Source organism: Pinus tabuliformis, chromosome Q, assembly GCF_031772625.1.
Source record: "Pinus tabuliformis cultivar Carrire ecotype Pingquan chromosome Q, CPIR1, whole genome shotgun sequence".
Lineage (NCBI taxonomy): Eukaryota > Viridiplantae > Streptophyta > Pinopsida > Pinales > Pinaceae > Pinus > Pinus tabuliformis.
In genome coordinates, this window is record NC_142296.1 from 558,363,281 (window position 1) to 558,435,369 (window position 72,089).

Consider the following 72,089-nt stretch of genomic DNA (forward strand, 5'->3'; position numbering starts at 1 on the left):
AGTCCTGTCCCTGAAAAAGTGGCATAGAATCCAGGGTCGTTGGCTCAGAACTAGTTGAAAATGTCCACAGTCGTTGGCATTCCTTGTCATGGGAGCGACTGGAAGACCTCAGTTGCATGCATGGTTTGTCATGGGGGCAGCTAGGGGTCCATATCAGTGAAATGTCAAGTTGTCTCAGGGGTTGGTCACCTGGAAGGCTCGGTTGGCTCCTGAAGGTTCTATAGCATGTGTGGAAGGTCAGATTGGTTTGGTTTTGTCAGATCCACTTCCTTAACTGTAAATGGGGAGTTGAATCACATCATAGTATCCCCTTGTCACATGTTTACCCCAATGAGCCTGTTAACTTGGGTATATATGGGAGGAGGGTGTTACAGTTTTCACTATCTGCACATCAAATGCATAGAACAAAAATTAGATAGAAATTGGTGAGATTTGAATTGAATTAATCAAAATGCAATTACAATCCTTTGGTTTTGCAAGGTATTTATACATAATTATTCAATCTATTGATTTAGCCATGGAGTCTAAGGACAACCATGAGAATATCAATTTCTCAGGTTGTCCCCCTTTGTTATAATAACATTGCCAAAATATGGAATTTTCAAGCAACTGCTAATTCACTTAGCCACCACGACAGGTAGGAAGTTTGGTCAAAACATTTGCAATCAAGTCCTTCACGTTGGATGGGGCTAACCACCTCTTGTCATTTCCTATGTTGGGTAGAAAATGGTCGATCCTTTCGTTGAGTAATTGATAATGAAAACTACGCATTTGACACTTAACTTGCACTATGGGACTCTTGTTGTTGAAAATAGCAACAAGAAATGATAAAAATAGAATGCAGAAATTCTAGTTTAACTTGTCCTTGAATTAAACTGAGAATTAAAATCGAATTCTATTCTCATAGCAACTTGTAATAGCTAACTAGAGTGAGTTGACTTAATTAACTTAGGAATTTCGAGTTGGAAGTCTTTCTGAAGTCATGTATATGTTCTCCCTATATTATAGGGGTCTAGGATAAGTTAAGTATGAGTTGTAATTAGTTAACTTAGTTTACTGAGTTAAGTCTAGTTAAATTAGTTCCAGTCTGTTTGAGGAATTAATTGTGAGTTAACAGTGAGTTGGTGCATTAATGCATTAACTAATGCTACTCCAGTTAACTAAAGATTCCCTCATCACTCATGCATGTCGATTCTAAGAAACACCTAGTTGAGACTAGAGTGCAGGGAAAATGTACTATTTGTTGTAGATTTTTCTGAGTTGTATAGATGGTGCATGAAACCAAGAACTGAGCATAGAAGGGATTGTGCAGTTTTGGATGTACTGATTTTCCTTTAAGATGGGCTAATCAACCATAGGAATTGCGCAAGGAAATAGGGACTTGGAGAGCAGGAGAATTGGCTAAGTGTTGGCCAAGAGTTTTCTTGTGAGATGGAGATTGATTTTACTGAGTGCTGGGATTGTTCTTGTGAGAACAAGCATTGTAATATCATCTTGATTTTCTGATTAATGCAATACAGATAGTGGGGTTTTGAGCTATGGATTTCCCCGAATATTTATTGTGTTATGTGCCATTGATGTTCTTCCACTTGTCTATTATTTTTTTTCTCGATCTTTATGTGCTTCTACTGTGAAGAGTAGAAGTAGATTCTTGTCTCTTGCTTTAGTACATTGCATGAGCTTGCGAATCTACAAGATAATTGAGAACAATATACTAGAGGAGATTTCTAAGTTTTTGAGTTCAGGGTTACAGGTGAAATTCAAATTTCCATTTCATACTTTAGGATTGACAGATGGCATTCTACGGTTTGCGGCTCGAGTATGCCTTGGATGGAAACTCAAATTATATAGCTTGGATGGACATGATGGAGGCCATGTTGGAGGATAATGTCTTGAAGGAATTCATTGATTAGGACATTCCTAAGCCACCATCATCAGATGCTCAAAATCTCGTCAAATCGAAGAAGTGTGTGGCAAGGCCGAGGCAGATAATCCTTGCGGGAGTTCGAGACCACATTGTCTCGAGTCTCCATGGGAAGGAAAATCCACATGCTATATGGAAATAATTGAAGGATCTTTTCCAAAACAACAATGACCAAAGGAAGTTGGTACTGAAAGATAAACTTAGAAAAATCAAGGTGGAGGTGGGCAACTCAATTCCAAATTACTTGACCAAGTTCACTCAATGTCGTGATGAACTTGTAAGTGTTGGAATCACGGTTGCCAATGATGATGTGGTGAGTCTTTCTCTTCTTGGACTCCCAAAGAGTTGGCATAGTTATCAGGACTCTATCAATGGTTGGGAGAAGCTGCTAGATTGGGACCGATTGTGGTCAGATTTTATGCAGAAGGAGACCAGGAGGAACACCAGAGATGGGAACTCTTCCAAGGAAGTTGAAGAGGATTTTGCCTTAGCGAGTAAGGAAAATAAGGCCAAGGGAAAGAATTCCTATGGCGATGAGGGCGGAAAGAAGATGGACTTGATGAAAGTCAAGTGTTTTCACTATCACGAGCACGGGCACTATGCCAAGAATTTCCCACAAAAGAAAGAAAGCAAGAAGGAGCTGACAATAACGACAACAGGTGAAGCTCTAGCTTCACAATTCGAACTTGATTTCACTCTCATTGCATGCATGGTCGACACTGCCATGGGAGGCGTGTGGTATCTTGACAGTGGTGCCTCATTCCATATGACGGGGAATAGAGATCTCTTTAGTGATTTTGAGGAGAAATACCTCGAGCAAAGAATAGATTTTGGATATGGCGAGAGGTATAGAGTTAACAGGATCAGTACGGTTACCTTTCAGAGGGAGTCTGGCTCCCCTCTCAGGATCACAGATGTGATATATGTTCCAGGACTAAAGAGGAATATTGTTTCAGTCGTAGTATTGGAAGATTGTGGCTATGATGTGGTTTTTAGTAAGGGAAAGGTTTTCCTTAGACATGTAACCACGGGATATGTGAAACAGATCGGTGCATGGGTCAAGAAACTGTATGCTTTTGAGTTTTAAGATGCATGTAAAGCCTTGAGGAGCAAGGCAATGGTTAGAGACTTGGTGTTTGAGAGGGAGAGTAAATTACCTCTCAACATGCAACCCCATAAGAAACCTCTGAAGCAGCTTTAGGAAGTTGTGGAGCAGCCACAACTAGAGAAGCCGAGAGGAGACCGAGTGGAGAGATCCACTCAAACAGAGAAGAAGCAGTCTCAGACAATTGTGGAGCAACCACAATTAGATAAGCTAAGAGGAGACCGAGTGGAGGCATCTAGTCATGCAGAGACCTCCAGTAGGGGAAATTTCGAGCCAGGTGGGCAGAGGGATCACATGCATCGATACCTCTAGGTGTGAGGTGGGGAAATGTGAAGTGATAGTCCCAAGAGGGTTGAAATTGGGCAAGGTCCATTGAGTGGTTTTATCTCATGGATCGTACCTTGCTACGGGAGCCCAAAGTACATAGTAGCGAGAGGAATCAGTGGGATTGATGTAGTTAAAGATCAAAGTGACAGAGGCTAGAGTAGTTAGATGTTGAAGAAGTGTAAAGAATGGTTGACAATAGTCCAGAAAGGCAGAGTCAACATAAGCACAGAGTCTTAGTCAACAGAGGCAATAGAAATCAGAGACTTTGATGATAGAGGCATCATTCTAATTCAAGTTGGATGTTTTTTGTTTCTAGAGTTGCTGGAGAAACAACAATAGAGAGAAGTGTTGCATGTAGAACATTCCAAAGGTTCAGGATCGAGATTGAGTTGAATTACTTTCTTGTTGAGAGGGAGTGTTGAAAATAGAAACAATAAATAATAAAAATAGAATCCAGAAATTCCAGTTTAATTTTTCCTTGAATTGAACTGAGAATTAAAGTCGGATTCTATTCTCATAGCAACTTGTAATCAATAACTAGAGTGAGTTGACTTAGTTAACTTAGGAATTTCATGTTGGAAGTCTTTCTGAAGTCATGTATATGTTCTCCCTATATTATAGGGGTCCAGGATGAGTTAAGTATGAGTTGTGATTAGTTAACTCAATTTACTAAGTGAAGTGTAGTTAAATTAGTTCCAACCTATTTGAGGAACAAATAGTGAGTTAACAGTTAGTTGGTGCACTAATGCATTAACTAGTGCTACTCCAGTTAACTGAAGATTCCCTCATCAGAAACTCATGCATGTCGATTCTAAGAAAGACCTAGTTGAGACTAGAGTGCAGGGACAATGTACTATTTGTTGTAGATTTTTTTGAGCTGGACAGATGGTGCATGCAATCAAGAACTGAGCCTAGAAGGGACTGCACAATTTTGGATGCATTGATTTCCCTTTAATATGGGCTAATCATCCATAGGAATTGCGCAAGGAAATAGGGACTTGGAGAGCAGAAGAATTGGCTAAGTGTTGGCCAAGAGTTTGCTTGTGAGTTGGAGATTGATTTTACTGAGTGCTGGGATTGTTCTTATGAGAACAAGCATTGTAACCTCATCTTGGTTTTCTGATTAATGCAATATAGATAGTGGGGTTTTGAGCTGTGGCTTTCCCTGGATATTTATTGTGTTATGTTCCATTGATGTTCTTCCTCTTGTCTATTATTGTTTTGCTCGAACTTTATGTGTTTCGGTTGTAAAGAGTAGAAGTAGATTCTTGTCTCTTGCTTTAGTACATTGCATGAGCTTGTGAATCTACAAGATAATCTACACTTGTGATGTTATAATAGTCTGTGGAGTTGAAGCATTGTGGATAAAGAGTTGCAACAATTGCCATCAATGGCCAATATACGAAGGGTGTTGTAGCAATAATGCGCTTGAGGTGTTGCAACAACATTAAGTTGTTGTAGCAACATGTATGTGCTATAATAATGATGCGTTGTAGATGTTGCAGTAATGTGAAGGCATTGCATCAACCTGTTGAAACCCCGAAAATCGGGTCGACAACAAGGGGGATACCCGCCCGGTCCGGACCTTGGTTGGCAGCTCCTTATCCGTTTGGTATAGCGGGTCCGACTGGGGATAATGGGACTAGTTTCCCAATCTAAGGGTGTGTGTGTGCAGAATTGGATGTTGCTGATCTAAGGATACTTAAAGCTAATCTAATTCAAACTTTTAAACTAACTTTATGCTATTGTAATCTAATGAAAAACAACACATCTAATCTATGCTAACCCGGGATGTATTTCTTCTATTATGCGATCTAAAGAGATTTCGAATAATAACTGGTAATAAAGATCATTCAGTTATCACAAGAATGGAAATCAATTAAGATGAACCACTTTGCATAAAAAGTTAGGCAAAACAGTTGTGAACAGCATATCGCATAATAAGTTATTCATATATCAGACATAAATAAATGGCTCCACCGTACAAAAGTGCCAAATGGTAACTCACACATTCATGCAATAACATATAAACAACAAAAAACTGTATATCACTTTAAGAATATAAGCAGAAATGGTCAAGAGATAAAAGTACCATTTATGACTGGTTCTACTCATAAGCTTCAAGTAACAATGATTTATCTCTCCTTGCTCTAACATCTACTAAGAGTACAGAAGTGCAACATCAGTAGCAGATATCAAATGCAAACATTAATAAACCTTGATCCATCCATTCATCAAAACCCCCTCCGAGGGTGCAAAAGTGCATGTTCTGAGGACAAGTTTTTTGACAAATTTCTGGACCCTTCTCCAAATGCATGAGAATGGTTTAAATACTGCTAACTAAAATAACTTAATTACATAAATTTCGGATACGGTTTAAATGACCGCCCTTTTTCTTAAGAAAAACTATTTCTAAAAATTGAATCTAATTCCTAACTATTTCTGTATTTGCTCCTCAGTGCTGCGAGCATGCAACATTCGCCTGGGAAGAGTCGACTGGTCGTCTTCTGCTTTTGTTTGAGCTATGAAAATAGAAATGGCAAGCGCTGGCACCACTTTTTAGTAAACTAGAAGATATTTTTGAGAATCTTCCTTTGGCTGGGTGGATTTACTGCGTGTATACTTGGTAATAACCCAAATTTCTCTCAAACTGCTTCTGCTTTTGCTATTTCAGTTTCCGACCTTGCGAATGACTAAGCAAGTTAGGGACTTTGCTTTCTGAACAATTTTCTTAGTGATGCGCGATTAGCACTAGGCGCTAATCGCGCATCGAAAACTGCCTCCGTTCTTTGTTCCGGGCTTTTCTGGTGCATTTTCCGCCTTTAGCACTTTTTCCTTCACCAGGTAGACGTTTCAGGATTTTTCATAAACATGCTGCTTTTGTGAGCTTTCTGACCCTGAATGTTGAATCACCTATTGGCATCAGCATCTGTTGAGTGATACTCTGGAATCTGCGGTTCTGTTGCATGCGGCATCCGTTTATGAAGGCATCTCTTCTCTGTTCTCCGAGCATTGACGCTTTTCCCTTTTCCTTAGATGTTTCCTGCTCATTGCTTCATATTGTTTCCTGTTTTTCATTTATGCAGTTCACACAAAGGAAAAGAGTAATGATAATAAATATTGACACGAAAGCTCTAAGCTCTAGAAATGTATGAAATTATGACACCCATATCGAATTGACTCTTCGAAAAACACAAAACTGTCCTTCTTGAATACTTTGGCGTACATTCATTAATTTCTTTTAAGGCGCGCGCCCAATTTTTGGTTTACGGACAACTTTCCTTGAATACTGCGCTGAGGAAAATTTGCGATGGGTGATTTCTGCGACTCGCATCACAGCATCGTGGATTGCGTTATCAAGATGTGTCATCGCAGAGCTTCATGATCAGCTTAGCGCAGATCGCATTTATCGCAAATTGCAACATCACGGCATCGCAGATCGCAGTATCGCAGATCGCATTTATCGCAAATCGCAGCATCGCGTTTAGTCATTCAATCATTGTGTGCTGCTTATGCGACGTTGCGATATGCGACGTCGCACATCAGCCGTCGGATATTTCTTAAGATTTTCATTTAAGAGTGCTTCATAATGTATGTGATGCGATGAATTTCGCGTCGCTTCTTTGCAGTTTATTATGCTCATAAGGAAATGCTTTATTCTCTTCTCGCGATGCGATATAGTTTTAAGGAGTTAAAAATAAATAAATAAAATAAAAAATTAAAAAAAAAAATTGGATTTTTTATTAAGGGTCCCCATTTGCTTAGTGTTATTGCTAATACTAAACAAAGAGGGGGGTTGTTGATGGCCACAACAATGGCGATTCACCTGGAAGAACCAGTTATCTCTGTTTTTCTATTGAATTTTAACTTCCAAAACAGAAAAATTTTCATAAGTCTAAATTTCGTTATGGACAGATAGAGTACATTATGCCTTATCCTATTAATGATATTTTGTTTCAACCTTTTTCTATTCTAAATGTTTGCTTCCTCAGGCTTTGTCCTTGTATTTACATCAGCCATTACTTGGTATTTTAAAGATAAAATAAAGCCTTCTCTGTTCTCCGGCTTTAAAATATGCTCGTTTGTCGTAGGTAGAGCCTCTGCTGCCAGCAGGCGTCCATAGCCTCGACAGGGTTACCTGTTACCCAACAATGATCCTTTATCCTGCTTAAGGCTATCCACAACCTTCGAAGAAAAATCCACATTGACACTTTTTCCTTTTTTATTTTCAAAGAACAATGTCTTGGTTTGGTAGCCAAATTATGACACAGTCATTCACTTGATTTACACTTTCGCTGAACAAGCTGGCTCGTGATGAGACCCCTTGCCTTTTGATTTCAACGATCTTGAGTCATTGCCCTGTTTTGATGGACAATGTTTGGCAAAGTCAGTGAGCTATAATATCTATGATCATGATAAGCCGGCTCGTGATGAGACCTCTTATTCTTTGAGATATAGTGCTTCTTGGATTGTTCCTCTGAATGCTGCGATTTTCTTTAACAGGGAGGAAATCATTGTTTTCCTTAAGAAAGCTCTGGACGACAATAATAGAGTTTGAAAACAGCAGTTTTACAGAGAATCTTTATATTATTATTGATACCTTTCATTGTGGTGATATAAAACAATTTTTCGCCAAAGGTTGCTTTCATCAAATTTTTGAAGCTGAAACTAGTATCATATCTAGGCCAAAGTTTTTAACTCTATCTGTCTATAATAAAGATCAGATTTATGAAATTTTTTGTTATTTATACAAGCGAAAAGCTCAAAATCTGAAAGAGAATTGGTGTCTTTTCCGTGAATACCTGTAGTAACCATTTACAACTGGTTTTATTATGAAAAAGAAAAGAAAAACCAAAACTATTCTACAAAATAGAAGAATAATCTTCTATGGAAAATATATTTTAAGGATTTGTCCATTAACAGGCAAAGAATCCCTTCTACCTGCTAAATCCTGCAACACAAACGTTGATGGACCTATGACTTCAACAATCTGAAAAGGACCAAGCCACATCTTTTGAAATTTCGTATGTTTTCCCTTTTCTTCATGAGCCTTATCCCATTTCAAAACTAAATCTCCCATCTGAAAAAAAATTCTGGTCATTATGCTTGAATCAAAAGAGGATTTTATCAGCGCTTGGTGATGAGCATGGGTTTTCTTAGCTTGTTCTCGTTGTTCTTCTAATTTAATTATTTCCATTTGTCTTAGTTGTATGGAGGAAGTAGATACTTCATCAATGTATTGTACTTAAGACAAAGAGGGGACGACTAAGTGAGTTGGAAGAACCACTTCTTTCCCATAAACTAAATTAAAGGGAGAAGTGTCGATTGAAGCTTTTTTTGTTATTCTATCTACCCATAGAGCATTTACCAAAGCTTTGTGCCAATTCTTTTGGTTCTGGTCAACTGTTCTCTTAATAATCCTGATTAGGTTTTTATTTCTTGACTCAGCTAGCCCATTACCTTGTGGATAGTAATTGGTCGAATATTTTAGTTTGAATCCTCTTTTAAGTGCAAACTCAGTCATTACATTTCCAGAAAAGTATGATGCATTATCAAACATTAAAGCCGTTGGCAATCCGAACCTAGTGATTATAAATTGATCTATGAATTTAATGATATTTTCAGAATTAGCTGTCTTGAGAGGAACTGCTTCTACCCATTTAGTAAAATAATCTGTTTCCGTGAGAATGTATCTATGTTGCTTAGAAGAGTGAGGAACGATCTCACCTATTATGTCCAAGCCCCACTGACTGAATGGTTGCTCGATGTTTACCGGCTGTAGTGGCAGGGACGGCTTCTTTTGTCTTCCAGCAGTTGTTTGGCAGACTTGACATTTCCTCACGTAGCTATGTGAGTCTTTGAACACCGTAGGCCAGTAATATCCTGCACGTAAAATCTTATGTGCAGTAGCATCTCCGGCATAGTGTCTGCCCGCTGGTCCATCGTGGAGTTCCTGCAAAACTTTTTCAGCTTCAGTTTTCTCAAGACATCTAAGAAGAAAAGAATCATAATTCTTTCTAAAAAGAACATCATTTATGAGCTGATATTGTTTAGCTTTCAATCTCAGAGCTCTTTTCTTAGTGTGATCCAGGTGTGATGGAGCATACCCGTTCTTAAGATAATAAATGATATCAACGTATAATGATTCTGCATCGTTTAGGCTTACCTCATACATTTGTACCTCTTCAGATGGGACTTCAGGAATTTGCGATGCTCCAGCCAACATTTTGCAGAAGCCTTGACCTCTTACAATGTTCGCTGGTTTGATCTCAAGGTCGTATTCCTGTAAAGCAGTGATCCAATTTGCTCTTTTCTCACCCACATCCTTCTGTACTAGAAGATTTCTTACCGCTGGAAACGGTACTATGATCTTAGTATGGGTTTTAAGTAAGAAAGGTCTGAAATATTTGACCGCTTTGAAAACAGCATAGGCCTGTTTCTCCACGTCTGAATAATTGAGTTCAGCACCTTGTAAATTTGAGCTAAAAAACGCAATTGGAGCTTCCGCTTTTTCTTGATTTGCTTGAGTTAGAATCGCAGCATAAGATTTCTCTGAGGCAAATGTGTATAAGATAAAAGATTCTGAAAAATTCGGGGTTGCTAAAGATGGAGCATTAATAATAGCTTGTTTGATCAGGTTGAATGCTTCATATTCATCTTGACCCCATTTAAAATTTGAATTCTTTTTAATCATGGTTTGCAAAGGAGACATTCTTTACAAAATTGATTTGACCAAGGAAAGATTGCATGGCTTTTTTATTATGAGGTAGGGATATTTCAGAAATTTCTTTGATTCTGTTAGGCTCAATGTGAATACCATATTTTGACACTATGAATCCTAGAAGTTTTCCTTCACTTAATGCGAAAAAATATTTCTTTGGGTTAAGTGAAATCCCATACCTTAAACATCGTTGAAAGATCTGTTTTAAGTCTCTGAGATGGTCGCTTCGCTTCTTGGAATACACTGTTATATCATCCAAATAAATTACTACGGATTTATTGACTAAACCCTTGAATGCGATGTCCATGGCTCTCTGAAATGTAGCGTCGGCATTGATCAAACCAAATGGCATCTTCCGATATGCGTATGTGCCCCATTTAGTTCTGAATGTGGTTTTCAACTGATCATCGGGATGTACCAGCACTTGATTATATCCTGAAAATCCATCTAAGAAAGACATCAGTTCTGAGCCTGCTACTGCCTGTAATATCTGCTCCATAGGTGGGAGAGGAAAATTGTCTTTTTGACAGGCTTTGTTGAGATTCCGAAAATCGATGCAGATTCTAATATCTCCGTTTTTATTTCTAACGGGTACCATATTGGAAACCCATTTGGAATGTTTGATGGGGAAAATTATTCTGGCTTTTAATAACTTGTTTAGCTCAGTTTTTATCTGATTTTCTAAATTGGGGTGGATCTTTCTCAGTTTCTGTTGGACAGGTTTTTCGTTGTCAATCATAGGAATAGTGTGCTGAATGATAGAAGTGTCGTACGTCTTCAGCTCATCGTAATTCCAGGCAAAGACATTTTTATATTGTCTCAAAAGACGAATATACGCTAGTTTTTCTTCCGGGGCCAGGCCTATGCCTAGAGTAACGTTTTGTGGTTTATCATCGGTCCCTAGGTTTACTAATTCGTAGTTCAGAGTCGAAATGTAGAGCTTTGAATTGGCAGACATTTTAAACCGATTTTTCAAATCGTATAAGTCTTCTAACTTAACCACCGATTTAGGTATAGCATTATCAGTGCCATTTTGTTGTATTTGTCGATCGTGATGGTCTTCGTCAATTATCTGATTGGAGTAGGATCCTTCAGAAGTGAGAAAATTTACAATATCAGGATCGTCATTGAATACTCTCCAATTTGTAATGTTGTCAGGGATGGATGGTCTAAAGATTAATTCTATTGAGAATCTATCTGGACTAAACTCCTCGGAGGGAATAAGCCTAGAGGCTACGTTAGCCAAAAGGTCTGCGCTTGCGTTTTGGAGCCTTGGGATTGAAGAAATATTGAATGCTATGAAATGCTCAGTCAGATCTTGTACTAAAGAATGATAGTGTTTTAAATGACTTGATAGGCAATGAATAGTGTTACGTACCTGTTTGACGACAATCTCAGAGTCTCCGAAGACTTGAAGATACTTGACATTCAACCTGATTGCTTTGTATAGGCCTTGCACCAAGGCCTCATATTCTGTTGTATTGTTTGTGCAATCGAATTCGAGTCTGCACGTAAGCATGGTCTTATTTCCTTCTGGACTAATCAGAACGCATCCTGCTCTTGCTCCTTCGTTAGATTTAGAGCCATCAAAATATAATTTCCAAAACAAAGATGTATTTACAGGTTTATCTACAAAAATAACACACTTTGAATTATAAGGTTGGGAAAAATTTTCGACTTGGGATAAAACTGAATTTTCTAAGTAAGGTGATGTATGAGCATTGAAATTGCCGAGAAAAGAATCTACCGAGTAATTTCCTATGATACTGCTGTTATACGCTATTGCTTCATTTTCTCCCTCCAATTCCGTTACTATGTACTTCTGGTGTAACTCTCGTTCAAACTTTATTTGATTCGGTTTACCATTGTAGGGTAACCACATGTGTGACCAGTCGGTTGAAAAGTATCCATGGAGTTTCTCGGACCAATCCCTGCTAAGAATCAAGCCATAGAATTCTGGGATATCAGCCACTAGAATGTCAATAACCTGACATACCTTCGGGTTGGATGACAATCTTATGGTTACCTGATTAAGTTCACCTATCACTTCGACTTGAGATCGATCAAGCTGAACTATGCGCATTGCGGATTTTTGTGGCTGAAAATTTAACTTGGCACATATTGATCTGGGTAAAATATTCGTTGAAGCACCAGAATCTACCAAACAATTGTGCACATTTTTATTGAAAATTTCGTAAGTGAGAAGAAAAGGGGGAGTGTGAGACCTTGATCTTCCTCCAATCAAGGCGATGTCATTTGGATCAATCTTATTGATCGTGTTGGTTGGAGGTCTTCCCATGTTGTGGGAAGCTACAGCTATAGGCAAAGATGTAATAGGCACGACATGTAATTCTTTCATCATTATCTTCTGTTGATGTTTCAATTTGCTCAATTCGTAAAGGGTAATATTAGCCCTAGTCTTTTTCATGTCGTCAATAATATTGTATTTCATTTCATCCGACACTATCAATGTTCTTGATAGAGTTGTTTGATCTGATTGGACCGGGCTAGGTTGAGTCACTTTAGTGGTCGTTTTTTTTGTTGCGACTTTATCTTTTATTGCAGAGCTTGTGCTCTTCTGCTTAGGGGTAGTTTGGGGAGGATCAAGTTGATTTTTGCTTCGTGTGCTAACCGGAAATGCTTCTTGATCTTCTTCTTGTGGGAGGATGAAATCCCACATTCCTTGTAATTCCACAACTTCTTCGTCATCAGTTTGCCCTCCAGTGGTACTTTCTTCTTCTTCCTCTTCTTCGGATTCGACATTTGAAATAGCGTTGGGTGGTTTCACATCCATTGAAGGACCTCTTTTAAAAGCTCTGTAGGAATTTTTTGAAGAAGTTTCTGCTACTTGTTTTTTTATGTCAATCATCTCATTGGACATGGTCTTCAATACTTTCTGCAATCCTTCCAAATCGAAAGGGTCTTTCGTTTGTTTCTTCTTGGAGTCTTCCTTGAAGGTGACTTTTTTAGACTTGCGTTCCTCTATCGCAGATCTCTTTTCCAGGGCTATTACGCATTTCTCTAATGCTATCGCCTCTGTCAAGTTTTCAACTAAGGTTGTTTTATTTGCCCTATCCACGAAGATTGCTAAGTTTGATGGTAAGGCCGTAATATACCATTCACATCGTACTTCTTCGCTGGGTTGGGAAGCAGTGGGAATTTTGTTGAGGATCTTATTGAACCGTAAATTGAAATCTTTGATGGGTTCTCTAGCCTCGGCTTTAAGATTGGATAGGTCATTGATTAACGTTGCCGTTGATCTGTCATCACCAAACTTGGTAAGGAATTGACTTTGGAAAATGTCCCAACTTGTAATAGACCCGGAGGGTAATGAAAAGTACCACGACCCGGCTGTTCCTTGCATTGTATAGGGAAAAAGCCGAATAACAACATCTTCGTTAGTAACTCCGTTGAGATTGACAGAAAGCATGAAATTGTTTATGTGTTCTTCTGCTAGCATGCCTGCTTCTGGATTGAATTTGGGTAGCCATTTCTCAGGATGGCCCGGTATTTGACTCAAGGGTGGAGGCATTAAAACTGCCCCAGGATTGTTCCATGGAGACTGGGCCATCGTTGAGTTGCTAGTGAATGAAAGTGCAGAAGATGATCCCTGTGGTTGGGTAGATGAGGATACTATGATCTTAGATGATTGAAGAAGAGGGGTTGTGGAAGATGGATGGATGATGGTTTGGAATGAAGGTGTGGGTGGCTGACTTCGCGGTGAGGGAGTTGAAATGGACGATGTAGATGAAAGAGTCTCACTGTCAGACTCTTGTGGTGTTTTCCTTGCTCTTTTCCTAGTGGGGAGAGGGAATTTAGTTGGCTGGATGCCAAATTTTTCACTCTTTAATCTGGTCAGGGGATGAGCAGGATTGTACTGCGAAGTCATGCTGCTTTGAGATTTATCAGAATTTTGAGTAGAAATGGAAAATCTCTGAAGTTTGTGAATCAGAGTTTGAACTTCAGGAGGCTCAATGATCGATCGGTCTGAAATATTAGGGTAGGTAGCAGCGGTTAATACTCGAGCGACTTTTGACTCTAGATTTAAGTGTAGTGGGGAAGTCGGGGGAGTTGGTGAGGGCGATTTACTCTCAGAATGGTATTTAGATTTTGATTTAGGTGCCATTCATAGTTCAGGCCCTCCTTCTAGCGCCAAATATGTTGAAGCCCCGAAAATCGGGTCGACAACAAGGGGGATACCCGCCCGGTCCGGACCTTGGTTGGCAGCTCCTTATCCGTTTGGTATAGCGGGTCCGACTGGGGATAATGGGACCAGTTTCCCAATCTAAGGGTGTGTGTGTGCAGAATTGGATGTTGCTGATCTAAGGATAGTTAAAGCTAATCTAATTCAAACTTTTAAACTAACTTTATGCTATTGTAATCTAATGAAAAACAACACATCTAATCTATGCTAACCCGGGATGTATTTCTTCTATTATGTAATCTAAAGAGATTTCGAATAATAACTGGTAAGAAAGATCATTCAGTTATCACAAGAATGGAAATCAATTAAGATGAACCACTTTGCATAAAAAGTTAGGCAAAATAGTTGTGAACAACATATCGCATAATAAGTTATTCATATATCAGACATAAATAAATGGCTCCACCGTACAAAAGTGCCAAATGGTAACTCACACATTCATGCAACAACATATAAACAACAAAAAATTGTATATCATTTTAAGAATATAAGCATAAATGGTCAAGAGATAAAGTACCATTTATGACTGGTTCTACTCATAAGCTTCAAGCAACAATGATTTATCTCTCCTTGCTCTAACATCTACTAAGAGTACAGAAGTGCAACATCAATAGCAGATATCAAATGCAAACATTAATAAACCTTGATCCATCCATTCATCAAAACCCCCTCCGAGGGTGCAAAAGTGCATGTTCTGAGGACAAGTTTTTTGACAAATTTATGGACCCTTCTCCAAATGCATGAGAAGGGTTTAAATACTGCTAACTAAAATAACTTAATTACATAAATTTCGGATACGGTTTAAATGACCGCCCTTTTTCTTAAGCAAAACCATTTCTAAAAACTAAATCTAATTCCTAACTATTTTTGTATTTGCTCCTCAGTGCTGCGAGCATGCAACATTCGCCTGGGAAGAGTCGGCTGGTCGTCTTCTGCTTTTGTTTGAGCTATGAAAATAGAAATGGTAAGCGCTGGCACCACTTTTTAGTAAACTAGAAGATATTTTTGAGAATCTTCCTTTGGCTGGGTGGATTTACTGCGTGTATACTTGGTAATAACCCAAATTTCTCTCAAACTGCTTCTGCTTTTGCTATTTCGGTTTCCGGCCTTGCGAATGACTAAGCAAGTTAGGGACTTTGCTTTCTGAACAATTTTCTTAGTGATGCGCGATTAGCACTAGGTGCTAATCACGCATCGAAAACTGCCTCCGTTCTTTGTTCTGGGCTTTTCTGGTGCATTTTCCGCCTTTAGCGCTTTTTCCTTCACCGGGTAGAAGTTTCAGGATTTTTCATAAACATGCTGCTTTTGTGAGCTTTCTGACCCTGAATGTTGAATCACCTATTGACATCAGCATCTGTTGAGTGATACTCTAGAATCTGCGGTTCTGTTGCATGCGGCATCCGTTTATGAAGGCATCTCTTCTCTATTCTCTGAGCATTGACGCTTTCCCCTTTTCCTTAGATGTTTCCTGCTCATTGCTTCATATTGTTTCCTGTTTTTCATTTCTGCAGTTCACACAAAGGAAAAGAGTAATGATAATAAATATTGACACGAAAGCTCTAAGCTCTAGAAATGTATGAAATTATGACACCCATAGCGAACTGACTCTTCGAAAAACACAAAATTGTCCTTCTTGAATACTTTGGCGTACATTCATTAATTTCTTTTAAGGCACGCGCCCAATTTTTGGTTTACGGACAACTTTCCTTGAATACTGCGCCGAGGAAAATTTGCGATGGGTGATTTCTGCGACTCGCATCGCAGCATCGCGGATCGCGTTATCAAGATGTGTCATCGCAGAGCTTCATGATCAGCTTAGCGCAGATCGCATTTATCGCAAATCGCAGCATCGCGGCATCGCAGATCGCAGTATCGCATATCGCATTTATCGCAAATCGCAGCATCGCGTTTAGTCATTCAATCATTGTGTGCTGCTTATGCGACGTTGCGATATGCGACATCGCACATCGGCCGTCAGAGATTTCTTAAGATTTTCATTTAAGAGCGCTTCATAATGTATGCGATGCGATGAATTTCGCGTCGCTTCTTTGCAGTTTATTATGCTCATAAGGAAATACTTTATTCTCTTCTCGCGATGCGATATAGTTTTAAGGAGTTAAATACAAAAAAATAAATAAATATATAAAAATAAAAAATTATAAAAAAAAATTTTGGATTTTTTATTAAGGGTCCCCATTTGCTTAGTGTTATTGCTAATACTAAACAAAGAGGGGGGTTGTTGATGGCCACAACACAACCAAACCCCTCCAAGTAATCCATTGTCGATGCCTCCAAAGATTCCTATATGAGCCTCCTGTCTAGAGCATTTCTCATTAGTTAGCATAAAAAGGTGGATTTCTTCCTTAATACAAAAGTATGAATGCTAAAAATGACATAATCATAGAAATTATTGTATCCTGGCAAAAATGCATTATTGTGGGAAAATGAGTTGTAGGATAGTATAAAGATGGGAAAAATGGTATTCAAAAGGTGGTGAATGGGTGCATAAAAGATGCCAATTTGGATGCCTGCCAGCCACTATGCCTTTTTAAGTTTAACCCAAGTTGCTTGGAGGTAGAGGATTTTGTGGAGCTTGTCATGATAGAGTGGAAAGGTTGCGATGTATCACTGTGGGCTTCAACTAGCTTCTAATTTGTAGATAGCCATAGTAAACTAAAATTTGTAGTAACAACTAAGGCTTATAACAAATTCAAAAATCAAGAGCACAAGTTTAAGGGGTACAGTGCCAAATAGTAGATGCATATAAACATGACATTGAAAGTTTGTTCTCGGAAGAGTCAAAGGATATACTAAAAGAACTAGAACAAACAAAAAATAACTTATTGGCAAATAAGGCTTAATAGGGCATGAAGAAGGACACTAGCCTAGCTCAAGGAGATTAACACATTGATTTCTTCCCAAAAAATGCAAATAATAGGAAATTTGTAAACATTATGTGGAAAACCTTGAATGTAAGCAAAATAAAGAAGTTTAAAGAGATAACTAACTTGAGGGTTGATCATGTCCAAAAACTACTTAAATATCTTGAGAGGGAAGAGGTTTCAATGGAGTAGTTAAAAGTGGATGGAAGAGGTTTGGAGGGGGTAGTTAAAAGGGGTGTTTGCATAATTTCAGAAGGACAAAATTTTAGGGTTAGATTGCTAGACAATTGAGTTCTTATAGGGTTTAATGATCCTTTAGAGGAGGATTTGCTAAGGGTGGTGGAAGAATCAAGGGTCTCTCATAAATTTTGGGAGCCTTTAACTCTATGTTTATAGCTCTTATCCTTAAAAGGGATAAGCCCACATCCTTTAATGAATTCAAGCCAATTTCATTGTGCAAAGTTGAGTGAATATATATATATATAGATATATATATATATATATATATATATGAGGAGTAAATTGGGTGTCTGAATGGTAGATAAATACAAGAATCAATTGGGACCACATAGGAGGGTTTATATACTATCAAGGTGAAGAAATTGCTAGTTATGATTTTCTAGTTGGATATATATATATATATATATATATACATACATATACTAGAGGAGTAAATTGGGTGTCTGAATGGTAGATAAATACAAGAAGCAATTAGGGCTACATAGGACGGTTTACATACTGTCAAGGTGAAGAAAATGCTAGTTATTTTTATCTAGTTGGACATATCTAAGTTGTATGACAAAGCTAGCTAGTTCTACCTTGCATTAATGTTGGTTCACATGGGTTTTGGGGTACCAACAATTAATTGGATAGTGGGGTGTTTGACCCCAACCTCTTTTGCAATGTTAATTAATGGCTCTACTTTGAAGTTCTTTATTCCTTCTAGAGGATTGATGCAAGAGTGTCCTCAATCCCTTTTCTCTTTTCATTGCTAGCTGAAGGTCGTAGTAGGGTGATTTTGGGAGAGAAAAGAGCCAACAAACTTAAGGGAATAAGAATAAGCATGGAGTTTAGAGTGACTCATCTCTTGTTGGTTGATGCTGTTCTCTTGTTTTGTTATGGTTCATTTAGGGATGCATCAAATATGAAAGAAATTCTAGATATATATATATATAGGAGACAATTTGGCATGGAGATTAATGTGCAAAAGTATTTGATATCCTACAATGGGACTAAGGAAGAACAAGATATAATTTTCCTTCAACTATTTCCTTTTCAAAGTTTTAGATATCCAAGTAGGAATAAAGTATATTAGTTTCTTTTGAGGCCAACTAGACATGCCATTAAAATTGGGATTGGTTAGTGAAAAACATGAAGAGCATAATAACCCATTCGTGTAGTAGGTGGCTTTACACTAGGGGGAGGATTACTCTTGTTACATGTGTTAGAAGTAATCCCATTTTTTTGCATCCATTAGCCTTATTTCCCCATGAAGGGTTTAGAGAAAATTAGGAGGAAATGTTTTAGCTTCCTTTGGATAAGAAAAAATGGGAGATGGATTACCTTAAGTTAATTGGAAAGCCATTGTAAAACTAAATGATGTTGGTGGATGGGATTTAAAAACCGTATATTTTTTGGTATGACATTGGTACCAAAAGATTATGGAGATTCACTAGACATTAAGGTATGTGGGAAATTGCTCTCTCTCTCTCTCTCCTGAGGAATGGATACGGAATAGATAGAAGCCTTACACCATTGCTTTAATTTTATAGAAAGAGTCGGTGCTCTCTTTTCTCTTAGTAACTAACTAATTAGTGTGGAATTTGGGAATGGTCAAAATGTTAGAGTGGGACTAAAATCCTTGGTTATGTGGAGCTTTTATACTTTTATAACATATGATTATATCTTTGCAAAATAGGGAGATATTTTTGATGGCTCAAGTAGAAGCCCACAAATTATTAACATATGACAAAAACGTTTGAAAAGTGCAATAATGTTGAAATTAGAAAGGAACAAGGTTGGGGGATGGACTGGGATTGCCACTAGTTTCAAACAAGGTCACATCATATTGAGGGATGAGGAGGACCAACTTCTCTATTAAAAAAAAACATATGTTGGGTGATTACACAACTAATTTTTGATACAAATCTACACTTTTAGATGAAAAGGGGGAATATAGATGGTAGTGGAAACCTATCTAGAAAGGTTAAAGCACTAATGAAGATGAGGATTTTTATGTGTTTGGAAATAAATAATAAGTTGCACACTCGAGAATTCATCCAAAAGAGGAGTCAACAAGGGCTAGGGAGATATGCTTTGCGTAAACATAGTATAAAATCGATTAGCACCACCTCTTAATTCATTGTTCTTTTACCAAACTTGTTTAGTTTGATTTGAAGGCTTTAATAGGGATACAAATTGTTGAAGTGGTGAATTAGTGGAGGTTTCAAGATATGGTTGGAGAAAGGGAGATGACACAATTTAGGACTTTTCCATTATTGTTATGTGGGGTATTTGGCTAACTTACAATGTTGAAATTGTCTAAGATGTGAGAATCCCTTCCTTTTAGGTATCTTGTTAGATACATTCTATTTTTGAGGAGATAAAATGCCCTTCTATGATTAAACCTACAAGGCATGTACTAGAAGATCCAATTGAGAAGACAAGGGAAGGGAATCCAACCAAGTGTGGGGTAGGGGGATTATATATTTTTCTGTTGATCTGTAAATTGCCATGGGTGACATTCCACTAGACAGTTCGCCACAATAAATTTGATAAAATTATACCTAAAAATTTTAAATATATATTATGTAGATTTTTTCCTTAGAAATCTGGATGTATTAAGCACAGAGACTTCACTCAATGAACCTTTGACCTATCATGTGCATTCATGGCATATCAAACAATACACCTAATTTGACTACATATTGGAAAATACCCCAAAAAATCACATTATTTAACCCCCTACCAATACAAACCCAATACACATTCCCAGTTAAAAAAACCTTTATTTCCACTAGATATTGTAGGTATCCATTTTTTCATTAACATTTTTTATACCCCTTTATATTTTTTCTTTAACTTTGAGCTCCATTTTCTATACTTGCCAATATAAAACCCTTTACCCCCTATATATCCCCCAATATATTATGCAATTTTTTCCTCAATATATATCCCCCATTATGAACCCATGTGGTATGGTATTGCTCCGCCAGTGAAACCCTTGTGGTATTAAGTTACAATTTCATGCATGTAATATTTAAATGTGGAAAATAGAGAAAAAACAAAATAAAACCATTCACCACCATAAGAACACAAGATATACCCTAGGAAATCCTTTTGGGAGAAAACCTAGCTAGAAGGTGAGGCTACTCTACTTTCTTTTTTTGAATGGAAAATGGATGCAAGTACAAAGAAGTGAGCCCTGTGGCCCGTGGGTTTCTATAGTGCACACATCCTCTCTGATTTCTCTCTCCCTTTCCACTCATGGCTACACTACTCACATATGATGTAACCCCTTTTCCTCTTAGTGGTTCATTATAACACAACCCGATAGCCTACTGGTGGTTAGGTTTGACTATTTCTACTCTTAATTAGAGTTATATGGGCTCTTCTAGAGCCTTCTTCATCATGACCATGTCACTAGCCTCTTTTCCATGAAGAATGGGGCTTGACATGGCATCCTCTTGACTCATAGTCATCAAAATAGGAAGGTCAACTTCCGAGTGGCATACCTTTTGCATAATGACACTGATTGAGGTGATTTTGACACCATTGGAAATGTTTCTGCATGTATAATAATGGAAAAAGGTTCAACACTTAAGTGGAAAAATTTTACCCCTCAAAAACACCATTTAATGCCTCAAACTTCTCCCAGAAGGTTTCATACCTCAATTTGCCAAACTAAGACTTGTCGGTAAAAATGGTCCTGTGAGTTGATTCCCCTCGACACTTTTTCCACTCTAAAAGCAATGAGACAGATGAAAAACAATATAATTATCCAATCTGGATAATCTAGAGACTCATTATATGAGGTATAAAATAGGGCTTGGGGTTGGTACAAACACCTTCTTTGAATTGATAACACTCAACATTCTCTTAAAATGTGCATTTGATAAAGGCCTTATTACTCACTAGGTTGTAAGAGACTTTGATCTAGTTATTAATTGGATTAATGAAAGATATAAGATGGAGAATTTGGGCCTGACTATTTTACTTGATCAATTAAAGAAGATGAAATCCATTTTCAATGATATTTCTTTTGCTCATATTTACAGAGAGCATAATACATTGATGAATATCTTGTCCTAGGAAGGATTGTAGGATAAGGAAGGGAAATTTATGCTACGAGAGAACAAGGACAAAGTCTTCATGTTAGAGACTATTTTTTCTTTATTCGATGCTTCAACTATATTCCAGATTTGAGTTGTTGGTGGTTACAATTTTACTTTCCCCACTTTTTGTATAATTTCGTATTTTACCAGTAGAGCAATGTGTTGCACTATTATTAATGATTGATATAGCTGGTGGATGAAAAAGGAGTCTTATAGAATTGAGATTTCAAAGGTTTTTTTTGTTCAATAAATGTGATATTAAGGAATATATTTTTAGGGGGCATATATAGAGGCCCTAAAATGTTGGATTTATAAGAATGCTATAACAAAGTGAAGGGGTAGTTATTACATAGACAAATAAAGGGGCAACTATTACAAGGAAAAATAAAACTATTGAGGGGAGAATCTCTATGTTATGAAATCAACTCAAGAAAAGATAGAAAAGATAGATCAACGCCTTAGAATTCAGCCTCTTCGAGGGGGAAACCTCCTTTACATTACATAAATGAACAATTCTTGGATGATTCAAATGACAAAACCTCCTTTCTATATATAGGAGTCTAAGGAGTCACAATATAACCCGACTGACCTAACAATAATAATATAAAGCCACAAAAATAACAATAGAGGGATTCTATGGGGCACAGTAATAACAATATGGGGATAATAGGGGCACAACAATATTAATAAGGGATGCAACTACAATATTAATGGGGTAATCACTAGTATTATAGGGACCCAACACTCTACAAGGAGAAATAATAGGTTGGTTGCTATAAATCTTCCATGTATGTGACAATTTTCTCTTCTAAACCACGTGTAAGAAACATTCAAAATATTCAAGTTGAACATAAGATTTCAATACTATCAAATACAAGAGAAGTGATGTGTACTCTACCAAATAGGTTAGAAGAGAAGTATAATATATGTCAATAACATTAATAGACTAAAATGAAGAAAATAATTTCCAATATCTCATATCATTTTTTTAATTACTTCAACATGAAAAAAAATAACATAAATCCATTCTCATATAATTTTTTTTAATGAATTTAATAATAAAATAAATCTATAATAACACACATACATGAGAATGATAAACATAATTTGATTTAGCTTAATGGTTAATAATATCTATTTCTTTTTAAACCACAAGCTTTTGTGTGATTTTGTCATCTTGTCATCTTCCCCAAGTCTCATAAATATTTTAAAACTTTGATTTCTGGCATAAAAGACTCCTCTCCTTCTTGCCACCTTTTTATTCATTTTAATCTATATATATATATATATATATATAATTAATGGGAAATTCTATCATAACTCAGTTGTCAAACTAACTATGGGGATAACCATCACTAGGTTGACTCATCACTAATATTCAAGGAAAACCACACAACCTGTAACTAGTACAACCACATTAAAAATATTAATGTGGTTGAAATAGCCTAAGACTTTATAAATATAACAAAAAAACTAATGCAACACGAAGAATGCCTTACCAATGTACACATTTACCTGATTAACCATGTGTAAAAAAGTTATGGGTCAACTTTAACGTGAGAAAAAAGATGTGTAATTACACATCTTATTGTAGAATGAAGCATTTTGCTAAATACAATTTTCTTATATATTAATTTCCCCACTTAATTAGAATATGGACTTATTAGAATTTTTTAAATTTATTAAAAGCTTTGCAACCTAACAAACTCTGTAACACATTATAGTCGTTGATAAACATTAAGACTAAACATATGATGAGCATATTCCCTTGAGAATCTAGGCGGTCAATTAGAAAAAATAAAAAATCACATATTCTCATCCACCTTAAATTGAAATAAAGACCTTAAGTAATTACCATTGGGCCTTAGGGTATTATATTGAAAAACAATGTCCAAAAAAAATTCCTGACCAAAATTTATGATATATATATTAATTATTTTACAAAAATCAATTTTAGACCATACATGTATAATTTTTACATAAAATATATATAAAAGGGTTAGTGTAAAAACTACTATATGTGGATAATTAAATTCATAGTTCAAGATTTGAACAATCACCCCCTCTATAAAAGCAAAGAAAACATTTTTAGACCTAAGGGAATCCATCGCCAAACAAAATTTCATGAACGAAATCCAATTGACTACCACTGTAAAAGCCAAAGATCACCATAGCAAAATAAGTTAAATCATATGGTATTATCTTACCTCATGAAAAGGCAAAATAAGTTAAATTATATGGTATTATCTTACCTCATGAAAAGGAGTTGGTGGGATTTGGATCCTAGATTTTCCATTCCTTAATATTTTAAACCTTTTATTCCAATGGACCTAATCATTACCACTAAACTTTCCCTCGAATCTTCATCGAATGAAGATTTCCTTCAAATGTTGCTGAGTGTTTTCATGCCATTCTCTAGGATTCTGTCAAATTGTAAATGACATTGTTTCCTTAGTTGCTTGAAGCCAGTCAGAGACTTCAATAACCAATCCATTCTTGTTTATTCTGGTTGAGCTGGTTAATTTTTGTTCTCTGTTTATGTCATGGACATCTGATTAACACAAGGAAATCCAATCTGAGGGGCATTTGGGTTTGACGAAACCCGTCTCAATATGAGGCTTGGAGTCAGCCCACGCTTCTTTTATAGAGGATTCAGACTTGGCTTTGGAGGAATCAGTCCGTGGGGTTCCCAGAATGCTGGTAAGTCTTCTACCTCATAATAAGTTCATTTCTTTCATTAATTTCCCTTCCATGTGATTTTATTTGTTGGGCATTTGCATAAGATAGAAACCACTTCCAACTTTCATCAATGACCGGGCAGTAATATCAAGATAAGTTTCAGTAAATTAGAATATAAGTAATAGAGCCTCTTCTACAGGCAGACTTAACTACTTATAATAATTATTTTACGAAAATCAATTTTAGGCCATACATGTATAATTTTTACATAAAATATATATAAAAGGGTTAGTGTAAAAACTACTATATGTGGATAATTAAATTCATAGTTCAAGATTTGAACAATCACCCCCTCTATAAAAGCAAAGAAAACATTTTTAGACCTAAGGGAATCCATCGCCAAACAAAATTTCATGAACGAAATCCAAATTTGAAAGCAAATTGACTACCACTGTAAAAGCCAAAGATCACCATAGCAAAATAAGTTAAATCATATGGTATTATCCTACCTCATGAAAAGGCAAAATAAGTTAAATTATATGGTATTATCTTACCTCATGAAAAGGAGTTGGTGGGATTTGGATCCCAGATTTTCCATTCCTTAATATTTTAAACCTTTTATTCCAATGGACCTAATCATTACCACTAAACAAGATTGGATTGGTTATTGAAGTCTCTGACTGGCTTCAAGCAACTAAGGAAACAATGTCATTTACAATTTGACAGAATCCTAGAGAATGGCATGAAAACACTCAGCAACATTTGAAGGAAATCTTCATTCGATGAAGATTCGAGGGAAAGTTTAGTGGTAATGATTAGGTCCATTGGAATAAAAGGTTTAAAATATTAAGGAATGGAAAATTTGGCCTAAAATTGATTTTTGTAAAATAATTATTATAAGTAGTTAAGTGTGCCTGTAGAAGAGGCTCTATTACTTATATATATTGATATATATATATTTCATGGTTGGTTCTTGCGTAACAACCAAAATTTTATGAGTATTAATTCTTGTGTAACAATGTTTTTGTTATTTGTGTTGCATCAAAATAATTGATAATATTGAGAATTCATTTGTAAGTCCCAATATATATATATCAATATTGATGTATATATATATATATATATATATATATATATCAATATATATAAGTAATAGAGCCTCTTCTACAGGCACACTTAACTACTTATAATAATTATTTTACAAAAATCAATTTTAGGCCAGATTTTCCATTCCTTAATATTTTAAACCTTTTATTCCAATGGACCTAATCATTACCACTAAACTTTCCCTCGAATCTTCATCGAATGAAGATTTCCTTCAAATGTTGCTGAGTGTTTTCATGCCATTCTCTAGGATTCTGTCAAATTGTAAATGACATTGTTTCCTTAGTTGCTTGAAGCCAGTCAGAGACTTCAATAACCAATCCAATTAACCAGCTCAACCAGAATAAACAAGAATGGATTGGTTATTGAAGTCTCTGACTGGCTTCAAGCAACTAAGGAAACAATGTCATTTACAATTTGACAGAATCCTAGAGAATGGCATGAAAACACTCAGCAACATTTGAAGGAAATCTTCATTCGATGAAGATTCGAGGGAAAGTTTAGTGGTAATGATTAGGTCCATTGGAATAAAAGGTTTAAAATATTAAGGAATGGAAAATCTGGCCTAAAATTGATTTTTGTAAAATAATTATTATAAGTAGTTAAGTGTGCCTGTAGAAGAGGCTCTATTACTTATATATATATATATATATATATATATATATATATATATATATATATACATCAATATTGATATATATATATTGAGACTTAAAAATGAATTCTCAATGTTATCAATTATTTTGATGCAACACAAATAACAAAAACATTGTTACACAAGAATTAATACTCATAAAATTTTGGTTGTTACTCAAGAACCAACCATGAAATATATATATATATATATATATATATTTCATGGTTGGTTCTTTATATATATTAATATATATATATATATCAATATATATATATATATATATATATATATTCATTTTTATATATATATATATATTTCATGGTTGGTTCTTTTTATATATATATATATTTTGATATATATATATATATATATATTGAGACGGGTTTCGTCAAACCCAAATGCCCCTCAGAATGGATTTCCCTGTGTTAATCAGATGTCCATGACATAAACAGAGAACAAAAATTAACCAGATCAACCAGAATAAACAAGAATGGATTGGTTATTGAAGTCTCTGACTGGCTTCAAGCAACTAAGGAAACAATGTCATTTACAATTTGACAGAATCCTAGAGAATGGCATGAAAACACTCAGCAACATTTGAAGGAAATCTTCATTCGATGAAGATTCGAGGGAAAGTTTAGTGGTAATGATTAGGTCCATTGGAATAAAAGGTTTTAAATATTAAGGAATGGAAAATCTGGCCTAAAATTGATTTTTGTAAAATAATTATTATAAGTAGTTAAGTGTGCCTGTAGAAGAGGCTCTATTACTTATATATATTGATATATATATATTGGGACTTAAAAATGAATTCTCAATGTTATCAATTATTTTGATGCAACACAAATAACAAAAACATTGTTACACAAGAATTAATACTCATAAAATTTTGGTTGTTACGCAAAAATTTTATGAGTATTAATTCTTGTGTAACAATGTTTTTGTTATTTGTGTTGCATCAAAATAATTGATAACATTGAGAATTCATTTTTAAGTCCCTATATATATATATATCAATATATATATATATATATATATATATATATATATATATATATATAAGTAATAGAGCCTCTTCTACAGGCACACTTAACTACTTATAATAATTATTTTACAAAAATCAATTTTAGGCCAGATTTTCCATTCCTTAATATTTTAAACCTTTTATTCCAATGGACCTAATCATTACCACTAAACTTTCCCTCGAATCTTCATCGAATGAAGATTTCCTTCAAATGTTGCTGAGTGTTTTCATGCCATTCTCTAGGATTCTGTCAAATTGTAAATGACATTGTTTCCTTAGTTGCTTGACGCCAGTCAGAGACTTCAATAACCAATCCATTCTTGTTTATTCTGGTTGAGCTGGTTAATTTTTGTTCTCTGTTTATGTCATGGACATCTGATTAACACAGGGAAATCCAATCTGAGGGGCATTTGGGTTTGACGAAACCCGTCTCAATATGAGGCTTGGAGTCAGCCCACGCTTCTTTTATAGAGGATTCAGACTTGGCTTTGGAGGAATCAGTCCGTGGGGTTCCCAGAATGCTGGTAAGTCTTCTACCTCATAATAAATTCATTTCTTTCATTAATTTCCCTTCCATGTGATTTTATTTGTTGGGCATTTGCATAAGATAGAAACCACTTCCAAGTTTCATCAATGACCGGGCAGTAATATCAAGATAAGTTTCAGTAAATTAGAATATAAGTAATAGAGCCTCTTCTACAGGCAGACTTAACGTGAGAAAAAAGATGTGTAATTACACATCTTATTGTAGAATGAAGCATTTTGCTAAATACAATTTTCTTATATATTAATTTCCCCACTTAATTAGAATATGGACTTATTAGAATTTTTTAAATTTATTAAAAGCTTTGCAACCTAACAAACTCTGTAACACATTATAGTCGTTGATAAACATTAAGACTAAACATATGATGAGCATATTCCCTTGAGAATCTAGGCGGTCAATTAGAAAAAATAAAAAATCACATATTCTCATCCACCTTAAATTGAAATAAAGACCTTAAGTAATTACCATTGGACCTTAGAGTATTATATTGAAAAACAATGTCAAAAAAAATTCCTGACCAAAATTTATGATATATATATATTAATTATTTTACAAAATTCAATTTTAGAATCTGTTCCTCCCTCCTTTTCGCTTTGATCCATCTCCAATCCATCTCCAACTGGTGAGCGCTTTGATCCATCTCCAATCCATCTCCAACTGGTGAGGGTGATACCAATGTTCCAGTGGTCGAGTGCCTTGTAAAGCTGTCTTTTGGTTAGGCAAAGTGAAAGTAATCTCGTTGACCTCGCTAGCTCCAAGGCCGCCATCTATTAGATTTGGAATACCAACAACGAGTGATGCAGGAGCGAGAGCTGAGAGCTTGCGATGAGAAGGGTCGAAAGCTCGTCTAAGCGGGGGTCTACCAAAGCACCCTATTTATGCCTGCCCTAACTCTCTATCCTTCCTGCCTCTGTGCTCTCACTGCCCTGCCTCACTCTCTAAGCACCCTGCCCTGCCTCCGTAAACCCTACCTGCACCCTTCTTCCTTCTCTCACTTACGATGGATGCTTTGACACTCTAGTTCTGGTATAGCCTAGCTCTGCATAGCTCTGGAGTAGGGTAGGCTCCCCCGAGATTCAAATTTCAGCAACCGAGAATTAAATTTGAATGGATATGCCCACCGCCCCTCCATCCCTTTCCACCTCAGCGCTATCGGAGTATGGTACGATATATCCATTGGGATGATATAAGACTCGACTTCCACCATGTTATTAAACAGGGTCTGACTTACTAGAAAATGATCAATCCGCTTGGAGATGCCCTCCCCTCCAATTCTCCCGTTCTTCCAAGTTGGAGCCATTGTATCTGGGATTGCATCAATCAAAGCATTGGCGTCCATCATTCCTTTAAAGAAAGCAGAAAGTGGATCTTCCGTGGCCTTCGTACCCCAGATTTCTGATGGGTCCAATGTGAAATTTAAATCCCCCGCCAGTATCCAATCTGAGGGGCATTTGGGTTTGACGAAACCCGTCTCAATATGAGGCTTGGAGTCAGCCCACGCTTCTTTTATAGAGGATTCAGACTTGGCTTTGGAGGAATCAGTCCGTGGGGTTCCCAGAATGCTGGTAAGTCTTCTATCTCATAATAAATTCATTTCTTTCATTAATTTCCCTTCCATGTGATTTTATTTGTTGGGCATTTGCATAAGATAAAAACCACTTCCAAGTTTCATCAATGACCGGGCAGTAATATCAAGATAAGTTTCAGTAAATTAGAATATAAGTAATAGAGCCTCTTCTACAGGCAGACTTATATCAAATTCATTCTCTATGCTAGAGCCTCTTGCGGTAGGGGCACACACACTCTTTCTGTATGTATGTATGCGCTAGACATTAGCACTGAATTTCTTCCGCGCGTTAGGCAGTTGGTCTAATCTAATGCAAATGGGCAAATAAACCATTCACGAATCCTTCATTGAAACAGTTGTCTCTGGATCTATCTTTTGCAGCTTTGGGGCGGGTTTATTCTTCTTGGGATTCCTTTGCATACTCATCAGCCTCTGAATCTTGCATTGAAGTTCACTCCCCGGAGGAGGAAGTGGTCATTGCTTTGGGCAGCAATGTTGGCAATAGAGTTGAAAATTTCAATAGAGCTTTGAGCATGATGGGGAAAGCTGGTGTCTGTATTACAAAGCACGCAAACTTATACGAGACCGCACCTGCATATGTAACTGATCAACCTTGCTTCCTTAACTCTGCAATAAGGGCAATCACAAAACTTGGTCCGCATGCCTTGTTGACAGTTCTGAAAGAAATTGAAAAGGGATTAGGCCGGACTGAGGGCATAAGGTATGGTCCTCGGCCTATTGATTTGGACATTTTATTCTATGGCAAGCTCAAGGTTTCATCGGATACGCTCAAAATTCCCCATCAGAATTTGTGGGAGAGGCCCTTTGTTCTTGGTCCGGTTGTAGACCTTCTTGGATTGGGAGCTGACAACGACACTGTTGCCTGTTGGCACGCCTTGTCGGGAAGAAATGGCGGCATATTTGAGGCATGGGAGAAACTTGGAGGGGAAGACCTTATGGGACGAGAGGGAATGAAGAGAGTTTTGCCCATTGGAAATGAGTTATTGGATTGGTCGAGAAAAACTCATGTCATGGGTGTTTTAAATTTAACACCAGATAGTTTTAGTGATGGAGGACGGTACACGTCTGTAGAGAATGCAGTTGATCAGGTTAGACTGATAATATCTGAAGGAGCGGATATGATTGACATTGGAGCACAGTCAACCAGGCCAACAGCATCAAGCATTTCAACAGAGGAGGAATTGTCTTGGCTTTTGCCAGTTTTAGAAGCAGTGGTGCAGATTCCTGAAGCTGAAGGTAAAATCCTATCAGTAGATACTTTCGATGCTAAAGTTGCATCTGAGGCAGTAAGAAATGGAGCTCATGTTGTGAACGATATATCTGGAGGTCGTTTGGATCCCAACATGTTTCCTACTGTTGCAGATCTCGGTGTCCCTTATATCTTAATGCATATGAGGGGGAACCGTCAACAATGCAGAATGATGAAAATACAACCTATGGGGATGTATGTAAAGAAGTTGCTAATGAGTTATGGTTACAGATAAAGAATGCAGAATCGTTTGGTATACCTGCATGGAGAATTATAACAGACCCTGGTATTGGTTTCTCTAAGACGCTTGAGCAGAACTTGGAACTTCTTAGGGGTCTATCAGCTGTTCGACAAGGACTTGCAGCCAACAGTGTGGCTGCTTCTCATGGGCCTATTTTAATTGGACCCTCCCGAAAAAGTTTTTTGGGAAAAATTTGTGGTCGCCCAAAAGCTGATGAACGGGATCCTGCTACAATTGCTGCCGTGACAGCTGGGGTTTTGGGTGGGGCTGACATTGTAAGGGTACATAATGTTAAGGATAACTTGGATGCTGTGAAAGTTTGTGATGCCTTATGCAGGCGAACACTCTACAGGTCAAACTAACTTGTAAGAATGTTCGATCTGTCTTTGTTGTTCTTCAATTACCAGTTCTATTCAGGTACATTGGCAAGAAAAGTCATCTCTCCTCCATTTCATTCTATAGGCATCCATTGATACAAAGAACTACATAAAATGGTTTGATTTGCACAACTTCGGACATGGATTAATTGCAATGATGCTTGAGGTCCAAAAATGCTTGTCAGGACTTTGTTTTTGCACCAAGGATAAGGATAAGACAGGCAGCGTTGTTCTTAATCCATTCTAGTCTGTTTGTCATTTCAGCTATATAATCCTTTTCCTTATCTTTTACAAAGACCAAATAGGGCCTTTATGGACGTAATTTTAGTTTTTTTGTTTTGAAAAAAGCGTCTCACAATTTATTACTGAGCACTAAAGAATATATCAGAAAATATTCATCATTGAGCCAAAATTTTGATATACAATTTACTACTCCCTACATTGGCAAGGAGAGCCAGCGTATCTGTCTTCACTCTAGTTTCAAGAGGCTCCACATCTTTTTTGAAAATGCCAACCTTGCTTGAACTCTAAACTGCCAGTCCTGATCCGAAACCTGTGAATTTACCCAATTGCTTAGACGTTGCACGACATTTTCATTCCATGAAAGGAGATGCCCGTCAATCTTATGGCATCCCAAATGCTTCTACCAGCCTGTTTGACCATCCAGCCAAGCTGTCTCCAAAGATAAACCCTTTCCAAAGATAAAAGCATTCAAGTCTCTGTTGGTTATAGTCTTGAAATTGTCATAGTTCTGATTTAATTTTAAACATCTTTTGAGTTTGAAATTGATGCCGTTGTGTCTCATATCACCATCTGTTGCACATGATTAATGTTTAATCTGTTCTGAAGAGGCATTTGCAATATTGAGTTGTTTTGTCATTTCAGGATTGATGAAGGCCTTAAAATGTTTATTGAAATTGTCATGTCCTATCCTTTCCTTAAAGAACATCTTTGGAACTCGTCAATACTGCGTGTCCAGAAGTGCCGAATGAGGAAAGAATTTGGCAGAGTTCCAGTGCCTTTGCACAGCATTATCTTTTAATTTGACATACCTGAAGTCTAATTGATAGAATCTGGGGCACGTTTCTAGATATGTTCCAAACTAGATTTTCTTTGGTGGTGTGCATGTATGATCGAGAAACAGGGTCTTAATATCAGGATTAGGTCGGGGATTTTTGCAAAGCTGGTGCTGCCAATTGAGGCTGGATACAAAAAGGCCAATGGCACACTTTGTTATGTTAGTACTTTTATCGAATCCCCTGTTCCCAAAAATAAACAGTAGGCATAACAAAAACAGAGAATTCTCATTGTCTGATTAGTAATTCATTATTTGAATTTTCTGAAGTATGTAGTTAATGAGTGCTAAAAACATTCATCTTGACCAGTTCAAAACCAAAAGGAACAGAGATCAGCCAGAGGCCTCCATGAACTGCTGAACATAAAAAAGCACCCTACCTTTGATTTATCAGTGTTCGGAGCCTTGAGGCTTTGAAGGTCGGGAATGTGAGTTTGTCACGGAACAGAGGATTAGCTTCTAACAATTTCTTTAGCTCTATAAGCATAATGGTCCTGGCCGACTTTGCATCCCCATACTTAGACAGCTGCTCATTTTCCCTACAAAATACCAAATCGAAGTCACTCCAACTGTACCCAATCCAACTCACTACAACTATACAGGACTTCCGAAAGCCGATGCATGATTTCAAGGCTTCTTTCCCACTCGAACAGCCAAAACCGCCAAAATATAAATAAGAGAACGTACCTGAAGTTGTCCAGGGTAAGAAGCTGCGTGATTTCTTTGAACAGCTCTTCGTTGAATGAAGAAAAGACTTTGAGATCCTTCACCAATATCTCTACAGCTCTAGCCCGATCTTGCCTGTGAATACCCAAATGATAATTTTTTATTTTCAACATACCAATACTTCAATCTCACTCATCTCTGCATTCTGGCGAGAAAGCACCTTAAGAAAGAAGGAAATGGCTACTTGTCTAAAGCTTCCAAATATTTTTGTTTTCTGATCTCGAAGAATACTTTCATGGAATAACGGTTGTCGTCCACCTTTGTGAAACCGGACAGGTATCTCTCCACCTCTTCCCATTCTCCCGCCTGTACTTGATCTTCAAAATATTTCATGTTGAAGAAAAACCCCGATTCCTGCTCCAACCTGTTATTATTATACCATGCCATGCACAACAATATCATTAGCTTCTCATTTGCAGAATACCCACTCAACAAAAAACAAAACACCAAAAGAGGATTTGAGAAATGTATGTTAAAAAAACCAACTTACTTGTGCACCGTCTCTTTGAACTTTTCCTCATCAAGAAACTGTAAGATGAGAAAAACGAGCTCTTTGCTTAAGGATGTCATGGCGCCCCCCTCCCTCCTCCGCGCACTCTCTCTGCCCTTGCTGCTCGTTCCAGGCGAAGATGAGATATGTATATCCAAAAGGTACAAAGAGAGGCCGATAGGATTATTAATTTGGAATTGTAAAATTTAGTAGCAAATATTGCAGAGGGAAATCTCATGATATTACAGAATGAAATCCCATCCTATTACAAGTAAAACTGAGAAATTTCATATACCACAATACAAGTAAAACTGAAACCAATCTTGTAGAGTGAAATCCCATCATATTACAAAATGAAATCTCATTATATAGGATTTATTAGGGTGATTACAGAGAAAATTAACATAAGTGGAGAGCTGATTCAGAAGGTATGACATGGACTCTGTAGAGTGAATCCCCTAATCTTGTAGAGTGAATCTCATCATACTACAGAATGAAATAGAAGTCTAAAGGATTTATCAGAGACATTACAAAGAACGCTATCACAGTGGAGAGCTGCTTCACAAGGCAGGACATGGATTCTGCTTATTCACCACAGAAACTCTTGTTGTTGAAGATGAGAAGCAGCACAAAAGTAAGTCATTCCACAACTACTACAAACTTACAACAATATTAACATCCTGCAAATATTCTCATCTATGAGGAGCTTTGGGGGCCTATAGATTACAAGAGAATAGCAGAAATTCTTCACTAAACATGTTAGTAGCGTACTGATCATCTTGGCGGTTGGAGACAGAACTGGCGTTGAAGCTCTCTTTCCTCACAAACCCAGCAGGGGCTTTCTTGTCATGATTCTGAGTACAAAATTTGACTGTCATTTTCTGCATCTTTCTATTTATATACATTGTTTGAACTCCTGTACAAAATTTCCCACAGAATAGAAACAAAAGATATTACAAGTGACTTAAGCTATTTGGCTAGCCAGAAAGGAAAAGAATTCAAAACAAAGATGTTATTACTAATCAAGTTTGACACCAGAATAGATATGCATATTAAGGGACACAGCCACCTTTAAAGGAAAAGAAACAAATAATACTAAGATCCCCAGATATATATATAACAATAGTGTGGAGTTATTTCAACGAGGCTTGTCAAGGTAATCCCAGCTATTGTGGATCATGAGTCATTACTTTAAGAGACAATTACGAGATCAGTTTCAAAGCAGAGCTGTAGGAGATGGATCAAACAACAGAGCAGAACTTTATGCTTTTTGGTAGATTCTGAAAATAGCAATAGAGAAAGGTTTAAATTGTCTACAGGTGATAAGAGATTCCAAACACATTGCAGAGAGGTCGATTCCAAACACATTGCAGAGAGGTCGATTCCAAACACATTGCAGAGAGGTCAAATGGAAATTTCAATCAGGAAAATTTGCAGCTGGCCCATCATTGGACGGAATCAGAGAAGCAAGGAAAAATTCCATGTCATTATCTTTTCAGCATGTCTGCAAGGGATAAATATGAAGGCTGATATATTGTTCAAGTAAGCACTGAGGATGCAGAACAGATGGATGGAGATGATTGAATACCCCATCTGGACCTTCTCATTCAATCTATTTCTAATCAAGCTATTATAGTAATGACCTTTTGGATCGCTGTTTTGGAAGCAGTGTCAAAACTTAAACATCATACTTACCCTAAAATTATTATAACTGTTTACACGCTTTCCAGGACTTTAATTGCATACCATAGTTACACATAAAAGCCACGACATTAATCACATAACAGTTTGAAATAGTTCAGCATGCCTTCATAACATTGGAGATATTCCAACTGTGTTCATATTTTTCACTAATCTTGGATGACTTTAATTACAGTTCTCAGACCCTCTCCTTTAAGCATGTGATCAAATGCCTTGTTGATGTCAGCAAAAGAAACCTTGTCTGTAACAAATTTATCCAGTTGAAGCTCCTGCAAATTTAACAATCAAGGAAGGAAAGATTAAAACCATAATTATAACTCTAATTAGATATGATAAGCATAGATTGCTCCCGTCATGGTACGGACAAAAAAAAACAACTGGGAAATATGACCACACAGTATTATCTACAATTATGGTTTAAATAAGCTGTTACAACTATGTTATGAAGTCTTACCCCATCAAATACATCTCTACAAGGCCTGGCAAATCAGTACGAGGCTTATAATTTCCAAAGAAGGTTCCTTTCAACGTTTTCTCGCTCAGAAAGTTTACAGGATTCGTTTTAAAGACTGCGTCTGAACGAGGGACCCCTGTTAAAGCGGCTACACCCCAACCCTGCAAAAACAGAACTCTGATATCAAACATATGCATTGCCTGCATTTTCTTAATTAAATCGAAGCAATCAGTTTAAACTTTAAAGCTACAGCTTAGAATTGAAATGATTGATGTATCTTAAACCAAAGGAAACCAAGAGCTAGTACATCATGGCAGCATTCCAAAGCTTGAACCATGGCCTCAATACTCCCTGTGCATTCGACGCTGCAGTCCACCCCTCCATCAGTTTTTTTCCGCAATTACCTGTAAACATTTTTTATAAGTGTTTGGAAATTAAGAGTCTACACTGCTTTGAATGGATGGTGAATGAGTGCACTCCATGCGAAAACTTAAAATCTCCCCCACCTAAGTACTAAAGTACCACACTAGTCAAAAGCAACCAATACTCTGATCTGGGAGAGAGTTTGATGATCATTTTGGGCAGCTCAACGTACCTGCTGAATAGGTTTTTCTTACTCTTTAGGGTTTATAAATTCCGTTACTCCAAATTGTTTTGCTGAGAAAGGAAAGATTACAAGAAAGGGTTAAAAAGGCAATTCTACAAGTCAACATATCAACATATGTACACAGATTTTCCACATAATTCACTGGATAGCACTTGAATGGAAAGATTCAGTTAATTAGTCATAGTTGCATGTTTTGAGGCAAATTCAAAGGATATTTGGGGTTTCTAATTCATCTGAAATTGTGCATTGCTAAATATAATAATATTTGGAATTATTGTTGGTACTTGGCATTCTTAGTTTTTGAACTTGTCATATCCCAAAAATTTAAGGGCGACTGGGTACCGCTCATAGTTTTAAAAACTGGAATCGGGTTTTGAAACGGTCACCTATCTAACCAGGATTTGAACTGGAACCTGATCAAACCAGATTCAATGAACCCAATATGAAAAAATACATAAAATAATAATTTTTTAATGAAAAATAATATTTTTAAGTTTTCAAACCATGATTCTAAACCATTAGAGACAAAATTTGCAAAGTTTGCTCGTGTATATACCATGTAAGGGTGAATATAACAAAATGGCATAGAGTGCAATACATATCAACAACAAAATATATAATCAACGAGGCTCTAAGTAGCCTCTAGAGTCCAAAAAGAATGTTACAAGTTATTAGGCCACTGCCCTACTACAAATCACTGATCAACATGATCACTCATCAAGCTTGTCACTGGTTCACCACTACTAGAAATGGAATTATTAACAAGAGCTACATAAACATCATCTAGCTCAAAGTCTTCAGACTCATATTGCTCAACCTTATAATATTGTAGAAATTGAAAAAGTTTAACATACTTAACCAATGATTTTGGTTTGAGTAAAAGGTTCATCTCCTCAACCTTATAATATGGTACAAAAAGCTTAGCATGCCTAATCAATTCTTTTGCTTTGAGTGAAGCTTATATTTTTGTTAAGACCATGGTAGAGGAGTTCAACAATCAATACCACCGTCAGCAGATTTCAACAATTAATACCACCAACATCAAGGTACATAAAGGGCTTCATGCTCTTGATCAAATGCCAATCCCATACCCTCACACATCACACATGACACAATCAAATGGAAACATTGCAATCCCCCAAGTCGTGAAATCTTGTAAAACTATTAAGTCTGCTGAATTTTGAATGAGATCTAAAATTCTAGTTTCTCCACATGAAATCCAATGAGGTCGGAACCACTCTTGAAGACTCTGAGTCAATTAATAATGGCAATGTTAAAAATTTAAGTAAAATGATGATTTCATTTTCATCCTTTTACTTCAAGAAATCGACAGTATCATTGATTGCCAACATTGCTAGGGTTGAGTTTTAGATTTAGGGTTTAGGAGGGGGAGGGTTGGTTTACCATTTTATGGCCAAGGGAGGCTGTTTTGGAAGGAAAACAACCCTGGGTTTCCTCCAAAACGACCTGAAAAACTGCCATCAGTGGTCCCTGACTCCCCCACGCATGTCAGATCTAATTGGGCCAGTTAGGGTTGGAACTGGGCAGTTGGTTCCAAACTGGCCGGTTTGGTACCTAACTGTGACAAACCAGCCCTTTAATTGGGTTTTTCTACTGGTTTGTTATTGGGACCTATCTATCAGTTTAGACAGGACGGTTTTTAAAACTATGATACTGCTTGAATAGGAAAGTAGTGATCGCTTGGAGGCATATTGTGAGGGAATTTTTGGGTTTTCAACATGTCTGAAACTGTGGATGATCCGGATTTAAGCAGGAACGCAATAGATTACAGAGATAACCATAAATATAGAGATGTGATAACCATAAAAATAGAGATGCAGCGGAAATAATACTTCATTTCATTAATGGAGAATATTGAAATATGCTTACAAATAGAAATAAACCAGCTAGGGCGATGGTAGCTTATCTTTGAGAAGAGATGTGTCGGCTACATGCCTCTAAACTGTTTCGAACTGTGTTACAATGAGGCTCGAGGGCCTATTTATTGTTGAGAAACAATGGAAAACCCTTCACATTCCAAAACCTAACCCTAGAAGATGAAACGCTAGATTGTGGGCCCCGTTTTTGGGTAAGTTGGTACATCAACTTCACGGGGTCGCGAATTGGTCGTACTATCTCCGTTTGACGCGCATGATAGCCCGTTGGAAAGATCTCTCCGAGGACTACGACGGAAAAGACGATTTTTTTTTCAGAAAAATCGCTGGCGGTGGATTTCCCAAAAAACGTCGTTTAGGGCCTCAAAACGGCTCCGGAAGTTTAGGACCCAAAAAACTGCTAAAAATAGTAAACTATGCTATAATTAAGGAGACTGAAAAACTGAAAGAGACAGTTGTGGGAGTCCAAATGGGATAGGTGGGTGGCCACCAACATCCACCTGGATCAGTGGATTTCTAAACATAATTTAATTTATTTCAAAACTCAACACATGTTAAACTCTAAAAGGTTAATATGATGAACTGTGGAAATCTGCATTCTCAAATATTTGAAATTGTTGCTCATAAGCAGATAAACATTTTGCTTGCAAAGCACTAAGCATTACTTTTAAACTATAGATATACTGTGGGGCAATGCATTGCTATTATCATCATCTACTGTTCATAAGTAATCAGAGGGATATACACGCCAAATGCATGCAGTTTGCTCCACTTTGAATCTTATATCTATATCATCATCTACTGTTCATAACTAATCAGAGGGATATACATGCCATGTGTATGCAGTTTGCTCCACTTTGAATCTTACATCTATATATAAGATTCAAAGTGGAGCAAACTGCATACACATGGCGTGTATATCCTTCTGATTAGTTATGAATTGTAGATGATGATAATAGCAATGCATTGCCTCACAACATATCTATAGTTTATGGAAGGATATTACCTAGGAGATGCTCCTAGATAATGCATTCTTTTGTTCACGAGTCATTGTTAAATATTTTCTCCAATTCTGGGATTGGTTTTGTAGGTTCTTAAATTTTCTGATAATGGTAGGTGGTGAAACATTCGATCCATCATTTTTTGGGTATGCATATGGAGTTGTAGGAGTTGTAGAGGAGCACATTGTTGATGATGATGCATTCTGATCAAAGGAGGTAAGCGTTCAAGAGTGGTTGGTAAAACTGGTTATGCTGTCTCCTAGGTATTGCATTCTCTTACCCTTCAGTGAGTATCTCTCCAATTTCTGGATTGATTTTGTAGGTTCTTACACTTGCTAATATGGAATGGGGTGAAACATTTGATCCATCATTCCTTGGATATGCAGGTGAGGTTGAAGAGGAGCGCATTGTTGATTGATGTCATTTTGATCAATAGAGCACACAGTTCCAGAGCAGTAAAACTGGTTAATGTTGTAATTTTGTTATGGAAAGAACAGTTATCTTCTTGGGTTGTGCATCATTACTGGTGTTGTGCTAAAAAGAGATTTTAAAAATAGTGATGACTATATTCAATCAGGTAGTTTGGAATTGCCTAAGATCACTGGTCACATGTGTGATAAATTAAGTTTCCATAATATTATGAGGTGTGCTAATGATTACATACTGGATGAGATGGAATGCTCTATGAACGGCGCCTTTAACCACTGTGATAAGGACAACGGAATCTAACTTAGGAATCTGAGCTTTTATAGAGTTTTTCTTTATTGGCTTGATTAAATTATTATCTTCTTAAATATTGATTTCTTCCTTTATCTACAATTCCATTATTTAGCCGATATGCTTGCTTTCTTGATAGATAATTGCTGGTGGTGGTGTTGTTGAAGCAACTTATCAGTGCATAGAGAACTTGGTAACCATATAGGTTCTAGGGGAATCTCTTTTGATCACACCAAGTTGAGTGTGTAGTCCTTGACTCTGAATGGTACTTCTGCAATTTTTTAGTTTTTTGATTCACAATCTCAATTTTGTTCAATATCTGTCTGCCTCTATTTTGTTTGTGGAATACAGATTTTTGTTGGGAATGATGTTTTCTTGACAGGTTGCTGGTGGTGGTTCTGTTAAAGTAACTTTATCGCTATACTTGGGGAACTTGGCAACCACTTTAGATTCTAGGGAATCACTTGCTATTATAGAGTTTGAAGAATCTTTTTTGATCATTTCAAAGGTGTGTGCATAACTACTTATTCTGCAGAGTATTGGAATGTAGGTTCTTGCTGTGAATGCTGCAAAAGATGCTAGAGAGCTTTGTGCTTTAACATCATACTGCTCAGAGAAAGGCTGACAAAATGCATCTCCCAAAGTACGAAGAATGACAAAATTTGTTTGCTTGTGTCCAAGATGACAATGCAAAACTTATTGACAAGGAGAGCCATAACCTCAAAGTGTAAAAAACCAAAATCCCTAATTCTAATTACTCTTAAAACCCAGAAAATAATGTTTAGTTTTAGAAGAAAGAAAGACAAATGAAACCTTTTGAGACCTATGATGGAAAAATCCAAAGGATGCTTGTTAGTTGCTCCATATTTTGAAATTTGGCAATTTTTATTAGCCTATTCCATGAATGATAGCATATTGCTTTTTTGATTTCTTCTAAAATATCGTTGCTAATTTTTTTAGCGATGGACTTTATCTTTTAAAAGAAAATGCGAGGAACAATGAGTAAAGTTAAAGTTATACAGGTGTGTGACTCTTACATAGTTTGCAAAATCTCTCTTGATCATATCAAAGGTGAGTGCACAACTCCTTTCTGCAGGGTATTTTTGTAATTTGGCAACATTTTGATTCAGAATCTCAATTCTGGTTCAAGTTGTTTGTCTTTAATTTGTTCTTGCTGTGCATGCTGCAAAAGATGCTACAGAACTTTGTGCTTACCATCATAGTGCTCAGACAAAGGCTGTTAAAATGCATCTCTCTTAAGTATGAAGAATGGCAAAATTTGTTTGCCTGAGCTATTTTTTTTTCCAAGATGACAATTCCAAGTTTATTGACAATTAGAGCCAGAACCTCGAATTGTTAAAAACCCAAACCATTGATGTGTAGTTTTAGAAGTGCGGATGCTGTTATGTTGTCCAATATTTTGAAATTTGGCAAATTTTTTTTTTTTCTAACTTTTTCATAAACGATTGCATATTTGCTTTTTTGGTTTCTTCTCAAAACATCTTTCGTATTTTGTTTGTAGCAGTGTGAGTGAACTGATATAGCGAAAGCAGGTGTGAGGGACAATGTTGAAGGAGGTGTCCTTGAGCTGGTTATGAGTAAAGTTAAAACTATACGGGTGTGTACTTTCTTACAAACGGATACGCAACGTTTCAGGGTCTGTTAATGGTGTCTTTATTTGTTAAAATTTATCACTTAGATTTTGACTAACTTGTCTTTTCAATTTCAGATTACAAGAGGCAGTTATAATATTTATAACAAAGAGGACAATCAAAATGCAGATGGGTACAAATATGAGGAGTCAAAATCCGTATATCTTGGTTAAGAAATTTTTTTAGTAAACTGAGGCTAGATTTCGTGACATACCAAAGCTGGAGTTTACTTCATGAACTGCCCCCTCAATCCTTAGTGTTTCAGTCATATGTAACTTTTTACGAGGAAAACCTTTTCAGGAAATTTAAGGATGCTTCTCCATATTCGTGGATGGTGTCCGTAGTAAATTTGATGGCGTAGACTAGTGCACTTATTCCAGGGATAATTTGAACCAGGAACTTACTGGTGGGGAATTAGTCAAATACCCAACAACATTGGCGATAATTGATTGAGCTAACCCCTTTGGCTATTTCAGGCCTACTTAATACTTCCAGGTTTGTTTAAATTTTTTTTTGCCAGCCAATACCTTATAGAGATTTTGTAAGTTCTGCTAAAGAATATTTCTTATTTGGTGCAACAGTGGATGCATTGTTACTTTGATTTCTGTTTTGAGATTAGTCTGGTCAAAAGGTCCTTATTAAAGGTATTTGAAATTGGTAGTGGAAATTATTTGGCATGTCCTCAAATATTCAACACGTGTTGTCTGTATTTTTCCTTTTCAAACATCCCAGTTGCAAACTTGACAATGGTATAATGATATCTTTTGTTACCACCAACAATGTATAGTGGTATTGAGAGATCACTTATTGCTGTATTCTGGCTTGCATAGATAATCTTGGTTTCTTCAACCAACTAGTTTCCTATGGCTTTTATTTAAGTGCCTTTCGAATTTGCATGTGAAATATTTTTTGAGTTCACTGCACTAGGAAAGATTTATTGGTATTCGTGTGTTTTTATGCGAATTGCTTTCTCTTGTTCAAATAAGAACTGACTATATCTATATTGACATAATTTGGATTTGTTGGTTTATTTATTTTGCAAGTGTAATTGTGCATTGTGCTTTTCACATTTAAGATTAGCTCTTTATTTATATAAGAGGACGCATTAAAACCTGTAGCATTGTTGGTTGTGTTTCGCTGATATTAACGTATCTAGGTGATCAATTCTGTGGTTGTTTCCGGTATTGATTTCAAGAGTAGCCCGAAGGTTACACTTTGCACAGAAGGCATTTAGGAATTATCATCCAATATTACTTAAGAATACTTGTTTTGGAGTTTGGAGTATTGGATTCTTGTTATGAAAATACAAAGATTTAAAAAGATATGCAACCAAATTTTGTTATGCCATTTGCTCTGTGAAGAAAATGTTTTGACTTTCAATTTTTTTGATATAAGTTCATATAAACTTTGTGGAATGTTGTTTTGGGTTTATGAAAGAGTACCATTATCTATTTTTGACTATCTCAGGAGGATGTTGTACGTATTTATCTTGAAGGGGCTGTGATATTTAACGGGCTGTGATATTTAACTAAAATTGCATTCATGGTATTTTTTCTAAATTAAAATACATATTCTTGCATTTAGGAGAGGACTTAACTTGTCTTTCTAGTAAATCCTAATTCTTAATCTATTTAAAGTCCAAATTGCTTTATTTAATTTCTTTACCACTTATGTTAACATCTGTTCGTGAAGAGAGCACTCATGTTTAACCTGTTTTATCTATATTTAACTTCATTTAGCCCCTACAAATCATGATGTATTAACAAGGTCACTTATCAACACAAATTAAACAATAAAAAGGTGAAATACTCTTATAGACTTTAGGGGTAGGTCCTAATTTGGGGATTTGAGGTCCAAAAACTTTTAGAGCCATTTTGAGGCATGAAATGACACTCTTTGGGGTCAAAACTTTGTTAGCATAGTTCCCAACCCTCAATGTTGTTCTACACATCAAAATCTTTTCAACAATGTGGAAGTTACCTCAATAGGATTTTGGAGGGTCTAAAACCTTAATACTAATTAAGGGTTAAAACATGCAAAAACCTTAACCCTAATTATAGATGGCTATTATGTTATATTAAATATTGGGTCACGTGGAAAAGAAATCATTCTATTTTTTAGTATTGTTATTGTTTCTATTACTGCAAAATATAGTAGGCATAGTGCAAAGCCTCACTAGGCAATCTAGGCCTTACGACAACAAAGAGATCAACCACTACTATCACCTTATTGGTCCCTCTCCTGTTGTTCATATGGTTGGATGTTATCCCCACAAGGGAGGCTTCCCTAACAAGATTTAGAGATTAGATGACTAGGATTTCGAGCCAAATGGTTTCCTAAGGAGCTTCTAGATAATTTACCTAGAAATATTTTCAATAAAAGAGGGTTGACAGGTAATAAGAGTCTAATGGTTATGGGAGAAAGTATCAACAAAGCCTTGAAGGCCAAGATAAGAGTTACAAAGATTCAAATACACTTTCTATGAAACCCAATAAACTATAGGAAAGTTATTGTGAGCTAGGGTTTTTATGATATGCAAATTTACAACAAGTGAAAGCATATAACAACGGAGAAATATCCTTTTAATGAAAATATCAACAAAGGATCAAATACCATCAAGGAGGTAAGCAAGAGATTGGTCAAATTTAGTTTTTTATGGTTTTAAATGCATAAAGCAACATTAAATATCTAGACATTAACCTTCTTTTTTAGGGTCAAGAATGCAATTAATGTTGGATTTTGCTTTTATAGATATATTAAATGTAACTTCTACAAATAGGATAATAATATATAGATGCAAAATTACCATAAAATGCAAATTTAGACCAAACCCTAATCCTAGCTACCAAGGAATAAGGAAAAGAGAGAGTAAAGAGGTGATCCGACAACTAGACTAGTTCCTTTACTCATTTGGGAAATGGAGTCAAAGATGGTGAGGTCAATGGTAGGATGACTTGAATGAAGAGGTAGAAGATTAAATAGCTCATGTTAGAGACTTTAGTGATTTCTTTTAGTAGGAGATTTAATATCAAAGGATACACAAGAAGTTCATTTGATGGATTATTGAACGACACATTTTGCATAACATGTAGAAAGAAGGTTTCATGAAAGATTTTGCACTTTTTAATGACATAAGAGGAATCTTAATTTCAGAAAATAATAAGCAAAATTGAAGAAAAATGACAGTGAACTTACACTATTTAGTCAAGAATCACTTCATCAATTCAAAGATAGTCTCTCCATGCAAAAATATCCCTCCCAAGTCAATTCGCTCCATCATTCATCCATAACGACTAACAAAAAAATATGAGAATGCTAGTGCACACACTTAAGAGAGAAGTGGTGAGTGGGTGTGATGATGAATAAGTGAAAATGACTTCCCTCTATTTATATGAGGGCAACCAAGTTATTTTTCACTAATTTACAGAAAAAGGTCCTAAAAGTTTGCTTGAAGCATTCAATTAGGCTTAAAGGTCAAGAGCTCACCCTAAGATAGTTTTCCAAAATGATAAAACATAAGAAATATGTCATAGATCCTCCACACGTGAGTATCTCTCCAATTTCTGGATTGATTTTGTAGGTTCTTACACTTGCTAATATCGAATGGGGTGAAACATTTGATCCATCATTTCTTGGATATGCAGGTGAGGTTGAAGAGGAACGCATTGTTGATTGATGTCATTTTGATCAATAGAGCACACAGTTCCAGAGCAGTAAAACTGGTTATGCTCCTAACCATTAATGTTGTAATTTTGTTATGGAAAGAACAGTTATCTTCTTGGCTTGTGCATCATTACTGGTGTTGTGCTAAAAAGAGATTTTAAAAATAGTGATGACTATATTCAATCAGGTAGTTTGTAATTGCCTAAGATCACTGGTCACATGTGTGATAAATTAAGTTTCCATAATATTATGAGGTGTGCTAATGATTACATACTGGATGAGATGGAATGCTCTATGAACGGCGCCTTTAACCACTGTGATAAGGACAACGGAATCTAACTTAGGAATCTGAGCTTTTATAGAGTTTTTCTTTATTGGCTTGATTAAATTATTATCTTCTTAAATATTGATTTCTTCCTTTATCTACAATTCCATTATTTAGCCGATATGCTTGCTTTCTTGATAGATAATTGCTGGTGGTGGTGTTGTTGAAGCAACTTATCAGTGCATAGAGAACTTGGTAACCATATAGGTTCTAGGGGAATCTCTTTTGATCACACCAAGTTGAGTGTGTAGTCCTTGACTCTGAATGGTACTTCTGCAATTTTTTAGTTTTTTGATTCACAATCTCAATTTTGTTCAATATCTGTCTGCCTCTATTTTGTTTGTGGAATACAGATTTTTGTTGGGAATGATGTTTTCTTGACAGGTTGCTGGTGGTGGTTCTGTTAAAGTAACTTTATCGCTATACTTGGGGAACTTGGCAACCACTTTAGATTCTAGGGAATCACTTGCTATTATAGAGTTTGAAGAATCTTTTTTGATCATTTCAAAGGTGTGTGCATAACTACTTATTCTGCAGAGTATTGGAATGTAGGTTCTTGCTGTGAATGCTGCAAAAGATGCTAGAGAGCTTTGTGCTTTAACATCATACTGCTCAGAGAAAGGCTGACAAAATGCATCTCCCAAAGTACGAAGAATGACAAAATTTGTTTGCTTGTGTCCAAGATGACAATGCAAAACTTATTGACAAGGAGAGCCATAACCTCAAAGTGTAAAAAACCAAAATCCCTAATTCTAATTACTCTTAAAACCCAGAAAATAATGTTTAGTTTTAGAAGAAAGAAAGACAAATGAAACCTTTTGAGACCTATGATGGAAAAATCCAAAGGATGCTTGTTAGTTGCTCCATATTTTGAAATTTGGCAATTTTTATTAGCCTATTCCATGAATGATAGCATATTGCTTTTTTGATTTCTTCTAAAATATCGTTGCTAATTTTTTTAGCGATGGACTTTATCTTTTAAAAGAAAATGCGAGGAACAATGAGTAAAGTTAAAGTTATACAGGTGTGTGACTCTTACATAGTTTGCAAAATCTCTCTTGATCATATCAAAGGTGAGTGCACAACTCCTTTCTGCAGGGTATTTTTGTAATTTGGCAACATTTTGATTCAGAATCTCAATTCTGGTTCAAGTTGTTTGTCTTTAATTTGTTCTTGCTGTGCATGCTGCAAAAGATGCTACAGAACTTTGTGCTTACCATCATAGTGCTCAGACAAAGGCTGTTAAAATGCATCTCTCTTAAGTATGAAGAATGGCAAAATTTGTTTGCCTGAGCTATTTTTTTTTCCAAGATGACAATTCCAAGTTTATTGACAATTAGAGCCAGAACCTCGAATTGTTAAAAACCCAAACCATTGATGTGTAGTTTTAGAAGTGCGGATGCTGTTATGTTGTCCAATATTTTGAAATTTGGCAATTTTTTTTTTTTTTCCAACTTTTTCATAAACGATTGCATATTTGCTTTTTTGGTTTTTGTAGCAGTGTGAGTGAACTGATATAGCGAAAGCAGGTGTGAGGGACAATGTTGAAGGAGGTGTCCTTGAGCTGGTTATGAGTAAAGTTAAAACTATACGGGTGTGTACTTTCTTACAAACGGATACGCAACGTTTCAGGGTCTGTTAATGGTGTCTTTATTTGTTAAAATTTATCACTTAGATTTTGACTAACTTGTCTTTTCAATTTCAGATTACAAGAGGCAGTTATAATATTTATAACAAAGAGGACAATCAAAATGCAGATGGGTACAAATATGAGGAGTCAAAATCCGTATATCTTGGTTAAGAAAATTTTTTAGTAAACTGAGGCTAGATTTCGTGACATACCAAAGCTGGAGTTTACTTCATGAACTGCCCCCTCAATCCTTAGTGTTTCAGTCATATGTAACTTTTTACGAGGAAAACCTTTTCAGGAAATTTAAGGATGCTTCTCCATATTCGTGGATGGTGTCCGTAGTAAATTTGATGGCGTAGACTAGTGCACTTATTCCAGGGATAATTTGAACCAGGAACTTACTGGTGGGGAATTAGTCAAATACCCAACAACATTGGCGATAATTGATTGAGCTAACCCCTTTGGCTATTTCAGGCCTACTTAATACTTCCAGGTTTGTTTAAATTTTTTTTTGCCAGCCAATACCTTATAGAGATTTTGTAAGTTCTGCTAAAGAATATTTCTTATTTGGTGCAACAGTGGATGCATTGTTACTTTGATTTCTGTTTTGAGATTAGTCTGGTCAAAAGGTCCTTTTTAAAGGTATTTGAAATTGGTAGTGGAAATTATTTGGCATGTCCTCAAATATTCAACACGTGTTGTCTGTATTTTTCCTTTTCAAACATCCCAGTTGCAAACTTGACAATGGTATAATGATATCTTTTGTTACCACCAACAATGTATAGTGGTATTGAGAGATCACTTATTGCTGTATTCTGGCTTGCATAGATAATCTTGGTTTCTTCAACCAACTAGTTTCCTATGGCTTTTATTTAAGTGCCTTTCGAATTTGCATGTGAAATATTTTTTGAGTTCACTGCACTAGGAAAGATTTATTGGTATTCGTGTGTTTTTATGCGAATTGCTTTCTCTTGTTCAAATAAGAACTGACTATATCTATATTGACATAATTTGGATTTGTTGGTTTATTTATTTTGCAAGTGTAATTGTGCATTGTGCTTTTCACATTTAAGATTAGCTCTTTATTTATATAAGAGGACGCATTAAAACCTGTAGCATTGTTGGTTGTGTTTCGCTGATATTAACGTATCTAGGTGATCAATTCTGTGGTTGTTTCCGGTATTGATTTCAAGAGTAGCCCGAAGGTTACACTTTGCACAGAAGGCATTTAGGAATTATCATCCAATATTACTTAAGAATACTTGTTTTGGAGTTTGGAGTATTGGATTCTTGTTATGAAAATACAAAGATTTAAAAAGATATGCAACCAAATTTTGTTATGCCATTTGCTCTGTGAAGAAAATGTTTTGACTTTCAATTTTTTTGATATAAGTTCATATAAACTTTGTGGAATGTTGTTTTGGGTTTATGAAAGAGTACCATTATCTATTTTTGACTATCTCAGGAGGATGTTGTACGTATTTATCTTGAAGGGGCTGTGATATTTAACGGGCTGTGATATTTAACTAAAATTGCATTCATGGTATTTTTTCTAAATTAAAATACATATTCTTGCATTTAGGAGAGGACTTAACTTGTCTTTCTAGTAAATCCTAATTCTTAATCTATTTAAAGTCCAAATTGCTTTATTTAATTTCTTTACCACTTATGTTAACATCTGTTCGTGAAGAGAGCACTCATGTTTAACCTGTTTTATCTATATTTAACTTCATTTAGCCCCTACAAATCATGATGTATTAACAAGGTCACTTATCAACACAAATTAAACAATAAAAAGGTGAAATACTCTTATAGACTTTAGGGGTAGGTCCTAATTTGGGGATTTGAGGTCCAAAAACTTTTAGAGCCATTTTGAGGCATGAAATGACACTCTTTGGGGTCAAAACTTTGTTAGCATAGTTCCCAACCCTCAATGTTGTTCTACACATCAAAATCTTTTCAACAATGTGGAAGTTACCTCAATAGGATTTTGGAGGGTCTAAAACCTTAATACTAATTAAGGGTTAAAACATGCAAAAACCTTAACCCTAATTATAGATGGCTATTATGTTATATTAAATATTGGGTCACGTGGAAAAGAAATCATTCTATTTTTTAGTATTGTTATTGTTTCTATTACTGCAAAATATAGTAGGCATAGTGCAAAGCCTCACTAGGCAATCTAGGCCTTACGACAACAAAGAGATCAACCACTACTATCACCTTATTGGTCCCTCTCCTGTTGTTCATATGGTTGGATGTTATCCCCACAAGGGAGGCTTCCCTAACAAGATTTAGAGATTAGATGACTAGGATTTCGAGCCAAATGGTTTCCTAAGGAGCTTCTAGATAATTTACCTAGAAATATTTTCAATAAAAGAGGGTTGACAGGTAATAAGAGTCTAATGGTTATGGGAGAAAGTATCAACAAAGCCTTGAAGGCCAAGATAAGAGTTACAAAGATTCAAATACACTTTCTATGAAACCCAATAAACTATAGGAAAGTTATTGTGAGCTAGGGTTTTTATGATATGCAAATTTACAACAAGTGAAAGCATATAACAACGGAGAAATATCCTTTTAATGAAAATATCAACAAAGGATCAAATACCATCAAGGAGGTAAGCAAGAGATTGGTCAAATTTAGTTTTTTATGGTTTTAAATGCATAAAGCAACATTAAATATCTAGACATTAACCTTCTTTTTTAGGGTCAAGAATGCAATTAATGTTGGATTTTGCTTTTATAGATATATTAAATGTAACTTCTACAAATAGGATAATAATATATAGATGCAAAATTACCATAAAATGCAAATTTAGACCAAACCCTAATCCTAGCTACCAAGGAATAAGGAAAAGAGAGAGTAAAGAGGTGATCCGACAACTAGACTAGTTCCTTTACTCATTTGGGAAATGGAGTCAAAGATGGTGAGGTCAATGGTAGGATGACTTGAATGAAGAGGTAGAAGATTAAATAGCTCATGTTAGAGACTTTAGTGATTTCTTTTAGTAGGAGATTTAATATCAAAGGATACACAAGAAGTTCATTTGATGGATTATTGAACGACACATTTTGCATAACATGTAGAAAGAAGGTTTCATGAAAGATTTTGCACTTTTTAATGACATAAGAGGAATCTTAATTTCAGAAAATAATAAGCAAAATTGAAGAAAAATGACAGTGAACTTACACTATTTAGTCAAGAATCACTTCATCAATTCAAAGATAGTCTCTCCATGCAAAAATATCCCTCCCAAGTCAATTCGCTCCATCATTCATCCATAACGACTAACAAAAAAATATGAGAATGCTAGTGCACACACTTAAGAGAGAAGTGGTGAGTGGGTGTGATGATGAATAAGTGAAAATGACTTCCCTCTATTTATATGAGGGCAACCAAGTTATTTTTCACTAATTTACAGAAAAAGGTCCTAAAAGTTTGCTTGAAGCATTCAATTAGGCTTAAAGGTCAAGAGCTCACCCTAAGATAGTTTTCCAAAATGATAAAACATAAGAAATATGTCATAGATCCTCCACACGTGAGTATCTCTCCAATTTCTGGATTGATTTTGTAGGTTCTTACACTTGCTAATATCGAATGGGGTGAAACATTTGATCCATCATTTCTTGGATATGCAGGTGAGGTTGAAGAGGAACGCATTGTTGATTGATGTCATTTTGATCAATAGAGCACACAGTTCCAGAGCAGTAAAACTGGTTATGCTCCTAACCATTAATGTTGTAATTTTGTTATGGAAAGAACAGTTATCTTCTTGGGTTGTGCATCATTACTGGTGTTGTGCTAAAAAGAGATTTTAAAAATAGTGATGACTATATTCAATCAGGTAGTTTGGAATTGCCTAAGATCACTGGTCACATGTGTGATAAATTAGGTTTCCATAATATTATGAGGTGTGCTAATGATTACATGCTGGATGAGATGGAATGCTCTATGCACGACGCCTTTATCCACTGTGATAAGGACAATGGAATCTAACGTAGGAATCTGAGCTTTTATAGAGTTTTTCTTTATTGGCTTGATTAAATTATTATCTTCTTAAATATTGATTTCTTCCTTTATCTACAATTCCATTATTTAGCCGATATGCTTGCTTTCTTGATAGATAATTGCTGGTGGTGGTGTTGTTGAAGCAACTTATCAGTGCATAGAGAACTTGGTAACCATATAGGTTCTAGGGGAATCTCTTTTGATCACACCAAGTTGAGTGTGTAGTCCTTGACTCTGAATGGTACTTTTGCAATTTTTTAGTTTTTTGATTCACAATCTCAATTTTGTTCAATATCTGTCTGCCTCTATTTTGTTTGTGGAATACAGATTTTTGTTGGGAATGATGTTTTCTTGACAGGTTGCTGGTGGTGGTTCTGTTAAAGTAACTTTATCGCTATACTTGGGGAACTTGGCAACCACTTTAGATTCTAGGGAATCACTTGCTATTATAGAGTTTGAAGAATCTTTTTTGATCATTTCAAAGGTGTGTGCATAACTACTTATTCTGCAGAGTATTGGAATGTAGGTTCTTGCTGTGAATGCTGCAAAAGATGCTAGAGAGCTTTGTGCTTTAACATCATACTGCTCAGAGAAAGGCTGACAAAATGCATCTCCCAAAGTACGAAGAATGACAAAATTTGTTTGCTTGTGTCCAAGATGACAATGCAAAACTTATTGACAAGGAGAGCCATAACCTCAAAGTGTAAAAAACCAAAATCCCTAATTCTAATTACTCTTAAAACCCAGAAAATAATGTTTAGTTTTAGAAGAAAGAAAGACAAATGAAACCTTTTGAGACCTATGATGGAAAAATCCAAAGGATGCTTGTTAGTTGCTCCATATTTTGAAATTTGGCAATTTTTATTAGCCTATTCCATGAATGATAGCATATTGCTTTTTTGATTTCTTCTAAAATATCGTTGCTAATTTTTTTAGCGATGGACTTTATCTTTTAAAAGAAAATGCGAGGAACAATGAGTAAAGTTAAAGTTATACAGGTGTGTGACTCTTACATAGTTTGCAAAATCTCTCTTGATCATATCAAAGGTGAGTGCACAACTCCTTTCTGCAGGGTATTTTTGTAATTTGGCAACATTTTGATTCAGAATCTCAATTCTGGTTCAAGTTGTTTGTCTTTAATTTGTTCTTGCTGTGCATGCTGCAAAAGATGCTACAGAACTTTGTGCTTACCATCATAGTGCTCAGACAAAGGCTGTTAAAATGCATCTCTCTTAAGTATGAAGAATGGCAAAATTTGTTTGCCTGAGCTATTTTTTTTTCCAAGATGACAATTCCAAGTTTATTGACAATTAGAGCCAGAACCTCGAATTGTTAAAAACCCAAACCATTGATGTGTAGTTTTAGAAGTGCGGATGCTGTTATGTTGTCCAATATTTTGAAATTTGGCAATTTTTTTTTTTTTCCAACTTTTTCATAAACGATTGCATATTTGCTTTTTTGGTTTTTGTAGCAGTGTGAGTGAACTGATATAGCGAAAGCAGGTGTGAGGGACAATGTTGAAGGAGGTGTCCTTGAGCTGGTTATGAGTAAAGTTAAAACTATACGGGTGTGTACTTTCTTACAAACGGATACGCAACGTTTCAGGGTCTGTTAATGGTGTCTTTATTTGTTAAAATTTATCACTTAGATTTTGACTAACTTGTCTTTTCAATTTCAGATTACAAGAGGCAGTTATAATATTTATAACAAAGAGGACAATCAAAATGCAGATGGGTACAAATATGAGGAGTCAAAATCCGTATATCTTGGTTAAGAAAATTTTTTAGTAAACTGAGGCTAGATTTCGTGACATACCAAAGCTGGAGTTTACTTCATGAACTGCCCCCTCAATCCTTAGTGTTTCAGTCATATGTAACTTTTTACGAGGAAAACCTTTTCAGGAAATTTAAGGATGCTTCTCCATATTCGTGGATGGTGTCCGTAGTAAATTTGATGGCGTAGACTAGTGCACTTATTCCAGGGATAATTTGAACCAGGAACTTACTGGTGGGGAATTAGTCAAATACCCAACAACATTGGCGATAATTGATTGAGCTAACCCCTTTGGCTATTTCAGGCCTACTTAATACTTCCAGGTTTGTTTAAATTTTTTTTTGCCAGCCAATACCTTATAGAGATTTTGTAAGTTCTGCTAAAGAATATTTCTTATTTGGTGCAACAGTGGATGCATTGTTACTTTGATTTCTGTTTTGAGATTAGTCTGGTCAAAAGGTCCTTTTTAAAGGTATTTGAAATTGGTAGTGGAAATTATTTGGCATGTCCTCAAATATTCAACACGTGTTGTCTGTATTTTTCCTTTTCAAACATCCCAGTTGCAAACTTGACAATGGTATAATGATATCTTTTGTTACCACCAACAATGTATAGTGGTATTGAGAGATCACTTATTGCTGTATTCTGGCTTGCATAGATAATCTTGGTTTCTTCAACCAACTAGTTTCCTATGGCTTTTATTTAAGTGCCTTTCGAATTTGCATGTGAAATATTTTTTGAGTTCACTGCACTAGGAAAGATTTATTGGTATTCGTGTGTTTTTATGCGAATTGCTTTCTCTTGTTCAAATAAGAACTGACTATATCTATATTGACATAATTTGGATTTGTTGGTTTATTTATTTTGCAAGTGTAATTGTGCATTGTGCTTTTCACATTTAAGATTAGCTCTTTATTTATATAAGAGGACGCATTAAAACCTGTAGCATTGTTGGTTGTGTTTCGCTGATATTAACGTATCTAGGTGATCAATTCTGTGGTTGTTTCCGGTATTGATTTCAAGAGTAGCCCGAAGGTTACACTTTGCACAGAAGGCATTTAGGAATTATCATCCAATATTACTTAAGAATACTTGTTTTGGAGTTTGGAGTATTGGATTCTTGTTATGAAAATACAAAGATTTAAAAAGATATGCAACCAAATTTTGTTATGCCATTTGCTCTGTGAAGAAAATGTTTTGACTTTCAATTTTTTTGATATAAGTTCATATAAACTTTGTGGAATGTTGTTTTGGGTTTATGAAAGAGTACCATTATCTATTTTTGACTATCTCAGGAGGATGTTGTACGTATTTATCTTGAAGGGGCTGTGATATTTAACGGGCTGTGATATTTAACTAAAATTGCATTCATGGTATTTTTTCTAAATTAAAATACATATTCTTGCATTTAGGAGAGGACTTAACTTGTCTTTCTAGTAAATCCTAATTCTTAATCTATTTAAAGTCCAAATTGCTTTATTTAATTTCTTTACCACTTATGTTAACATCTGTTCGTGAAGAGAGCACTCATGTTTAACCTGTTTTATCTATATTTAACTTCATTTAGCCCCTACAAATCATGATGTATTAACAAGGTCACTTATCAACACAAATTAAACAATAAAAAGGTGAAATACTCTTATAGACTTTAGGGGTAGGTCCTAATTTGGGGATTTGAGGTCCAAAAACTTTTAGAGCCATTTTGAGGCATGAAATGACACTCTTTGGGGTCAAAACTTTGTTAGCATAGTTCCCAACCCTCAATGTTGTTCTACACATCAAAATCTTTTCAACAATGTGGAAGTTACCTCAATAGGATTTTGGAGGGTCTAAAACCTTAATACTAATTAAGGGTTAAAACATGCAAAAACCTTAACCCTAATTATAGATGGCTATTATGTTATATTAAATATTGGGTCACGTGGAAAAGAAATCATTCTATTTTTTAGTATTGTTATTGTTTCTATTACTGCAAAATATAGTAGGCATAGTGCAAAGCCTCACTAGGCAATCTAGGCCTTACGACAACAAAGAGATCAACCACTACTATCACCTTATTGGTCCCTCTCCTGTTGTTCATATGGTTGGATGTTATCCCCACAAGGGAGGCTTCCCTAACAAGATTTAGAGATTAGATGACTAGGATTTCGAGCCAAATGGTTTCCTAAGGAGCTTCTAGATAATTTACCTAGAAATATTTTCAATAAAAGAGGGTTGACAGGTAATAAGAGTCTAATGGTTATGGGAGAAAGTATCAACAAAGCCTTGAAGGCCAAGATAAGAGTTACAAAGATTCAAATACACTTTCTATGAAACCCAATAAACTATAGGAAAGTTATTGTGAGCTAGGGTTTTTATGATATGCAAATTTACAACAAGTGAAAGCATATAACAACGGAGAAATATCCTTTTAATGAAAATATCAACAAAGGATCAAATACCATCAAGGAGGTAAGCAAGAGATTGGTCAAATTTAGTTTTTTATGGTTTTAAATGCATAAAGCAACATTAAATATCTAGACATTAACCTTCTTTTTTAGGGTCAAGAATGCAATTAATGTTGGATTTTGCTTTTATAGATATATTAAATGTAACTTCTACAAATAGGATAATAATATATAGATGCAAAATTACCATAAAATGCAAATTTAGACCAAACCCTAATCCTAGCTACCAAGGAATAAGGAAAAGAGAGAGTAAAGAGGTGATCCGACAACTAGACTAGTTCCTTTACTCATTTGGGAAATGGAGTCAAAGATGGTGAGGTCAATGGTAGGATGACTTGAATGAAGAGGTAGAAGATTAAATAGCTCATGTTAGAGACTTTAGTGATTTCTTTTAGTAGGAGATTTAATATCAAAGGATACACAAGAAGTTCATTTGATGGATTATTGAACGACACATTTTGCATAACATGTAGAAAGAAGGTTTCATGAAAGATTTTGCACTTTTTAATGACATAAGAGGAATCTTAATTTCAGAAAATAATAAGCAAAATTGAAGAAAAATGACAGTGAACTTACACTATTTAGTCAAGAATCACTTCATCAATTCAAAGATAGTCTCTCCATGCAAAAATATCCCTCCCAAGTCAATTCGCTCCATCATTCATCCATAACGACTAACAAAAAAATATGAGAATGCTAGTGCACACACTTAAGAGAGAAGTGGTGAGTGGGTGTGATGATGAATAAGTGAAAATGACTTCCCTCTATTTATATGAGGGCAACCAAGTTATTTTTCACTAATTTACAAAAAAAGGTCCTAAAAGTTTGCTTGAAGCATTCAATTAGGCTTAAAGGTCAAGAGCTCACCCTAAGATAGTTTTCCAAAATGATAAAACATAAGAAATATGTCATAGATCCTCCACACGTGGGGGGGGGGGTTTGAATCTTTCCAACATGATGTTATCCTCCAAAAATGGGCATCTCAATCAAGCAAGTCACAAAGTGGGTCCAAGTTTGCTCCTCACTCTAAGGGACATGGGTACATCTCCAAGTAAAATTTCCTCCCTCATGATGTCATCATCAAGTAGGCTCACATTACCTTCGTGGGGCATGCATGGATGATGTGGCAGCCCTAGGACCAAGCGTTGACATCAAAACATGGTGTGAAAACCCTTCCAGACCATCTCAAGTGGTTGCCATCTTCATTTGGGCTCTGGAACAGGGCAATGCCCATCAAACAGGTTCAAGGCCAACCTAAGGGCATCCTGGGTCCATTTGGGCACATCATCAATTAGGGCAATGCTTTGGCTTTTTAGCTCAACCTTTCAACATTTGGAGGTGTAGCATGGCACATATAACCATGTAAAGGCTCCTCAAATCCCAACGATCATCTCAAGGGGGCAACATCAGTGTCATATGTGCTCTCAACGCTAGGTTAGATGTCCTCTTCATTTTGTTGAAAAATGAGTCAAATCATCTCTTAAGGGATCTCTATTGCTTTCATGATGAACCATTTGAAACATACTCTCAAGATCAAGTGAGATCAAAACTATCATTAGGGACAAAAACCATTAAAGTATCATAATGGACCATATTCAATGTTAGGGGCACAAAAATACTTTACACAAACCTTGCTTTCAAATGTATTTCTAGCTCATGATTTATAAGCAAGTTGTCACACTTGTGTTAGGGATGATTGTGCAATCAACCCTATTATGTGCTTCCATCCTTAAGGGGAAGGACATTTCACAGGTAGGCTCATCAATCTATAAATGCATACGATAAATGTGGTTATGGAATGGGAAAGACTTAAGGGAAGATGGCTATAGCAATGGCACCAGTTAAAGGAGGCCCAACATCTCGAGTATAATGATGAGATGAGGGAGAAATCATGGAGGCATAAGTTACCCCTTTCCTTGTCCTACTTTTCAACTCCTTTGGTGTGCCTTTTACTTTAATGATTTGTCTTTCTTTGTTGCATAGCTTACGTGACTTAACTTGCTTTATAATTTTCAATTTCCCTTAAAGATGTAGCAATTTATCACTCTTTAGGGTTGGGACATTCATAAGTTCCTTTATTTAGGAATTAGGTGATGGTTAATGAGGTGGGTAGAGCTCATGCTAGAATTTTTCCCACTTGCTTATGTATGTCCCAACCATTGTTTGCACATTTCAATTTTTATTTTTATTATTTTAAATTTGTGGCTTCATATGATTTTATCTTTCTTTCAATCACATCAACCTCTTAGGGAAAATTTTTGGGGCCCAACTCAGAGATGTAGATATAGGGTGCAAGTCTTAATGACTAATGACAATCAACCCAATGAATGTAAATGGATATAAGGGAAACCTAGAAAGTGAGAAGTATGGATTTCCAGGGGCACATTATATCAATTAGTGCCTCCTACTAGTGCCCCTCTTAATAATGAAAGAAAAAGGCTTTAGAGGAGGTCACACTACACTAGGGGCAAAGGATAATCTCTCAAGTGAAGCATGGGAAGACCGATGCAATCAAGAGTATTCAATCATCCATCTTGGCCTATAATCCATATTTGTATGCCTCAAAGATAAAATAAAAACATATGATTAGAAAATGGTTAGTGTACTTTTTGATAGAGGAACCATCTTCCTTCAAGAAGTATGCTAGATGGGAGCGAGCACTGCTCAAAGAATAGGTGGAAAGCTTTGAAGTAAAACTATATGAGGATCATCATAGGGTTGTTGGTTGGTTGATTGACCAATGGGGAGAATATTTTTCTCCTAGGGGTTACCCACTTTTGGTGGGTAACAATTCCATAATTGAGAAAAGCATATAGAAGTGGATTATTGAAGAATAACACATGAGGTATTAGATTTTGTAGTATTCAAGTCAAAGTGTTCAGGGAAAACTTCATATACAATGCCATTTTATTTGTACTTGCATTTTCTAATAAAGGAAAAGAGTGCAAAGCATAGGCCTCACCTTCTAGCTAGGTTTTTTTCTTGTACGATGTTTCCCAAACCAGATCTTGTGTTTATTTGTGTGGATGGTGTCTTTATTTGCTTGCTTTTTCATTTTGATTTCAACTATTTTCATAAATCTGAGCACTAGGCTAACAATAATAAAATCTCAAATGGCTTGGAATGATAGGCATTTCTAGTCATTTAAATAGACCTTACTTTGTCTTGAAGGAGATCTTCCAAGTGTCTTCTACTTTAACTTAGATGTAATGAGGTATGATTTAGAATGGATCATTATATAATTTTTCATTTATGTTGATACTTTTTGGGTGGAAACAATGGGGGAATTGGCTTGTAGGGCACATTTTAAGGGCTAGTTCCAATTGGTTGATTTGGAGTTTGGAATTTTCTAAAATCAGTTTGAGGCTTCAAACTGCACTTTTTGGGGTCAATTTTTTTTAGCATAGCTCAAACACTTCATGATACTCTAGATCAAAATATTTCCAATGATGTGAAAATCACCTCAATTAGAATTCGTATTGAAAAGTTTTGCCTCTTGTAAATTGACCTACCGTATGACCACCATGGTATTGAGTGAATGCCACATTAATGCCCATTTCTCATATGTGGGGCTAGTTATGTATGGACTTTCAAAAATGCTTTTGAGTGCTCAAAAGCTTAATACTAATTGAGGGTTGAGGAATGTAAAACCTCTAACTATAAGCCTATATGGCTATCATGTTATGTTAAATACTAGCTAGGAAGAGAAAAAGTTCCATTCTTTTGCTTTTGTTATTGTTTCATAGTTGATCAGAGCATCTAGGATTGGGTTATTGAAGCACAAGAGAGGAGATAGACTATTTTTTAGCATCCATTCATGTCATAGTGTCTAGGGAAAGTCCATAGAGAGTGTCTATTTCCTTGTACTTGCATTTCGTCATTGAGGAAAAGAAAGCAGAGCATAGACCTCACCTTCTAGTTGGGTTTTCTCTCATATTGGGTTTCTCAAGGCACATATTGTGTTAATTTCTATGGATGATGTGTTCATTTGTCTGTTCTTTCATTTTGGTTTTAGTTATTTCCATAAATTTGAGCACTAAGCTAGTAATAATAACCTTGAGATCTAATATAGTAAATTACATGATTAAATATTTCAAAAGATTGTAGGATTTGTTGTGATAAACTATTTCAATAAAATATCAAAATTCAATTAAATCACTTAAATTCAAAATGATTTTATTAATGCTTATGTCTAATGCCTGTTTAACCGTTATTCTTCTAGCATTTACTTCAACACCCTCCCTTGCCCTAACTAAGCCAAGATCCAAAGATTAGATACAAATTTTGTAGTTTGGTCCTTGTTGGACATTATTGAAACTCAATAAAGCCATCTTCTACAAGTTGTGTAGAGTGACAACGTATGCCAACATGTTTGGTATATGCATGTACGATTAGATTCTTGGCTAGTTTGAGCACCCCTTGATTGTCGTAGAACAAGGGTGATTTGGTCTATTGCATATTCATGTTTGCAAGCATCTTTTTGAGATAAATTGACTCACATACTCCCTTCATTGTTACTCAATATTTTGCTTCAGTGGATGAAAGGGCTCTTACATGTTGCTTCTTGCTGGTCCATATGACTACACTTGTGCTAATGCTAGAAACATATCTAGAGGAGGATTTGCTATCATCCATAGAACTTTCCTATTTTGAATATGTATCTCCACACAACCTAGGGTCTTTGATTTTGTTATACATAGCACTAAAGTCAACTACCCCTTTCACATATCTCAACACTCTTTTTGCTGCAATTTAATATTCTACTTTTATTGATATCATGAATTTGAAGACAAAGTCTATGATATAGTTCAAATTAGGCCTAGTTGTTGTACAATATGTTAAGCTCCCTACTAGTTGTTTGTAGACTAACTCATTAATTGCTTTAGAATAAGTCTTGGTTGAAAGATTTAACCCTTTTTGTGTAGGGTAGACGTGATTTTTTATTTTGTGATTATGAACCTGTCAAGCAAACTCCTATCATATTTTATTTTTGAAACAAAAATGTTGGTACATGTCTACCAAACTTCTTCACCTGAGCAATAATGTAGGAGACATAGGTTAGTCATGTCAAAAGATTTACTCATATTAAGTTTGGTCTGTTCAATAACACTTGCCTCATTACTTGTTATAATGATGCCATTTACATATAGATGATATCATTACCTATGCTTTTAATGTATAGACTGGAATCTAGAGGACTATGGTAGAACCCTTGTATATCTAACTACCTACTATTTTAATGTATGTACAATGCTTGATGTTTGTTGTAGGCCATATAGAGCTTTCTTTAGATTGCACATGATATGTTCCTTGGAACTTGAAAACCCAATGGTTGATACATATAGACTTCATCCAAATCTCCATTGAGGAAGACACTCTTTACGTCCATTTGATAGACCTTCTAGCCAAACTGTGTTGCAATGTCTAGAATATTCAAGTGGTGCTCATATTTGTAGGAGGAGGTTTCTTTATACTCATTGCTCTCTTGTTATGAGAGAACCCTTTTGCAACCAACTATACCTTGTACTTGTTAAGTGTTCTATTTGTCTTATAGTTGACTTTGTACATCCATTTGTGACTAATGGGCTTTTTTCCCTGTTGGAGGATTTGTGAAATGATAAGTATGCTTTTTCATTAGAATCAAGTTTGTTTTCCATGTCGTTCTCCCATTTAGTTTTCCATGTTTTCTCCTTGAACACTTATGGCTGATAAACTCCTTGAATATTGGTTATAAGAGCAAAGTTGATTGTGTTAGGTTTCTTCTTCTTGTCTCTTCATGATTTCCCCTCAATCATTTCACCTACCGAACATCTCCAATGGTGTTGTGCTATTACGTTGAGATCCTCCTCATCTAATTCACTTTAGGCACTATGACTTGAGCTACCTATACCTATATCATTTGAATGCTAATTTGGGATGTTTGCATCATAATTTGGAAGTAGAGAAATACCTAGCTTAGAAGATTTTTCATGCCTAGAATCCTTCCTCTTTTTAAGAGTAATTACTTGAAGCTTGATACTTGAATCATTAGCCATAATGGACTACCATTTGGTAATTTTGATCTCTAGAGAATTCTAGAAAGGCCTAACTTCATCAATTATAATATATTTGTTGGAATTTAATTGGTTTGTGTCAACATCAATAAACCTATAAGCTTTATCACTATCACTAGACCACACAATCATCAATTTCTTTCTCTGTGTCTAATTTGGTTCTTTTCTTATGGAATACAAAATTAGGCAATAGCAGCACAAGCCTTAAGATGATTGAATTTGGGATTCCTCTTAGACTATGCTTCCTTTGAGGTCTTCTATTTCGCTTCCATCATTGGATATCTATTCAACATATATATTGTTGTAAACGCTGAATCAACTCAAAACTTGTGTGGAACACACTTCTCCATCATACAATTGGCTATCCTTGTGAGTGAAATTTCACATCTCAACCATCCCATTTTGTTGTGGAGTGTATGGTGTAATGCCTTGTTTAGCACTAAAGTTACTCTCTCTCTCTCTCTCTCTCTCTCTCTCTCTCTCTATATATATATATATATATATATATCACCATTTGACAATTGGGGTTATCTTGGGTGGTTCGGTGGAATGACTATTATCTTCTCCACCTTGCTATCGACATGATCAACTACAATGCTTTGATAAATATTGTTGTAATGGCTTCATGCCTATGAATATCTCTGTATTGGATCTAAGCCTTGTGAACTCTTAAGTGACTATACCTGTGGGCTAGCTTGGTACCGATAACTTCACTCTAGCCCTTGGGATGAGACGGAGGCTGATTTCTTTCCTTAGGAAAAATATATTCACCATAGATTTAAAAGTAGTAATGTAATAACTTAATTCTTACTCTACCATTTCTTTGAAATTTAGGAATTCATCAGACACATTAGATTTCAATTTCAAAAGTACACCCACATTTTTCTAGTATATTCATCATTAAAAATAAGGAAATACTTGGCACCAATGATGGATGTTGTATTCATTGGTATATAAACATCTACATGAACCAATAAGATGATTGTTTTTGCTCTCTAAGCTTGTCGTTCATCAAATGAATATTTGTGTTTCTTCCGTGCTTGGAAAACTTCACAAACACCTTGTATCTATTGTTGGTTGTTAGGAAGTTCATCTACCAAATTCGCTCAAGCCAATTAATAGGGGTGGGTCAAATTTAGGTGCCCATACTATTGATGCTAAAGTGTATTGATGTTCAATGCACTCTTGGTTGCCAATGCATTCTCCTTGACTTGTTTGATGTCCACCAGTTCAAAGAATCCATGATCCTTGACCCCAAGAGCAAGTCTTCTTGGTCTCTTTGTTAACTATGTGGAATTTGTGATTGCTAAAGATGACATTTAAATGGGGAAATGTTTCATAATTTGACCAACTAAGAGTATACTAAGCTCCATTCCTACCACATGGTACACATTGAGTAAAATCAACATTTTCGTTGTAAAGGAAATTTGCCAATTTCCTTTTCATACCACCATGAAATCTTCCCCACCATTGAAGATCACTAAATCCTTAGAGGAGTTTCCAGTAATGTACTTCATGAACCGTCCCTCTTATTAGTGTTGTGACACCCCCAAATTCATCTATGAAGCAAGTGACTAGGGATGTTTAATTTGTCTGTTTTCCATGCATACATAGAAAGTTGATTCCTCCTTTGTATGCTCTAAGAAACAAAATTTTTGTTGACTACCCAAATAGGTCGTATCATCTAGATTTTGGTTGAAAAACTCCTTGGCAACATTTGTACTTCTTTGATTTTGCACGTGCAACTCTAAAATATATTTTTGATTAATCATATAGTAAATATGTACACATATAACCTAGTAACATGTCTATATGTTATTTTTCGTTGGAGGTTGATTTCTTTATATTGCATTGATCAAATGAGAAGGTAAAGCCTTCTTATGAATGGTTACATTAATCATTCCACTTTAAGAATATGGATAGATTGAGATACACACTATAGTGAAATAAAACATACAAGTGTAATATAACCTTTATGTAGCTACTACAACAACCTCAAATTTTTGACAATTTCAAAATTTGGAGTTCCTCCCTTAACACTTTCTCAGAATTTTCCCATGAATTCCTATACTTTACCTCTCCTTTGACCTAATTTTGTTGCATTGCATCCTTGTAGGCTTAGCCTTAATCCTTGAAAGACTAGTGCTTTTTTTCCTGTGTCGCAAGTAGCAATCGCAACTTGCAATGCTAGCTTTCTTGGCCTCTAGAAGTGCAATTTACGACTTAGACCATAACTATCACTTTCCAACTTGCAAGTATAGTGCCTAATCGCTTATCCTATGGCCTCTAGAGATCCGATTTGCAACAAAGACTAAGTCAACATCTTTCTAAGTTGCAAGTCGAACATCTAGATCCTAGTGCCTTATCGAGTGCTTTCTACAAATGTGAATGACAACCACACTTTTCCTCATTGTGTGCGACTTAACCAAGTCACACTTTTTAAATGTGACTTCCCTCATGTGCCAATTTCTTATGTATTGAGGCCACTCCCCTCTCATTTCATTGTGCACTCTAGCGCTGGGTGAACAACCATCTCTTTGGATAGGATTTGCGGTAATGACTTTTGTGGTAAGTAACACATTTCCTCTCATCATGATTCTTTGTCTCATTATGTATGGGCACTAAATGGATTCAGCTACCCTCCTCATGAAAATTTATACTCTAAAACAGTTTCCTCTCACACCTCCATACGCCCAACCGTGAGATACATCTGTTCGATCTATCCCTTGACTATGCCCTTGCAGAAACTCCCAAATTTCTTCTCAATTCTCAGATTTGGCATCTGTGGTTTTGAACTCTCGCCCATCATTTCTTTTGAAAAGGTTTTTTGCCTTGAATTGCACCCTATCTCATCAAATAAGTCTCATTTTGTTTTCAAAGCTAGCCGCCTTTCGATTTCTCCATCATATGACCCAAAATCATATTCATTGGATGCAATCACATGAGTTCATTCCTTGAATTTATATAATTTTTTTGGGTGGAATTACATATGTCTACTGGTCAAATTCATATGGTTCATGGGTTGAAATATTAATTGAATCATATAGCTCATTACACGTTGCCCATATCTTCCATTTAAGACTTTGATTTGCGATTTTCTAAATAAACCCTTTTCCCCTGAATCACAAATCACCATTCCAATGCATACTTAGAACCTCTGTAGTCTAGAAATGTGATTCGTGACAAGACTAGGCATACTCCCTTTCTAAAGTCACAAATCACATTATCAGACCTCAGTGACAGTAGGGATTGAATATGTGACTACCATGGGAGACCTCTATCCTTCAAGTCACAAATGACACTACAATTTGTAATGAGACTAGAACCTAAATCTATGACCTGCACTAGACTCTGAAATTGAAATTGTGATTTGACCAAGACCTAGCTTTGCCACTAGTCTTGCTTCCTCCCTTCCTCAAGTCGCAAATCACACTTCTAATCCTCAACAATACTGTAATTTGAAAATGTGACGTGCACTGTAACTTGAAATTGCAACTTGCCTAGAATCCTCATTTGTGACCACTACTGATGTAATATACGACTTAGCCCTGTCTTCTCATAATTGCAACCTAAACCTTTGTATTTTTGCTTTCCAGATTTTTGATAAGTAATTAGCATTAAAATAATCTAATGTTTTTTGTATACACTAAACATTTTCAAGATGTGAGGTACAATTGATTGGGATTGCCTCAACATATCCTCTTCTTATGGAGAAATGGTTCCACCCATCATAAGAAGATTTGGTAAGAGTTTTGGTAGAGTGGAAAACAACATAGAAGGAGTTGTGGACAATCCTCCCAGAATTCCCATGTATGGTGATACTGCTTTCTATATTGACAAGACAATAGAACTTACATGGGGTAATATTTATTCAATTTTTTCCAGGAAGGACATCTCACAAGATGAAGAATATATCCAGGTGTATATCAATGTGAAGAAGTCTTGGCTACACAAAGTTGCCACACACCCCCCAATCTTCCCGTGTGAAGAGACTATATAATGGATTCTTCAACATACATATGAGGAGCAATGTATAATCAAAAGTGATTAGGGAGAACTTATGACATCATTTACATCAACATACATTGAAAATTATTACAAGTTGCCCAGACATCAGGATACTTCCAGTAGCAGGTGGTTCACTAGCTTTGATAGATCAACTAAAGACATATTGAAGTCTTGGTGGAAAGAGCCAAGTAAGTTTAGGCAGGGAGAAGATGGGATTTATAAGACTAAATCACTTAGGAAGGTTTATCAAATGCTAGTTGCTATGATAAACAAGCTTTATGGAAAATCAAGCACATAGACTTTTCAGGAAACCTAGGTTCCCTTGGTTCATGCATGTGCACTAAATGGACGATCTTCCACTGGGAAAGTATGATGGCATCCTCCATCAAATATAGTGCCCATGTAATGAAGAATCCAACAGAGGGGGAGTAGTCAGAATTTTATATGGCATCTTACCTATTGGATGTTGTGTGTACAAACTGTGACTTTGAAGGGTTAGGTTTGAAGTGGATTCCTGATTAAGAACTACCTGCGCACATATATTTCAACGGTTTTTCGAACATGAGGTACAACGGAATGTATGAGAATATTGTGGAATACTTCATCTCTTCTCAATATCATGTACTCTTCGACACAAAACCTCCATACATGTCCGATAGAGCCAGAGCTTCTCTACATGATATTGCAGATTGGATTCCTCTTGATGATTCTACTTACATTAAAGTGTTCGATGCCTACAAGCCTCCACATGCTTTGCCTACATTTATTACAGACAAAGTGGTGTTGCAGGAGGTGGCCTACCAACTCACCACAGGATTGTCTAAGATCTTAGTCAAAGCCAAGAAAGCTATATGGCCTATCTTCCCATTAGATATCAGGGCTTACTCTATTAAAAGTTTGAAGGAGGTAGAAACAAAAGATGAAGATTACAACAATTCAGGTTTCGGGAATTGAGTTTCCATAGATATGATCCGAGAGGCATCACCATTGGACATTGCAAAGCAATTGGATATAATTGGTTATATAATTCAACCACTGAAGAAGAAGAGGAAAAGGGAAAAAAACTCTTACAATTCTTCCAAGGCACTCGAATCAACCCTTCAAATTGAAAAGGGAGAGCAGCCAGAGCATGATACTCAAGAAAGCATGACCTTAGAATTGAGGAAGGCTATTCTTAAGAGGAAATAGGAGATGAAATCCAAAAAAGAGAAGTAAAAGAAACAAAAGGCTGAAGGATAAACTAAACAAAAGAAACAAGAGGAAGAAACTAAGAAAAAATAAGAAGAGGAATAAATGAGAAGAAACCGTGAAGAGAAAGAGATGAGAATAAAATAGGAAGAGGAAGAAAATATGAAAAAGCAAGAAGAAAAGCATAAATGAGAAGCTATCAAAAGAAAGAATGCAGAAGATGCAAAGAAGAGAAAAGAAGAGGCAACCATGAAGAAGAAAGTATAAGAAGAACAGAAGAGGAAAGCAGAGGAAGAACTAAAGAGGAAAGAAGAGGATGAAAGGAAAAGAAAGGATGAAGAAGAAGCCAAGATGCAGGGAGAAGCACTAGCCAAGAAACTTGAGCAAGATTTGATCGATAAGGAGCATGAAGATAAGTTGGCATAAGATAACAGGTTAAAAGGTTTAGAAACTATTGTAGCTAATACAACACCCTCCAAAATTTTGGCTTACACTCAATTTTAAAGCCTTCCTTGGTCTTTCATACTATTGTCGCAAATATCGAAAATCATTTCATGAGCTTTCTTGAAGTATTTTTCTCCCCTTTGCAAGTTGGGTTAACTGTCATCTTTCGGCATGATTGGCTATTGCACAATGTGAAAAATCCCATTATGATGGTTTCAAGGGTCTATATTTGTGTAAATGAGTTGTTTTAACTATGTAAACATCTATCACACTCATTCACAAAGTTTTGAGCACTGTCGCACAAGTGTCGTCATAGTTGTCCCAAAGTCTATCTTAAGTGTCGCACTTGTCGTAACTAGTTGTAGAGTGGTCACATGGAGGGAAATTAATTATTCATGTGTCCTGAGTGATCTATGTTGTTGTGTCGTCAAGTATTCTAAGTGTGAGATCACAGTCGAAGTCTTATCACTGTTCACATTAGTCTAACCGGTCTTACACTTAGCCATTTTTGAGAAGGCTTCTTGACTAAGCAACTTGGCTTCACCCAGCCTCCCTGAACTACGCAATTCCATTCCAATAGTTGTGACCTTTCCCCTTGGCACCATGCAATGCACAATTCCTTCTTACTAGGACTGCTGCACTATGCGGTTTTTGTGCTCAAGCTCCGACCTTGACCTTGAAAATTGCACAATCCTTCCTCCCAACCCAACCTTTACTGCACATTGTACAATCACAAGCCTCAATATCATTCCCTAACCCTATGAACTGTACAATTTCACAGTAGCCATGCCTCCCTTGTCTCCTAGAACTGTGCAGTGTGTCCTCTCAGTCATCATCCTCTCAGTCTATCCCACTGGCTCTCAGAACTGCGTAGTTTTTTTTCCCTCAGTCCTACCTGAACTTCGCACTACGCAGTCTTAGAGCTCAAGCATCACCCCTGGCTTCTTGAGCTATGCAATCATTGAGCCCTCTCTCTCGATATGTCACCTGGTTTCGGCTTAGTTAATGGATCAAAATGCACTATCTTAGACTAAGGGGTTTTTAGACTGATGTCGTCTCATCTTGAGTGAATTGTAGATGCATGTACTATATCACACCATGGCAAGATGATGAAGAAGGAGATGAAGGAGGGAACCTTGCTGAAAGACACACTTGTAGTTGAACACAAAATCTAATCAATCAGGAAAAAAAAGGGACATCAGTTTGTGATTGCAACTAAAGACTTAAGATCATTGAAGATTCCTTATCACCAAGTCATACGAAGGTGAGAAGAAGAGCATTCTCAAGCAGACACTCATCACTCAACAACAACATCAGCTTGACATTGCGAAATCATCATGTAGTCCATGTCAGTAGTGTCATGTATTTTCATGTCATGAGTAGTCACATGCCACACCTTGTGCCCAATGATGTAACATATGTTTCAGAAATGTATTGTAAAGTGAAAGTCCAAAGGACGTGTGGAATATGAAAAGTCATGTAAATTTGAAAAGTCATAGGAAGTAAAACAATTGAGGGTAGTCAAAGAGTCACAAGGAAGAGGAAGCATCACCCCTTGGTTATATATACTCCCTCATTGTATGAGAAAGGGAATTTTCACCTTGGCTCCTCCCGCAAAGCAATAGAGAGATAAACTAGTTCTTTTGGGGAGCAAGGAGTGGCTCCAATGCTCCAATACTGGAGCTAACAATGTTCATTGTAAACACGTGTCTTGGAACTTTTACTTAATAAGATAAGCCTTCAAGACCAACATGTTCTTCATGCATGGATTAGGAATGTTTGTAAGACTATTTTGCGGATATTTGTACTTCATGTTTGCTTTCACATGTGCTAAGATAGTTGAACTATTTCGGTTGTTTTAGTACTTATCTTATTGAGAATGTGTTGTAATGGTTGTTATTGTTGTCCCATCCTTTTAGACTATTCCGCGGGATATTAGACAAACCTTTCTTCATTTGTTGGTTGTAACGATCATCATATCCTTTGTGGACTATTTCGTTGGATGTTAAAAGAATCCTTTCGGTTCATGTGTGTCTCTGCTTGGGTGGTACTACTACCTCTCTCTTAGAGGATCACTTTCTCCCCTCTCCATAGTAGAAGAACCTTGACACATTAACAACTGAAAATTCACCAGACACACCTTCTTGCTTTTCGAAGACACCATTGCATCCCTCTCTCTTACTGACAGTTAGAGCCAAGGCAACTATTTAAGAATTTGGAAACTAGGCCTTTATATCAGATGGGACTCCTACACCAAACGTTGTGAGGTCTAGTTGGGACTTCATATCGGGGAGATCCCCTTAATGTTGGTGGGTCTAACACTGTCAACATTTGCTAATTTTTTCAACTAGGGTCAAATTCCACCTTAGACATCTCATATGAATGAGTTGATGATTGCATTAAATTCCTATTTTCGAGAGGACCAAAATTGACTTAAAGATCATCCCATTTGGACAAGCGGAAGTTGATTTTTGAATTATTGTATTCATTCATGTATAATGGAATGGGTCAGCCCTAAGCACATGTTAAATTGGTTAGGTCGGCCTCAACCCCAAGTGGACCCTCATGAAAGACTATAAATAGAAGTGACCTCAAGCTCATTTCAACACATTGATCAAGCCATCTTCTACTCTTCTCTTTTGTCTTGGTTTGCATAGGTATGACAGAAGAAGTTCGCGCAAGGGTTCAAAATCATAGGGGTGAAGCTCGCATGAATCTAGGGTTTCTATTTCTTGGATGCATGCATGTAACTGATATTTTTCATCCCTAGACACATGCACAGAGTGGCTAAGGGAGCGTCCAGGGTTTTAGAGGCAGATCATACAGTATTAGTCCTCAGACACTTGAACAGAGTAGTCAAGGGAGCATCCAGGGAGTCCTAGATGCAGACACAGTAAATGGAAGAGAGAATCTGGGGATTTCGAGTGGGTCTGGGTGAGTTTGAGCTCGGACGCACGCATACAGTCTTCATGAGAGCATCCGAGAAGACACATACACCCTCACATAGTGGCTGAGGGAGCGCCCAGGGAGTTTCAGACACACACAATCAGTGTTGCTGAGAATGTCCATGATTTTGATCTAGGGTTTGATAGTTGACTTTAGTTGGGTTCAGTGGTTTGATGGATCAAGGGTTTCTCTCTTCTTTTCTATATATTTGTAATCTGTTCATATAAATATCTGCTGCAAATTTATGTATTGGGCTCATTGTACTCTCTGTTGATCTTTTTGTATGACGATCTAATAAAGAAGGAGATTTGAAAGGGTTTTCCCCCTTGTGGTGTTTTTCCTTGGTCTTGGACCAATCTGTTGTCTCTCATGGTTGTTATGTTGTCTTCTTTGTCATTGCGTATATTGTTCTATCTTCAGTTACAATTTTGATTGACTACATTGCTAGTAATTAGATGCATTGTTAAATGATGATGTGAATTGGGCTAAAGTAATTGATATAAATAGGACAATCTGAAAAATTATTATGGTATCAGAGTTGAGGTGAAGGACAAGCCCAAAGAAGACAAGAATTGGAGCCCTCATTATTAGAAATAAGATTGCCTAGTCAAGGTCAAGATGTCTTCCTCTACCTTCGAGAAGCATGAAAAATTGGGTGACGCATAAAACTTTGCAACATGGAAAGTCAGGGTGGAAATCATAGCCGACAACAATGATGTGCTGGAATATATTCAAGGAAGGATGCCCAAGCCTCCAGAAAATGATTTTGCTTCCCTCAAAAACAGGTGCAAGAAAGGTCAGTCCAAAGAAAATCAAATTATAGCTGATGGTTTACAAGATCATTTACTTGCATATGTTGGGAATTTAAGAAAGTCTAAAGACATGTATGACAAGACAACCGACATGTATGAAATAAGAAATTTGAATGAGATCATCACCTTGAAAGATCAACTCAAGGAAACCAATATGAACAAAGGAGAAGCTGTTCAATCCTACATTATGAGGATATCTCGCCTTAGAGATCAATTTTAGAGAGTTGGAGAAAATGTGTTTGACAGGGAACTAGTAATTGTGACTCTTGGAGGTCTCCCTCCTATTTTGGAAACCTTCATTACTAGAATAAGCAACAACAATGTCCTTCCATCATTTGATGAAATTGTTGGGAAGCTTACTCAAGAAGAATCGAGGATGAAATAAGAGGAAAGATTCAAAAGAATGAAGAGGGAGAGCCTGCTGCATATATCACTCATGACAAAAACAAGGGAAAAGGAGGTCCATCAAGGAAGACTCCTTCTCAAAATACAAAAGGTAGGAATAACAAATATTTATTTCCCATTGAATGCTATAATTTCCATAATAAAGGTCATTATGCTCGATACTGTCCTGAGAAGAGAAAGAGGCAACGTTACAACACCAGAAGCAACAACAATAATAAAAGAAGAAAAGACAATAAAAGGAATAATCACGATATAAGATATGAAAGAAAAAGAAGAGATTCCTAAAGCGACTTTGAAGAAGATCATCCTCCCCAAAAGAAGTCAAGAGCTCGCAGGTATGAAAGTAATGTTGTAAAAAATTTGAATACATTCTTATTTATGCCCTTACTATTTCTTCTCCACCGGATTCATGGTATAGTTGGTTCGTTGATAGTGGGGCCACTCATCATTTCTCCGGATATAAGGAAGTCCTCTCTAATCTAGTAGAGAGGGAGACTAAGCTAAAGATCATTCTTGGAGACAACTCCACTCATCCCGCGAAAGGTTTAGGGTCCGTCAAATTTCAGTTGAATTTTGGGGAATCAGTTATGCTGCAGGATGTTATGTATGTGCCGGGATTACTGAAGAATTTGGTATCTATATCTACATTGGAAGATAAAGGGATGAGGGCTTCCTTCATAAAAGGAAAAGTTTTGACTTGGTTTGCTAATTCACCTATGAGAGATGAATTCACATTAGGATCAAGATTTGAAGGGCTCTATAGAGTCACTGGAAGGCCACTTCTAGCATTGGTTCATAATACCAATCATTTGAGCGAGTTGTGGCACCACAGACTGGCTCATCTTTACGATGATACTCTTCCGAAATTGAAGAAACTGGTTTCAGGCATTCCCAATGTTCAAGCCCATCATGATGGAGTTTGTGCAGGTTGTGCGAGTGGAAAGAAAACAAGGGGACCATTCCCCTCTAGTGAGAATAAGACAAATGACATCCTCCATCTCATTCATTCCAATATATGTGGTCTGATTCCTGTGCATTCTATTGGTGGTCATCTCTACTACATCACCTTCATTGACGAATTCTCAAGAAAGACATGGATATACTACCTTAAGCACAAGGATG

General features: G+C 36.2%; 1 protein-coding gene, 3 long non-coding RNA genes and 1 pseudogene across 7 annotated transcripts; 4 read left to right on the plus strand and 1 right to left on the minus strand.

Annotated features, from left to right (window-relative positions):
* The first annotated feature begins 28,173 nt into the window (after positions 1–28,173).
* On the plus strand, positions 28,174–31,004 carry LOC149220657 (folate synthesis bifunctional protein, mitochondrial-like; annotated as a pseudogene). The gene is made up of 2 exons (XR_016249302.1): positions 28,174–29,053; positions 29,437–31,004. The product of XR_016249302.1 is annotated as a folate synthesis bifunctional protein, mitochondrial-like (transcript).
* Positions 31,005–31,187: 183 nt separating this feature from the next.
* Positions 31,188–33,363, minus strand: LOC149220658 (protein TPR1-like). Of its 2 annotated transcripts, XM_089384848.1 has the most exons (5): positions 33,235–33,363; positions 32,929–33,108; positions 32,706–32,819; positions 32,399–32,557; positions 31,188–32,145 (listed from the first exon to the last, which is right to left on the minus strand). In XM_089384848.1, the coding sequence occupies exons 1-5, from the start codon at positions 33,312–33,314 to the stop codon at positions 32,046–32,048; spliced, it is 633 nt and encodes a 210-aa protein (XP_089240974.1). In that variant the 5' UTR covers positions 33,315–33,363; the 3' UTR covers positions 31,188–32,045. The 2 variants fall into 2 exon arrangements, with proteins under 2 accessions (XP_089240974.1, XP_089240975.1); XM_089384849.1 differs by having other exon boundaries at positions 31,188–32,557.
* A 1,083-nt stretch (positions 33,364–34,446) lies between these two features.
* LOC149220659 (uncharacterized) lies at positions 34,447–39,047 on the plus strand. Its single transcript, XR_016249306.1, has 2 exons — positions 34,447–34,585; positions 34,638–39,047. It is a non-coding gene; the product is annotated as an uncharacterized LOC149220659 (long non-coding RNA).
* Positions 39,048–39,363: 316 nt separating this feature from the next.
* On the plus strand, positions 39,364–41,862 carry LOC149220660 (uncharacterized). The gene is made up of 2 exons (XR_016249303.1): positions 39,364–41,227; positions 41,339–41,862. It is a non-coding gene; the product is annotated as an uncharacterized LOC149220660 (long non-coding RNA).
* A 9,045-nt stretch (positions 41,863–50,907) lies between these two features.
* Positions 50,908–53,093, plus strand: LOC149220661 (uncharacterized). 2 transcript variants are annotated; one of them, XR_016249305.1, is made up of 5 exons: positions 50,908–51,132; positions 51,250–51,594; positions 51,828–51,889; positions 52,366–52,458; positions 52,570–53,093. It is a non-coding gene; the product is annotated as an uncharacterized LOC149220661 (long non-coding RNA). The 2 variants fall into 2 exon arrangements; XR_016249304.1 differs by lacking the exon at positions 50,908–51,132 and having other exon boundaries at positions 51,140–51,594.
* Positions 53,094–72,089: the final 18,996 nt, after the last annotated feature.

Coding starts and splice junctions, on each gene's coding strand:
- LOC149220658 (XM_089384848.1), bottom strand. CDS start 33,314: ATGACATCCTTAAGCAAAGAGCTCGTTTTTCTCATCTTACAGTTTCTT. Junction 32,820..32,928: donor TATTTGGAAGCTTTAGACAA/GTAGCCATTTCC, acceptor GGGTATTCACAG/GCAAGATCGGGCTAGAGCTG. Junction 32,146..32,398: donor CGAACACTGATAAATCAAAG/GTAGGGTGCTTT, acceptor TTTTGTATCCAG/CCTCAATTGGCAGCACCAGC.